We start from the raw sequence: 68,960 nt of genomic DNA, 5'->3' as shown, positions 1-68,960 counted from the left end.
TCACTAACAGTAAAGTTACACATATAACACACTAATCTTTAAGTGACAGGCAGCAAAAAATTCCCTCTCGTTACACGGCATCATGTTTCAAACTCTTGGTCAGATTTGCACAAAATTTGCAGTGAATATTTTGTGGTTGATGAATCCTAATGCTTTTGTTTATCCTCTGACTGTTACCATTGTATTGTTTTAAAAAGAGGGAAATCAAAATTGCAGATATAAAACGGTTTGTCCACACACACGAATTTTGAAGAACTATATTTCCAGAAACAGTGAGGCAGACTGTCTATAGATTTTCCCCGTCCTAACTGTGTTTTAGCTCAGACGTTTTTGAGTTTTTTTTTTTTTAATTTTCTTTTGCAGAGTACCAACATTCATGGCCGCTCCTTCATACCTGTGCAACAAAGGGAGTGATCAGGGCGCCTACCCTGCCCAACGCACTGGAGGTTCCCATTGCTAAGGCTCGGTTTTCTGTAGGAAACACCTGATGACAAAAGAGGAGAGAGCATTTTGTTTAAACGTGTTAGAAAATATGTCTAATGTAAAGGTGGTGCAATGGTATGTAGACCTACCTCTGGTGTGTAAACATAAACAACTTGGAATCCCCCAGAGATGAAGGCTCTGGCAATGAAGATGAAGACCGTAAGTGCCGTCCTACATGAACAAAAAGAGAAACGCAGGAGAGTGGAGCAGAGTGTCTTAATGAACTGCTTTTGTTTCCGATAGGAGAAAATAAAACACACAGAGTCAAACTTACCTCCCAATACAAGCGTACGCAGGCAGAATGCACAAAGAGAACATGAAGAAACACATTGCCATGCTCTTCTTCCTGCCAATATACTCAACTGCCAGAAGGACAACTACAAGACCTAAAACAAACATGAAAAACAAACAGTAAACTGCTGCAGTCGGTCACTGTAAAGATACACTGAGGATGAAGTACAACTCCGCTTCCTAAGCCACTCCCTCAAACAACACATTTGTGTGTTTCACTCTCCTTAGGCCTAAGTGCTGCAGGCCTGGGTGGCGATTCAAGCGGATTTCTATCAACAGGACTAAAACACGTTAAGCCTGTTTCCTCGTGAAAGTTAAAATCATACATTTAAAAATATAAATGTAAAATTGATTTATAAACAGTAACCTGCTTTATTGTTGTGGCTGATTGGTGGAAATCCGTGGCCGTGTTTTAAGAGTTCCTTCTGAACCATTAGTAATTTGATTTAAAACTTAATTTGTAGTTTCAGTCACAACTTTGGAGTTTCTACGTTGTTACAGTTTGATTTATGGATGATGAAGAAATGAGGAGGCACCCTCTGTGGATGGGCTGAACACTGCTCTCGGCCACAGCATCGTGAAATGTCTTTACATTGCTAATTTACACCCTACAGCTCCCTGAAGATGCTAATACGCAGCATTTCACCTGGGAATTCAGCCAAGGTCGTCCATAAAAGGTCTTTGTAGTCAGCCGACGTCAAATATTTGCATTCCAGACTACAGCTCGGTTCGATCTTGGTGCCTTGGGTCGCTGTAAGGAATGAGGGCACTTTTATTTTGGTATTTACTCGAATTATGACAAAAGGTTAAAGGCTGATTCACTTGGAGTAGATGTTACTTACCCCCACATGTATCTTTGCTTTGGAACATCTCAGTTGTCAACAGTACTATCCCGTAGTAGGAGAAGGCATTCGCAAACCTTTGGATGAAATGATAATGCAGTGCTCTTGAAACTAAGTAAGGAATTGAAAATAAAACAATAAATAAATGGGGAATCAACTATGGGCCCCTCCGACCCTCTGTTGTTTCCACTCGCACCCTCAGTTGTTCATAATGTGCACACAGCAGACTACACTATTATTTTGTCTGGTGCTCGACATACCAGCCACTACTTCATAATACTCCCTGGCCCCAGGTTTTGCTGTGTGTCTGTCAGATTAAGGGCCAGGGCAGTTGCTTTGCCCCATTGGTCATCCAGCCTTGATTAAATAATCACCTTTCATCAAAATACCTGATTATAAAGGACAAAGTATGAAAATGTGTTACTTATACTAACCATATAAACCACAGAAGAAGAGTAGTCTTCCAATACTGAGGAGTGAAGAGATCTTTGATCTGTCCTCTTTCTTTCTGTAAGATTAAAAATAAAAGGTAAAGCTGTTAATATCAACAATCAAGCATTGTTATCTTCTTTTCCATATTCTGTAATACGTCTTTAAGCTCACCTTTTTATAAGCAACCAATATCCCTTGAGGCATGGCTTTGCCGTTATCTTTGGCGATGCGTGTTAGAGTTCTCATGGCTTTTTCTCTATTTCCCATCAGCACGTCAAAACGAGGACTTTCAGGCAGCCACTGTGTAACACAGAGAGTTCAGCTGAGAGTTTGACTCCAGCTGCTTTTATTTCAGGCGTCTCTATCAAAACATACTTACAAAGCAGAAGCAGACAAAGATTGCCATCGGTAAAGTGGACAGGCCGAGCAGCCACCTCCAGCCAAGAGTGGGCATTACCCACAGCGCCAGGAGGACCTCGAACACAGAGCCAACGGCCCAGAAAGCCTGACGCACACAAACACATCAGTCAGAGGGGAATTCATGAGCGGCGTACTTAATCATGTTAAAAGATTCAATACTGAAATACAGTAAAGTCTGCGTTAATGTCAAAATCACCACAGTACCGCAATCAGCATGACGCAGATGCCTCTCGACTTCACTGGGAGGAATTCAGAGTAGAGTGTCACTCTAAACAGAGACAGAATATTTGTCTTAGCTAATCATCATTAAGGAATCTCGTCATATACGAAGGAAGCAGAGAACTCACGACTGAGGAGCTCCTCCGATGCCAAAGCCGACGAGGCCCCGCAGGACCAGGAGCCAGCCGTACACTGGAGCAAAGGCACTCAACAGGCCGTAGTACAGAGTCCAGCACATACAAATCGTCAGACCCTGTTTACCACAGAGACATATACAGGAAACAACACCAGTTAAACATGATGTACAAAAGTCACAAAATGATATGTGATAAACCCAGATATTTGAGACTACTCACAATTTTTCTGCCATATTTGTCGGACACATTCCCCCATACAGGTGAACTGATCCCCATCCCAACGAACACCACCTGAGGCAAAAAAAAAAAAGCATCTGAGTACAAACATTAACACACGAACAAAATCAACAAGCTGTGGAACAACACAAAAAGCGCAGTTTACCGATGTGATGAGAGCCACCTGATAGCTGGGCAGCCTCCACTCACAGTGCAGCTGCGGGCCCAAGATGCTGAGGATCATCATCTCCATGGCGTCTGCTACCTGCACTCAGAGAGGCATGGCGCCGCATGAGAGACGCACAGTAACTGGGAATCAGAGAGAGGACTTGTCCGTGTGTTTTAGGAGTCTTACCCATGACAGTCCGGTGAGGAGAGACATCTTCCACTGGAACTTTCCAAAACCGATGGCCTCCAGTGCATCGTCCACTGTAAAGGTTTCTGTAAAAAGGGACAGGACAGTCACTCTAAGTTCACTCTCACCTGCAAATAAATGCATGCAGTATCTCTTAAGCATCAAAACAAGTATATGCAACAATATTGGGTGTTACACATTCAAAGACAAATGGCACATCTCAAAAAGGTGCTATGGGATGATGCTAGGAGCTGATGACTGATGAGTGACTCTGTCTGAACACCAGAACTAGTTGTCAACAGACCTCAGATCAGTACACAAACTCTGAGGAGAGTTGTTGACTGAACTGGATTTCAGGATTATTAATAATTACCAGTGGTGGAAAGTAACTCAGTACATTTTACTCCAGTACATTAATGGGGTATTTGTACCTAAGTATTTCCATGTTATGTTAGTTTATATTTCTACTGCTCAACATGGCTCGGACAAACATAGCACGTTTAACAGTTTTTAACTTTTCTCATTTGAATTTTTACATACAAAATATATGATAAGTTAATCAAATATTATGTATTTTTTTTAAAACTATCAATAAAGTGAATGATAATGACAATAAAATGACAATAAATGACCTCTACCCTGTCCAACTACAACATCAAAGTACTGCTCACATGTTATTGCATCAACAATAATGATCCAGTAATATAGAAATGAAAGCTACATAATAAATTACTTTTTCTTTTTATGGTTTAAATACATTTCAAATGCATTTAAAAAACTGGATAGACTACAACCAATGGTTTTGTACAAACCTTCCTCTTCATTAGATCCATATGCTGGTGCAGAGCGTCCGGCCGCTGAGTCGACTCTCGCTGAGGTAATAGTGCAGATCTCATTGTCTGTGCCCTGCGACTCATCGCTGTGACACACAAAGTTTGTCTCGCCGCTGAATGTCAGCACACAGGAAGGAGAAACTCGGGCATTATTAAACATGTAAAAATGTGTCACCGTTTGTCACGAAATAAGTTTGCCTTGGAGGGGACGTGAGTCTGTGACAGCAGTCTGGTATGTAAATACAGAAAGCAATCACTGGCATCTGAGGGAATTACAAATATCGCGCGATTCCGTTGTTTTACCTGTGTTCACGGTTCTTAAACCGCCGGTAGATGACCTCAGCTGGTCTGCTCCAGCGGCCCATTTCAGCGTCAATGTCGGAGAGAGGGACAGCTGAGACGCTCAGCTCACTACACGGCGCTGTGTTGTTGTAAAACCTGTTAAACCAACTCAGTTTTCACTAAGCCCGTTTACAAGGGAATACCTCAGGCCTCAGTGAGACACCCAATCAGACAACAATACCTGCAGAGGGGACAGGGGAGGGGTCACACCAGGAAACAAAACAGAGCTATTTCAGGAGTGAATGGTCAGAAGTTTTGTAGGTTAGTTTCTGACGTTGGAAAAACAGGTCATTCACAACTACATCTCTCTAGTAGACTAGATTCATTTAAACAATACGAAGAAACGATGAGGCTGAAAATAGAGAATCAACACTTTGCATATATCAGCCTTATCACACATATGCTCTTGATTGTTTATATGTTAAAGTGGAAATAATAAAAGATGACATTTTAGTCAATAAGTTGATGGAAACAACCACCAAGCCAGATTTGAGATATGTTGTTTTTATTGTGAATGAATAAATCATAAACACAAATATAACCAGCAGCACAAATAATGTGTGTGTTTCTGTTCCTGTGAACACAGAGAGATTGTGTAGGAAAAAACACAGCCTAGAGCGTCATGTTAAGCAGCTCTGTGGCTGCGTAACCGAGTAACTGTTGTAGCCTGTAGCTGACAGCAGGTTGTGCTCTCATACTGCGGGTGTTGGTGTCATTAATAATGTGTCTGAAAAAGTTGCTGTTGCCATAGTTGTGTGTATAGGTTTATATTCACAAAGATGATCAAAGACTTAATTACACTGCCCAAAGCCTGTTTTATCTGCAGAGGCCTCATGAGAAAAATTAATTACATTAAGACGAGGCAGTTTTTCTAAAATACAGTATCGACTCAAGATTACCCACTGTATCTCAAACAAGTGTCTAGTTTGTGCAGACTGAAATAAATAACTGAAACCAGTGGCTAAAAAGAAGGCAGATGAAACACTCAGAAATTCAAACCACTGTGGTAAGAGGAGAATGGTTAAAAGCAAAGTGAAAAGTATATGGGACGTTCAGAAACACTAGTAAAGTACCAATACGAGAATGTAAAAATTCTCCACTACAAATGAAGATTTTGCATTCAACATCATACGTAAGTAAAAGTAGAGATGCATTATCAGCTAAAATGCTGTTAAAGTATCAAAAGAAATGTGTGTGAGAGAAATGTCCCCTGTGACTGATTTATATAGTATTGACTGGGAACATGGATGCAACAACACAACAGTATTTCACAGTTGTAGCTGGTCGAGGTGACACTAGTTTAACGACTGTAGAAAGTTATTCCAGTAACTCCCAACTCCCAATTTTTTAATATGGTTAGGTTTAATCTTTAACAATTCTTTTTTTTTATAGGATTTATTTTATACTTCATTCTATACTGATATGTTTTTGGAACTATAGATGTCAGATAAATGTAATGGATATTTCCCTGAAATGTGGTGCTGTAAACCTATAAGTATAGCATTGAATGGAAATACAAGTGAAATACAGTTGATGTCAAAATTGTACTTAAATACAGTATTTGAGTAATCTACATCCCACGACTGCTTGGCAGTGTAATATCCTGGTCTATAACGTATATCACACAAAATACCTAAAAAAAAAAGAATAATATTGATTGATATGACTTGAACATTTAAATTGCACAGTTATTTACTGCCACAGAGAGGATATCTTCTAAAATTAAACATTTGTCTGGAGTCTCTCAGCTCTCTGCACCCCTACAAGTGAACAAGGCCAACCTATAAAAAAAAAAAAAGCTGTAGAAAAGTAGGACACGGTGAGGACATGCTGAGGCTGCTGCATTATGGGACCGTCATAAATACACTACAGGTAGAATATACAGTACAATCCCTCGTCCCCGCATCCTCTGATCACATCAGCTGCTCGGGCCGGGCTCACACAGAACCACACAGAACCCCGGCAGAGCTTTTCAGATTTACATAAAGAACAACGACATGGACTCAGAGGTAAGCTTTGATATCTACACGCTTAAAAACTAAATGTCACAATATTACAGTCCTATGAATTTCACTTTCATTTTTGTACATGAATCAGTTAAAATTTCATTTGCATGCACAATCTGTTGGTGGTTGAAATCACTAAAACAGTTGGTTTGGTGATGCTGTACTTCAGCTATTGTGCCATTTCTTCACTGAATGCTCCGCTTCTGAAGCTAATATCATCACAGCTTGTTCTGGCCTTCAGAGTCCGGCCCCTGCGACAGCAATCTGTTTATTCACACCAATAAAGGATTAGTGGAAAGCTAAGTTGTTTTGGACTAATTGAGCCAGTGAATATTTATTTGGACAAGCAGCGGATCAAGGACAACTTGTTCTTCACTCTTTAGAAACAAGATAGCAACTGGCCATATCGTTTAACTCTTATCAGGTGTTGAGATTTGAGGTGTATGTGTGTGCTTGCATGTGTAAGTCCTTACTCAGTGTGTAGTTTGAAGAATAAAGTATTAGGCTTGTCCACTTTCTGAGGTACGCTATCATTATGAACCTTCAGTGCAGGAGTGAGACCATGAAATGAATGCAGAAGTAAAGAAGATAATTACTCACTAGATACTTGTGTGTTTTCATTAGTGTGGGCATCAACACCACAACAGTTTTCAAGGATTGAATCTTGACCACACCAAATCAAATGTACTGCATGTTGATAGTTAATGCTCAGATTCTTAGTCTTTTTACAACACTGTATTTTATCATATTATAGTGTATTTTATTGGGCAAAGTTATTTTATGGAGTTTGGCTTATTGATTCAGCTAAAAAAGTGTTTATGAAAGAATCTTGGTACCATGTTCTGGTACCATAACATCGATTTCACATCAAACAACTTCCAGTAATACTCATCCCCCTATTATCAGAGCTGTTTACTGTTGGTTCATTTTTATTTACGGAGGGAGAATATCTGACATCCTGCAAACCACACAACCTCTTTTCGTTTGGTAGATATCTGGTGGGTGGCAAACATAAGACTTCAATATGTTTTCAAGCAGAAGAAGTTGTCAGCACATTTACACTGTATTTAAACAGTGAACCAAAGTTTTTCTGCGTGAAAATAATAATAATTAAAAAAAAAAATCTTTGATATCACTTTTACGTGAAAGTGTAGTTATATTCATGTAGACTAAAAGAAAAATTGGTCAAGTGATAATACTCAGCACGAACACTAATCCTTAATGGACCAATTAGGTTTTTCATGGATGGACTGTAAATAAATAAGATGTGGCCGTTAGCTTTGGTAAGCACGGTGTGTGTGGCTGTGTGGTTTTATTGGGTGCTCACTATTTGTATAATGGATTACATTATGTTAATGATGGTTTTTCCAGCACGCTCTCTTATGTCACCGCATGTTTCGGGCCAATCTTCAGGCAGTAACGTAAGATGCCTCTGCTTGATGCCTACAGGAAGCCCAATGTTAAAATTTAAACAGACAGAATTAGAGGGCAACGTTACGCTGCCCACACGCCTGTCACAACTGAGCCAGCTGGACTGTAAGAAACAGATGAGATAAAAGCACCAGGATGTATGATTGTTTTTTATATTATGATGTTCATTTAAAAAAATGACATAATGTATTTATTCCATCCTTATCTCTTCTCCTTTCATTTCCTGTCACTCTCTGGTGTACTTTCTTAAAAGAAGGCAAACATTTTATGGCATTTCTGTTGATTTCTTGAAGTAGTTGGTATAAACTAATTATGAAATCTGTTCTACCATAATTGCTTGAATAATAATTTAAATTTTTATATGAGGTTTCATTTAAAACCTTCAATATATTGAATATGGCACCACAAGGAATTGACTATAATTACAGTACAACAGCATATGACTGATCTGTAATTAATCTATGGCTTTGACAACTGATGTCAGAGGATTTGAAATATAGTTTAATTACAAACTGGTTTGATCATCGTGGTTCTAATGAGAAGATAGTAATTAGTTTGAAACGCATCTGTCTAATCAAAGATCAGTAATTGAATACCTGTGCAGTAATTTTGTGGGGTGGAGGGTGAGGATGGGTCTCTGGGAGGATTGAGTTACCACATCCTTGTATTACATACCTGCTCTCTCACACGCACACGCACACGCACACACACGCACGCACGCACGCACACACACACTCTCTTCCTTAAACACATAGTGCTGTTCAACACTCAGGCGAAGCGCTGAATGAACGTTTGCTGCCTGTGCTCCATGAATGTTTAACCAGCCCAGAGCCTCCAGAGCCAGGTAGCTCATTACTGCCTCATTACCTACAATGCAGGGACACCAGCCGAGCAGGAAACAGCACTGCCACCCTCCTCCTCCCCCTCTTCAGCCTCTCAGTCCCAGGCCGTGGTACGGGGGCCTGCTCCGAGCCGTTATTTGAATCAGGGACGGATGCAAACCTGAGCAGCACAGGAGACAGAGTAGATTCTTGGTGATTTATCTGTGCTGACTTGAACAGACTGCGCTATGAGAGAACTTCTCGGCTACTAAAAGCGCCGTCACAGGCTTTGTCTGTCTGAGTTGTATACCTGAAGACTGAAGTTCTGAGTAGTTTGGATTTATCAGGGTCATCACACAAGACTGATTCAACCATGACACACATGGTTTTGGAAGGAAAGGAGGTAATTACATGGACATGGCTTGTTTGTATACTTGGCATCTGTTATTGTACTTTAAGCCACTAATTTAGATTTTTTATGTGATTGCAGCATCTTTTAAAATATTGTAATACACATTTTTCATTTGCATACAAATGAGAAAATACAGGTTAAAATTTCAGCCCATTCATCAGCTACACATAAAGCTGTGGCTTTAAAGCTGCACTAATGAATATTTGTATATTAACAATGAATCAAATGATTATGTGTAATGTTAAAGGTGTCCCTTGTAGTGACAAATCCACAGACAATTAGCACCTGACTCTGCTTGTGCCCTCAGCTCTATTGAGGATTTTAGCCTCTTTTAGCTCACTGTTTACTGACTCATTGTTCACCAGCATCATTTCTGGCCTCAGCAGCTGTTTAAAAAAAAAAAATTGTGCTGAAGCCATCATACAGTACCTGGTCAAAAACAAACAGCAGACAAAGTTAGCAACTAGCTGGTGGAGCATTTAGCAGCTAAAGAGCAAGATATTTCCCTCACGAGTTAGTGAAGATTAAAAACAGAAGAGGAGAATTAAAGAGTTAAAAGGAGAGTTAATATTGGACTTACTGTACCAGGTGGCAAGAAACATAACTCCAAATGAATCCTAAGGATTCCCACTATCCTATCTACTGGTTGGGGAAACTCCTTGCTTACAGAATCACAACAACAAGTTTCCATGGTGATAATGTGTGAATGTTTTCAGTGTATTTCACTGCCTAAGACAGCAAAAAAATGTATGTAATAAAAGTGAACTAGATTTAATTATCCAGAAGTAGGCTAACACATGTTTAGTCTATTCTTTACCATTCAGCAATACAATAATTTAGCCAAACAGGGTAATAAGTTGGTAGCATGTTATGTTAGCATGAAAAAGTAGCAACAGAGGAGGTACTGTACTTGACTGGTGTGATGGAGGCCTGTTGACGGTCAGGTTTCTCTAGACACCTGGAGCCCCCTAAATGTGTGTTGCCCTGGGTGATGTGTGGTGTCAGTCAATTGCCCACGAGGAGTGCTATCTCTTTCAGGAGCCTAACTGCCACTTTGTGGCTGCGTAACAGGATCCTGCACCATACTGGATAGACAGGGACAATGGAGTGCCCTCTCGGGTGATGGTCCTCGGGTCAGATAGACTTTCCTGTTCCGCTGTTGCCTGACATCAAAATTTGATGTTTACAGTTGTTGCTCATTTTGGATTTTTTATGCAAGTGACTGTGTTTTGTTCGTCTGTGGTCATGTCTTTGCCTTTAAATCTTGAAGGTTAATTCCACTTAAACAATTAAGTCAAATGCCATTGCTGCCAAGAAAAGTCACCTCCGATATTGTGGTTGTTTGCTTTCGCGAAATTTCTCATCCCCTTACAGCATAGTGTTGTCTGTCCATCTGCCGTTTGTTCAGTAGAGGTCACATTTCCTTTGAATGGCAGAAAATCTCTGCCCTGCGCTCGGTGCCCACAGCGTGCCAACAATAGGGCAGAGCAACTGAGCGAGGCCCAGCTGCTCGCTGCTTGACCTTTTTTTTTTTTTTCACCTTAAGTCAGTATGTAATGTTCATATTGGGCATTTTGAAGTATGTTTTGAAAGGATTTTGATTTCTAAAATTAAAGAATTGCTGTTATTGGCGCTCTCTCCTCTCCAGGCAAGTCTGTATTGTGTTTGGGCAACTGAGGGGAGACTGTGTATAAAAACATAAGTGCTATATCAAAAAAATAAAAGTTAATATTCAAAGGTTATTTATTGTACAGAGTTGCAACACTGGCAGGGCAAAGTATTCAATTTTTAATATTCTGTTAAAAAGAATGTGATCATGGACATTGAGTTTTGCTCTCAGTTTTTTTTTATTAGCAGGGTGATGAATTACCTAATATGTTGCAGCCTTTCCCTGTCCTCCACAATCTGAATGCAAAGTTTGAAATAATTTTGAAAAAGCAGAAATGTCATTCAGTAAATGGAGACCACCACACAAGCATACTGTGTGTGTTCAGGAAACATCTGATTCATCTTTCTCTCTACACGCACACACACACACACACACACGCACGCACGCACGCACGCACGCACGCACGCACACATGCACGCACACACATACATATTTAGAATGAGGTTTGCTTCCTTTCTTACACATGCACTACATTATTGATGGTTTCCTATTGAAGGAAGTAGAAACTGTGATCTATCAGTGTTTCCTGTCATACTACCGTCCTCTCCCCTCAATAAAACCAGATGTTCAGCTCAGAAAAGGCACTGAGGCACACACACACACAGCGAGGACCTTTAGGGCAGGTAACTTTTTACACTTTTTTTCCTTGTTGAACATTTGAATGATCACATGCGGTTTTCATGATTTATTGTGACATTTGGTGTGAATTCGTGGGTCTGTAGAGCAACAGCTTCATTCTGGAGAAGGATTGTCATGTACTCCGACTTGGTGTCAGGTCAACTTGGCAGTGATGACAGCCAAGCTACTGAAGCATCATACCGGGTGCCTCTCTCACAGCATCGTAATTAAAGTGCATTGCGTTCGCTGATTATTTTACCTGGCACTTCTTCAGTCGTGTATTAAGTAGCAGAGCAAATCCTGCATTGTATAATGAAAGTAATTACTTCTGGATTACACTTAATTAAGTTTATATTTGTGTCAGTTATTGTTGAAGCCTGTATTGAATTGTCATACATGTTAAAAAGAGGAGGTTATTGGAGTTTCTAGAGTAGGTGGGTATTTGGTGTTCGCTCTGTCCTTGCCATGAACATGACTGATGGCTCTTTGGAGAGCACAGAAGCAGATTAGATAGCGTTGGCTGAATTTAGGTTCGTCCTGAGCATAAAGGATGCAGCCAAGGCCACTAACAGCTCTGACTGGAAGTCACAGATATAGGGACAGACAGGCAGGAAATTAGTCACTCTCTGGGAAATATATATCCTAGGTTATACATAATTCTGTGCTTGTGTGTGTGTACGTGGTCTTGAGTGACAACTTCAACAAAAGCAGATAACTTTTGAGGAAAACAGGACACACAGGAAAAGGACGGGACACATAGGCCGGGTCAATAACAATATAATAATATCTGTTGAATATACAATACAGCTTTGTCATGCTACTTGGTTTTCTTGTGATGCCCTGTTTCCTTGTCATGTCACTGATGTGTTGCTGCGCAGAGCCTGGAGGTGCGGTGTAACCGGATCCTGAGGAACATGGAGGCCTCCCTGACAGCCCGGGATCGTGTGGGCATCCAGGATTTTGTTCTCCTGGACGCCTACACAAGTGAGAGTGCCTTCCTGGACAACCTAAGGAAGCGCTTCCACGAGAATCTCATCTATGTGAGTCTTTCCTGTGTGGTTTAATTCTGGATGACCACGCTGCAGTCTTTCTCTTATACTCTAATTAAACTTCATGCCCTCGACCCTCAACCCGACAAGGCCTTAATGCTGCGTTGTTTCTGCTGAATCTGGCACCTTGTGTTGCTGAAACAGCAGCTCCTGTTCTTTTCATTTGCAGAGTGAGCACTCTAAAGGTCACCGCTGTCTGTAAGGTCATGACAACTGATTAACCAAACTTATTGCTTTTGATAAGAGGAACAAAATTACTTATCAGTAGAATGATGCATTCACACTGGACTGCTGGAGGCCTTTTTAATGTCATGTCATCTTTAAGAAAAACTATTATCAAATGTGCAAGAGCTGCAGGCCATGACTTCCTTTCCTTGTCTTTCTCTGCAGACCTACATTGGGACTCTTCTTGTGTCGGTCAACCCATATAAAGAGTTAGACATCTACAGCAAGAAGCAAATGGATACCTACATGGGAGTTAACTTCTTTGAGCTGCCACCTCATATGTGAGATTTCCTTTTAGTGTGGACTGTATATTGTCATACAGTTCGTACTATGGATGGGTCTTCTCTATCCTAGATAAATCAGTTCTAACATAAAATAAAACATTATTATTTATTTATATATTATTTTATTTATTTTTATTATTGCTAGCAAATGATAGCATATATTGTAGCAAAAATAATAAACATCATACATGGTATAGTTCAGCATGTTAGCATTTTCATTGTGAGCATCCTAGCATGATGATGTCAACATTTATTATCAAAGCACCATTGTGCCCAAATACAGCTTCACAGAGTTGTTAGCATGGCTATAGCTTCTTAGTCTTGTTATAAGTATATTCAGCTTTTAATTGACTGAAACATTAGGAGAAGAAAAGACAGGATGTGATTTTAAACTATATGTATGTTGGGTGCCATAAACCGCAACATCCCTGGTTTACATCCAGCGAGGGCCATTTCCCATCTCTCTGTCTCCCTCATTGAGCAGTGTTTAGGATAAAGATGTTAGCTATGACAAGTAACAAAGTTCTGAATAAGAGGGAGAAATATATTTTATACAGGAGTGTTTAAAGTGTTCAGGACAAACATGTAGACACAAGTTGTCAGATGGTAAAAGTCAAAGTCTGAATGTTAAAATGTGGCTGAATTTGAACCGTCATTGTACTTTCAGTTATGCGCTGGCAGACAACGTCTTCCGCACGATGCTGTCCGAGTTCAACAACCACTTCATCCTGATCTCAGGGGAGAGCGGGGCGGGCAAGACCGAGGCCTCCAAGAAAATCCTTCAGTTCTACGCTGTCAGCTGTCCAAGTACCAGACTCCTGAACAATGTTCGAGACAGACTGCTCCTCTCCAACCCAGTGCTTGAAGTCAGTGACATGGTGATACAAGTGCCAAACCTTCTGAGACCATTTTTTAGAGAAAAACATGATTTCAAAATCAGGCTTTTTATCGCCTTTCTTGTTTTATATCTTCCAGGCATTCGGAAATGCCAAAACCCTTAAGAATGACAACTCAAGCCGCTTTGGGAAATACATGGACATCCAGTTCGACCACCAGGTGGACTGAAATATCTTCTTTGTGTTGCATTACAGTGCAAATTACAAACTCAAGATGATATACCACAGCACAGCACAACCTTTACAGTTCCCACTGAGCTCAGACTTGAGGTTAAAGATTACCTTTCTCCCTCAGGGTGGTGCAGTCGGTGGCCATATCCTCAGTTACCTGTTGGAGAAGTCCCGTGTGGTCCACCAGAACCACGGAGAGAGAAACTTCCATATCTTCTACCAGCTGGTGGAGGGAGGCGAGGAAGAACTGCTCCGCTGGCTCGGCCTGGAGAGAAACTGCCAGCACTACAGTTATCTGGTGCAGGTCAGTGTAAAAAACCCAAAACAGACAATACTTAAATTTATCTGGTGTGACAAAAAACCTCTTGACTCACCACCTTTTATTGTTTGTCTTCTTCAGGGCGATTGTGCCAAAGTTAGCTCTATCAATGATAAAAGTGACTGGAGGACAGTGCGAAAAGCGTTCTCTGTCATAGACTTCAGCGAGAATGACATTGAGGTGAGGTAGAAAAGTAAAGTGCTTTAAACACTAAAACTAGACAAAACTTCATATAAAACCATGCTTGATAACTTTTGCTAGAAATTCATAAACTAGTTTTCTCTCTGGTTGTAACGCAGCACCTGTTTGGAATTATTGCTAGTGTGCTCCACCTGGGAAACATCAAGTTTGAAGCAGATACTCGAGGATATGCCACTCTCAGCCACAACCAGGAGATGCAGTGGGTGTCAAAGGTGAGACCCAAATGAACAGCACATAGTTTAGATCCTTCATTTCTCTTCATGCAGTTTTATAGATACTATGGAGGAAATCTGGTGTTGCATGTCAGGTGTTTTGCTTCGTGTTTGCTGTGCAGTTGCTGGGGATTCCTGCTCAGGTGCTACAACAGGGCTTAACCCACAGGAAGATTGAAGCCAGAACAGAAGAGGTGACTTTATACTTTAAAGTCATTTAAAGTATAAAATAGGTTTAACTTGTTCATGTTTAATTGCAGTATCCCCCTCATTCTGATGTTCAAGGTATTGAGTCCCTTCTCTGTGGAACATGCAGTATACGCCAGGGATGCCCTTGCCAAAGCCATCTATGGCCGCACTTTCAACTGGCTGGTCAACAAGATCAATGAATCTTTGGCAAACCAGGTGAGTAGAAAAAAATAATCTTCTTTTTCTAATCTTGCCCAGCCAGACCTGTCTCATTAATCTCACTCAAATAGAGAGAAAACTGGTTTAACAAGGCTTTTCTTTAGGCTTATTTTCTTTCTACATTGTAATTGTATTGGTTTAAAGTAACACCGACATATACAAAACCAGAAAGCATGATTCTGTGTAAATCCAGGATTCCTCCAGAAAGATGGTGATTGGTCTGCTGGACATCTACGGGTTTGAGGTTTTCAACGTGAACAGGTAAAACCAACAACAAATCAGATTATTCTTCAACACTAAAAGTGTGAAATGAAGGGTCAGATACCGACAGTGCTTATGTTTTATTTCAGCTTCGAGCAGTTTTGCATCAACTATTGCAATGAGAAGCTGCAGCAGCTTTTCATCCAACTGACCCTCAAATCAGAGCAGGACGAGTACGAGATGGAGGGGATTGAAGTAAAAACACTATCCTTCTTTGTATTTTCACGACATTAGTGGCTCACACTGCTACAAATGTGTAAAAATAAACTTCAATACGATAAAAAAAAAAAAATTTTTTATATACATAGTGGGAACCAGTGCCATATTTCAACAACAAGATCATTTGTGACCTTGTGGAGGAGAAGTACAGAGGAATCATCTCACTGCTGGTAAAGACGTGACTTAGTCAAAAAGATTTACAATACCGGGCCACAAAAGTGAAACATGGCTGAATTCCTGATGCTCATCCTCTCACGTAGGACGAGGAATGTTTACGTCCTGGAGAAGCCACAGATCTCACCTTTCTGGAGAAGATGGAGGAAAAGATTGGTGGACACCCTCATTTTGTCACGTGAGTTCAACACTTTAGCTTTACAGGAAATGCACATTGAATTCACATAGTTGAGAAAAATGACCCAGCACATCCCATAACCATAAACATCCTAAAAAGCCACACTAACTATCCCTTTTCCTGCAGACATAAACTTGCAGACCAGAAGACGAGGAAAACACTGGAAAGAGGAGACTTCCGCCTTTTGCACTACGCTGGGGAAGTTACCTATTGTGTTGTTGGTGAGAGATGAAATACTTCCTGACATATTTCTGTACACGTCTTTCCAATGTGACAGTGGCCAAATTATAAAATGTAGTGTAACAGCGGCAGAAGTACAAATCAGAACTGTGATCACTGTGATGTCAGTTACGCATTAGCCACCGTATGCTACTAGTTACATCAAACCAAGTAAGGCTGTAGCTGCTTTTTTCCTGATTATGAATTCAATTTTTCATTTGTAAGAGGAAGAATGTGTTGTTGCCAAAAAAAAACCCCAAAAAATCTTGAAGTTTCCCTTTGTTCTTTAAACTTTCAGGATTCTTGGACAAAAACAATGATCTCTTGTATCGAAATGGGAAAGAGGTAATTTCACTTCATTTCTATCGTCTAAAAAGTGACACCCATGTTATTTTGGTTGGTGAGTCCTTGAATGTGAACGCAAACGTATTTGATTGATAGCATTAGACAAGCGCACTATGTGTTCTCAATATACTGTATGACTTCTCATGTCCTCCACTGCTGCTGCAAAAAAAGCAACATAGAACTGAATGTATATTTAAGACTAATGGAGTATATCTCTAACATTACATTATTATTTAAGGACGTGTGTTTGACATGTCGGGTGATGACAGAGGTTTTTTCCTTTTCTTCTTAAGGTCATGCGACAGTCCAAAAATGCCATCATCAAGCACTGTTTTCCTTCCACTGAACCAGACAGCAAGAAGAGACCTGAAACTGTAAGAAATGATTCAGATGATGTTCAATGAGCCACTAGTTCATCATTTACAAAACTACCATAAAGAAACTATTACTTCTCATTCCTGTAACTCCTCAGGTGGTAACTCAGTTTAAGAGCAGCCTGGTGGGCCTGACAGACATCCTAATGTCCAAAGAGCCCTGGTACGTCCGCTGCATTAAACCCAATGAAGCCAAGCAGCCAGGTGAGGCATTGTGTCTAATAAAAAAGACCTAGACCTTTAGCCAAGCTAATACTTACACTGTATGTTCAGCTTGTTAGCAGCCGGCACATCAAGTTAGACCCTTTTTAGACACTTTTGACCCATGTGTATCGTGGTGTCTCCTGCAGGACGCTTTGATGACGTGTTGGTGAGACATCAGGTGAAGTACCTGGGGCTGATGGAGCACCTGAGGGTCAGGCGCGCTGGATTCGCTTACCGCCGTAAATATGAGATCTTCCTCCAGAGGTATCTAAGCACACAGACTATTTCTCCGCTCGTTTTCAGTTAAAATCTGGAGGAAGTTACTCTTTTTCTTGCAGATGACATTAAGCATGTTCTCATTTTTTGTCATTGCTGCTGCTGCTACTGGTATCAAACACATAGCTGTGCGTGAGTGTGTGGTATTCTTCTGTGCTCAGGTATAAGCCTCTGTGTCCAGACACCTGGCCCAACTGGAGAGGTACGGCGGCAGAAGGTGTGCGGCGCCTCGTCAAACACCTGGGCTACAAATCTGATGAGTATAAGATGGGCAGGTAAGCAGATGTTAATGGATGGGTGTCACTGACTGTCAATGACGGGTGCTGGTTCATCAAGGAAGGAAATAGAGGATTGATTGTCTCTCTGTCTTTCCCTCAAGGACAAAAATTTTCATCCGCCACCCTAGAACTCTGTTTGCAACAGAAGACGCCTTTCAGGTCTGCAAACATAAACTAGGTGAGATATTGTTCTGTAAATCAATTTGTAACACTACAGTGAGCATTAAAAACGTATTGAGGGTGAAACTGTCCACTGTTACTGTTGCAGCAACAAGGATTCAGGCCAAGTACAAAGGCTACAGGGTGAAAGGAGACTACATGAAACAGAGAGAAGCTGGTGAGTTGTGATTATTGTTGTATTATTATTATTATAACATGTGGTTATAGGCACAAACTAAAACTTCCTTGATTAAATGTAGACATGTCTGTATGACAAACTTTTAGTCACCTTGTCGTATCTAAACAGCCACGAAGATTGAGAACTGCTGGAGAGGTCTGATGGCCAGGAAGGAGCGAGAAAAGAGAGCGTGGGCTGTCAAGGTCATCAAGAAGTAAGTCACCACACTGAAATCCATTCTGAGGTTTAATGACATGAGAGTTACGGCAGTAAGGTCTTGACCGAACAGCCTGATAGAGTCCATGCTGTGGGGTCACCTGTGTGTTGACTTGTTGTAGGTTCATTAAAGGGTTCATGACCAGAAATCAGCCAGCCTGCATTGACAACAGTGAGTACCTGGCATATGTGAGACAGAACTACCTCACACGGCTGAGGGAAAACCTTCCCAAAACCGTCCTGGAGAAAGACTTCTGGCTCACCCCGCCGCCTATAATGCATGAGGTAATTTTTTATTTATTTATTTTTTTCCACACTCTGCCTCTAGTTCCAAAAGGCTGCACGCAGGCAGGTGGTTTTGGCTGATGGCTGTACACTGTAGTGGTGTCAAATCATGTAAAACTGTTTTTTTTTTTTTTTTTTGTAGGTGTCCCAGATCTTGAAGAAGCTCTACATTCGCCACATGGTACGGAAGTACGTTCGAGGAATCGCTCCACAGAGGAAAGCACAGGTACAATCCACAATCTGTCACGCACAGTGCTTCATACATAAGTGTAGAAACCGTGATAAACGTAGGAAGGATATCCAGTCTACGTTTAAAATAACCTAACCGTCCCGTCTACCTAATTCCACAGTTAGAGTTAAAACAGTGCCTCCTACATTTACACGTACACTTTGTGTACAGTTGCTTAGATTTTTGGGGTATTTTGTTGATGACACTTGACACATATATATATTACTACAGGTATTGTCTTACTTTCCGTTTTAACATTGTGTCCATGTTTCCAGCTTCTGTTGAAAGTCCAGACGAGCTCCATGTTCAAAGGAAAGAAAGAAAACTACCCCTTCAGTGTGTGCAGGCCATTCCTGGACACCAGGATCGGTAAGACTGCAGATGTGTTTTCTTGCCAGAGTGTGTTATCGGGAATATTGCATTTAACTGTTTTACTTCTGTGATTTTGTTTGCACAAGTACGGTGCTGTATACTTACAACATGATAAAACATAATAGTTACTGTAGCCTGTTAAGGCTGCAGATGGCAGCAGTACTGTACATTACAGTAGATGAAGAGTTTTTACATATTGTTAAAAATTGATTATAAACTGCACATTTTCATTTAAAAAATTAAAGAATAAAGTCTGATCATGCATGTTGAGAAACTTTGTGAGGCTGTTAATGGAATACTTTGCACATTGATTAGCAAGTTATAAGGGAATTGCTGAGACATCACGTTATAGTATTCAGTTCGTGAAATCCTCTGTCATGGATTCTCAGTACTTTCTGTTATTTTATTAAGGTGCAGAAGACATAAGCATCAAAGTGCTTCAGATGATACGGCATGAGCACATCAAGGTAAGCTAACATTGTAATTTACTTTGCATTAATATCCTTTTATCCACTCTGAGCATGTGTTTCTTCTGCCCACAGTACAGTGTGCCAGTGGTGAAGTATGACAGGAACGGTTTCAGACCTCGCCTCCGGCAGCTCATCTTCACACAAGAAGCCGCCTACCTTGTGGAAGAGGCCAAGATCAAGCAGCGGATAGACTACAGCTCTCTGAAAGGTAGCGAGTGAGACAATTAGACAAAATGATTACTATAATCTGGAGGGAGAGCTATACACACTTGCTATTAAATACATACTTGATTCAAACTTTAAAAGGTTACACTTCTTCCTATAGGCGTGTCTGTGAGCAACCTGAGCGACAACTTCCTGATCCTTCACGTTACATGTGATGACATAAAGCAGAAGGTATACAGCACACCTATCAGACTGGTGTCTACAGTGGACGATGACATCATGATAACAAAATCTGAATGTTTCTCTCAGGGGGATCTGGTTCTGCAGTGTGACTACCTGTTTGAGGCCCTGACCAAGCTGTGTGTTGTTACCGACAAGCAGAACTGCATCAAAGTGGTCATGGGCAGGTACAGGATCTGGAATTTATGTAGTAAGATTAGTTTCAAAGATAGAGATCTAAGTGGTAAGAACGATAGGTGAGTCTTAATGTGAAATTGTTATTGTCACTTGTAGTGTGCGATTTGACATCCAGCCCGGCAGAGAGGGGTTTGTGGACTTCAAGAGCGGTCAGGAGTCCATGGTCTACAGGGCCAAGAATGGCCATCTGACGGTGGTGGGTGAAGAGCTCAGACAATATTAAATTATTATTAACGCGACCAACAACTGACCAAACTCTTTATCTTTTTTAGGAATCGACGAGAACCAAGTCAAGATGATGAAGCCAGTAATGTGGGATAATGCTGCTTCTCGAAGGATCAGAGTTGCAAATGTTGAATCAACAGCCATGCTCGTTCTATAATCCTGCTCCATGGCTGTTGCCAATAGCTTGTGTTTTATGTCAGCTGAATTTTTACTCAATACAATGAAGTAGATAAGTAGATGCTATTATTTCACAATTACTGCCAATACCTTAGTAGTAGAGAGCCCCGTACATGCTGATATCAGAGCCTAGCCACAGTATCAGAGGCTCTGCTTGTTCCTAATATTTGGATTTTAAATCATCTCCGTGTGGAAAAACTGATTCCAGCTCAGATTCATGGACATCAACCATCCTGATTATGAAGAGAAGCACTTATAATTGTTTTTTTTGTTTTTTTGTATTAATTGTATCTGAAATATTGTCCAGATTATAGCAGTAAAGAAAAACATTACATATGAGTGCAGCCATGGACATAACTATGTTTATACCTCACACATGCTGTACCTTTACATTAAAACATGTTACACCACAACGGACTCTGGATATGTTAAGCCTCTGTATTTCTTTTAGTCCAGTGCTGAACAAAAAAAAAAACCAGAATTATTTTAAATGGGTTCTTGACAAATTAGTCACTGGGATATGACACTGTGATGGCAGCAGCTCCCCCTACTGGCCTTTTTTTATTATTATTAGTCCCATGAATCATTCATTCATTATCCATATCATTTATCCTTATAGGGTTGCCGGGTGGGGGTTGGGGTGGGGGGGGGCTGGAGCCAATCCCAGCTGACATTGGGTGAGGGCGGGCGATCCTATGAAACAGTGTTACAGCGCAAATATTGTCCAACCTCCTCTATTGTCAACCTTCAGTTCAAGAGTTCAACATGCTCAAACTTAGCACATACTTGTTAGCTTGTTACTGTGGCAAAAGGCTAAATACACAGTATGGTATATGTTTCATCATTGTTTATTACTCATCAAGACATGAAGGTTTATTTTATTTTATGTAGTTTCTCTCTATCTTGATAAGTTGTATCTTTGTCTAAAAATGATATCTGAATGTAATAGGCCAAGATGAGCATGACATGGTCACGTAGGTAGTCATGTGAGGTCAGATACAGTTGAAAATGTGATCATAATGTCTGCTGGCTGATGATTACACAGATGTTTGTAACTGACTGTGATAAAAGGGCCAAGGGTTAGGGTTTGGAAAAATGCTGAGTATATAAAGAAGCAGCAGGGTGTGTGTGACAGAAACCCTGGCTTGACTATTTCACTTTGCCAAGATGGAAAGATTTACTGCTGTAATATTTGTCCTTCTGGTTTCATGTATCTGCAGGACATTAGGTAAGTTCCCACAAACTTTATATTGTTCAAACTTTACACACATCGTATTCGATCTCTGACATTTGAATTACTCTTACTGCTGTCTTTAGTATAACCAGCACAGTGAGAGTGTTTCTTTAAATTAAAGCAATCACAAAAGAAATGTAAAAAGATTTGTTAAATGTTAAAGCAGGAGATAGCTGAATTATTAAGTGGAACGTTTTTAATTATATATAGATAAGTTGAATAATAAAAAAGTAGAACATAAATCTCTTTAAAATATCTTATGAATACATTAAAAAACTATTTAGATCTCAATTCATCATTCAGAGAGTTAAAGTATAGGTTAAAAAAAATGATGTATCATTTAATACAAATTTCATTTCATTGACAGATAAATGGCATTTTAATGTAAGAATTGCAAAATAAAACTGGTGGCACACTGCAGACTCCACAATTAAGACCTCTTTCTTTTGCATAGGACAGACATGTGAAAGAAACTGTGGGAAAAGACTAGACCTCTGTTCATGTCAACCAACGTGCAAGTCTCTGAAGAACTGCTGCACAGACTATAGAGAGTACTGCGTGGCAACCTCTCCATATTCTGGGAGCTCTTTTGGTGGGACAGATTTTATTGTCCTTGATGCAACCTTCAATAAGAGTTCCCACATAGTATGCAGGTAAGTCTTTCTTTTATACCTTACCTCGCCTATATAACATTTTCTGATATATACACCTTTAAATGACTGATTAAGTGAAATATGTACAATAACTTGTTAGACATTAGTAACATATTTGTAAGAGGAGCACAAGCACTACTGTTTCCAATGTCAAAAATGAACTTTCATGCTCAAATATACTACTTGTATTAGAGTAACATCATACAGTTGAAGTATAGTATAAAAACTTGCTGATCAATCCTTTATAATGGCAGGTTCAACAATGAGAGCAATACTGTGGGGTATGTGGATGAGAGCAGTAGAGGCCATTGCATCTCCCCACTGCTCTATGAAACAGGATGGATCCCTTTGCACATCTCCTCAGATAATGGCACTACATTCAATAGAGTTGGAGCCTGGCTTTCAGGTATTATAACTTTTTTGCATATTCTTATGAAGATTACTTTAAAACACTTTCTGAGAATTGTGGTTTTTCATCTAGTGATGAAACAACATTCATATGTGATTTATTTGATTTAAATGTGATGCCACAGTACATACTGGCAAGTTAGACTCCAAGTTCAAGGCGATTCTGGTCAACTCAACAAAATGGCAGTACTATGGCACACCCAATGTTGGAGGCACTCTTGAGATGACTTGGAACTCCTCTCTGGTCAGAGCTGAGAGGGTCAATATAGAGCTCTGGGGATACAGGGAGACAGGTGAGTACAACCGCAACATATATACACTTCAGTGGTTAAATGATCATGATTTAGTTGGTGAAAACACTGAATATTTGCAAAATGCTTCTCTGTAGGAGAGCCCTATTCAGTCTCCTGGCACGGTCAGTGGGAGTATCTGTACTCACTCACAAAGGATCAGACCAACAATGGTTCCTTTAGCTTTTTGCCCAAACCAGCAGAAAACGGCTTTTCAAGCTGGGAGCTCGGCGCTCTGCGCGTCAGCCCCAGTACTTACCCTGATGGCATGTGGTATGTACAAGCACTTTCTATATATTATAAATGAGTGTGACCAAGATTATTTTTCTTGCAATTCAATTATGGTTTCACAAGATGTAAATCCTCCAAAGTTCATTATGTAGTTGTAAAAAACTGATAATTTACGTCTGATATTTCAACAAAAATGCTCATGTAAATACAAAGAAATCACAAATATAAAAAGTGGTTAACAGCTGTACTTGTTTAATGTAGGAATGTCCAAGCTGCATGGACTGAGGATCACGCTTTAGCTTGGCATCTGGAGGAGAGGTTCAGGCAGGACTCAACAGTTTGGGCCCAGGAGAAATGTTTAGCATGGGACCAGCTGGAAAATCAGCTGCCCAACTTCCTCAGTGAGATCATAGACTGCCCCTGCACCCTGGCTCAAGCAAGAGCGGACACCGGGAGGTTTCATGTAAGTGTGAAGAGTAGCAAGTTTAGGTTTGCCTTCAATCACTCGAAACTGCCTTGAAATAAAGATTTAATGATTAGAAACTGGCGCAAAATCTTTGTGAGGTGCTCCAGATTGCGTTATGCACATAAAAGCAATAAGAAAGCACAAACGACAGTCTAGCTAGCAGTCAAAGACAAACAGAAGCTGTGTTAGACTGTCTGGGCAGATAAACATGATGGAACTGTATAATTCTAACAGATCAAAGCTCAAACGATAAGACAAAAATACACACAATCAAAAAATGTTATTATAAAGATATGGTCATAACAAACCAAGTATCAGACACAGACTTGTGCAGCAGCAGTTCAGTGGATTAGAGAAAAGAGTCATTGCACAAATGACTTCGGTTACCTAATCAACTTCTCAAAAAAAACAACAAAACACTTATATCTTGTGTGTGGGCCGAGAGGCACACACGGATCAATACTACACATACTTTGTCTCATTATGCCACAGTATAAGATAAAACTGTAATGACCATGTCATTACTTTATGTCTTTATGATAAGTCAATGGCCCTTGCCTGTTGCTCATGGTCACAGATTATCAGTTTGAAGCCAAGGAGATCTTTCTCTCGTATAGATCTTATTGCCTTTTATCTTACAAATGACTTGGTGAGGATTGAGAGTGAAACATTTGTTTATCAACTGCTGTCAAACTGTGGACAAGAAAACTAACTGATTAACCAGTTGGTTGCCTTTGCCATATTAGAACTATGCACCTGGACTGGCTTGCACCAGCTATTTGGAAACTCATCACTAAGTTCGTGTGTAAAGTTTAAATTTTAAGTAGTAACCAGTTTCTAACCAGAAATCCAGTTTATACCATTAAACTTAACTAAGTCAAGTCTCTTTAATCTAAACTCACACCAACATTAGTTCTGTCAGAAGTCTGATATAAGTTTTAAGAGCTGGTGCAGCCAGTTACTGAGCTGCAGTGAGTGAAATGAACATCTGGCCGCCTGCTCACAGAAGCTGTATCTCTTTCCTCAGACTGATTACGGCTGTGACATAGAGAAAGGGAGTGTGTGCACCTACCACCCTGGGAGTGTTCACTGTGTGAGGGCGATACAAGCCAGGTGAGTCCTTGACTGACACCGTTATTAACTTGTTGTCATGATTAGGTTACAACATCATATGTTAATATACTTGATAGTATTGGAGGTAACATTTGCGGCTGATTGTCATCAGTATATCTGAATCTGCAAAGAGGATACAACCTCCAGTGGCCTCTAACACTTCCAGTAGTTAACTTAGATTCAAATGGAGAGATGTGTAAATTCACAGTGAGCAAAACAAAAACTAAGATCTTTTCAGGTTCTATTGCTACTTATGAATACTCACATTTGTCACTGTAAATGCATCATTATTATCATTAGTTATTTATTGCCTAAAACTAAGATTTAGAGGACAGGAAAAGCAAACAGGCTCTTTTTGTTCTTTGTGTTTTTGCTACACTTTGTAGCCTTTAGCCGCCTTTTATTTTATCTGTACCTATAACCTCAATGACAAGCCCACACTGGCCATAACTACCTCACCCTGATAGAAGTAGCAGTAAATACCTTCCTTGTCCTCTGTGTACTCACTTGCATAACTGCACGTAAAATACTGTCTAAGAAAATTCTCAAATTGATTTATGTCACCTGCAACAGTAAAACGATACCATGAGGAACTGCTGAGACAAAGAGCGCTTGATCATTACTGTATATGAATACCAAAAAATAAATATCAAAACATCCTGTAAGTAAGAGGAAAAATGATTGCGATTCATTGCTTGGTATTGATATGAGTTAATTAAAACTCTAATGTAACTACTTAGTGTACAGTGGATTTTATGTAAAAAAATAATGTAATAAGTGACTTTTTAAACTTAACCATAACTTATTAATAAATGTGCTCTCTTTATTCCAGACTGAGATATCTTAGCAACCATTTAATTTCCCCAAGCATGAATATTAAAGTATTAATGTATGTTAAAATGTAATTTTATCTAATTCTTTGGTTTATTACTAACTACCTGCAAAACTAATCCCATTCCTGAACTTTGTCTTTTTTTAATTTTTTAAATTTTTAGCATATTAACATTGTCATTATAACACTGACTGACAATGTTTTTGGAAATCTCTCGACAGTCCTGTGTATGCAGCAGGACAACAGTGTTGTTATGACAGCACCGGTGCTCAGGTCCTGACAGCAGACTCCATCGGGGGTAGTACTCCAGACCGAGCACACGACTGGGGCTCACCTCCCTACAGGAAACCTCCTCGAATTCCTGGACAGTCCCACTGGGTCTATGACGTCCTCAGCTTCTACTACTGCTGCCTGTGGTCGGACAACTGCCAGTACTACTTCAAACACAGGCCCTCCAGTGACTGCAGGCGTTACCAGTCCCCCAGCTCAGGTGAGTGAACCATTAACCACAGAGGACTTGATGTGCTTTTTAAGATTATCGTTTACTGTCATGTCATAATGTTTTGTGTGCAATGCCAGCTGTGGTGTTTGGAGATCCACACTTCATAACATTTGACGGTGTCAGCTACTCCTTCAACGGCAAAGGAGAATACACTTTGGTGACCTCGGCGAAGAGAGGGTTGACAATCCAAGGCAGAACAGAACCTGTGAATGGTGAGCAGTGATCACGAAATGCTGCCAGTAAAGAATGATAACGTAGATGTCTATATATGCAAAACACACTGCTAGTGAAACTGTTACAACAATTCCTTTTCCCTCCATCATTGATCGGCTTCTCTCTCCATCAGGAACAATAAAAGCAACGATGTTAACAGCCGTGGCCATGAAGGAAGCATCCTCTGATGTTATTGAGGTGCGGCTCGACAGCGGCCACAGAGGCCTTCAGGTGCTGCAGAATCAAAAAACCCTGTCCTTTGCTGAGCAGAGCTGGATGGACCTGCATGGTGAGACCCTGACTCACCTAACTGCTGCTTACGATGACTGATTTGATTTTACCACTCCCGCTGAAATTTTGCAAAAATACATTTGTGACATTGTGATTTCTCTTTGTGGTCAACCTTTGAATTTGGTGACTCATAACTGGGTGTGAAGATAATGCAAACAGAACAACAAGAACAGTCACAGCAGTGGTTCTCAACCTTTCCCAACTCCTGGCCTACTTGAAAACCTCAAAAACGGCTCATCCAACCTTATGACAATACGGAGGCCAAATAATACCTCCTCAGAGCACTTTTTACTTTAATGATAATGATCAAACATTCAGGACTGAACTGAAAGCAGGGTAAACATGTAGGAAGCTCAATTTTTCTTTTATGTTTGATGGGGGGGGGGGGGGGGGGGGTCACTTGTCAATTCACCATCTGTCTCTCTTTCCTTCCCTTCCTGTTGCTAACCAGCCATTCATTTTCATACTCCAGTTTTTGTAATGGATTGCAGGCTGAGATAGCAAACAAGAAAATGATGTGGCAACAACATAAAAGTTCCTATCATTAAATTATCTCAGTGAAAGGTCTTCATAAAAAACAAACAAAACAATGAAAGGTGTTTTTGAACATTTGTAATGTTTTAATGGCTCACTTGCAATACCTCTGTGGCCCAGCAGTGGGCCCTGGCCGGCAGATTGGGAACCACTGAGTTACAGAGTATTGATTTATATCGGCAGTATTGCTATAAGGCACTCTTGTCATCGTTAAGCTCAAGAAACATGGATTGAAATCTTAAGTATTTCTTGATAACATTAAAGAACTGTATTAAAATTATTAAAATTATTATGTATTTGATTTCATAGAAAACTCCTCAGCACTATATTATCCCCTCAACAGCATTATTATCATCATATGTTTTCTGGGCCTCCAGAAAAAGTTCTTGATATAATCTTGTTATGACTTTACTTTGATCAAATCCCTCCTGTAGGTGTGTTTGTGTTTTCTCCTACCTCGGCAAATGTGACCGTGATGTTCCCCACTGGAGCCGGGGTGGAAGTGCGACTGAGAGAGGGAACCATGACAACCACTGTGCTCTTGCCAGAAGTGTTCAGTGGCTCTACTCTGGGATTGTTGGGAAAGATGAACGGAGACGCCAGTGACGACCTCGTCCTCAGCAACGGTCAACTTGTGCAGAACCTCAGCAACCCAGAGGAGCTGTTCAGCTTTGGGGCAAGCTGTAAGAAATCAATAAGACCTCAGATTATTGGCTCAGAATTCACGTGATGTTTTCATCTGTTGTGAACCTACGTATTTATATATGCTGTACATGTTACACTCACAAGTTTGGGACATAGACTACAGAAGATTATGTTCTCTCACCGAGACTTGGATTATGTGATGGAAACTTGATAAATCACCCACATAATGAGGAACAACATGGTCACCATTTTATTGTGTGAAATGGGAGACTAGCTACAATGAAACAGCTTTAGTAGCTACTGAACAAGAGTAAAGTCAGGACTTTGGCCATGGTACAGTGATTGACTTCAGTTATTCTGTACTCACAGTAGAAATTATCTTGACTGACTGTGAGTCAGGAAGCTTTAAACGCAGGTCGCAAAAGTTGAAGGTCCTTTCGCCCATTTCTTTGTCATACTGCTTCCTGTTAGGGTCATGCCCCCTTCATGTTAGCCTTCCACAGTGGGAAAACACATTTCTCTTTACTGTATTTTCATGCACAGAACAGGTGCTTATTATACAGTATAATAATAGAAAATCAGGCACTTTTAATGGCGTGTAGTAACTGGATGTCTTTCTTTTTGTCTTACAGGGGCGGTATCCAACAAATCTGCCTTGTTCACATATGATTCAAAATATCTGTTGGACACATATTATGATGCTCCCAGACATGACCACACTTTTATTCCAGTGTTCTTTGTCCCTGAGACTCCAGATGATCCATTGGACAATCAGGCATCTGAGATATGCTCTGGAGAGGGATCCGAGTTCTGTAGGTATGTGAGGAAAACTTTCATCTACTTAGGAAGTACAGATGAAATGACTGGTCAACTGTTTCAATCATTTTACAAGCAGAAATTGTGAAAAGATGCCAAATCGTTCTCTGGGTGCAGCTCTCTTTGCTATTTCAGTTTGTCATACATTATTTTAAATCAAATATTTGAAGTTTTTGAATTGTTCGTTGAACACAATAATTCATCTGTAGACATCACCTCAACTCTGGGAAATTGCGATGAGCATTTTTTTCCTCACTTTTTTTGGCATGTCATAGACTAAACAATTACTCAAACAAATTACCAGCAGATTAATCAGTAATAAAGTAGCCTAGTCATTAGTTGAATTCAGACAGAATAAGCTTGATGATGCCACAGTGATGTCATCAGGGTTATCTTGAATAGGACTACAAATTTATAACCTTACCAGGCAAAGAGTCCCTAAAAAAAGAAGAGGAAATGCAGGATAAGGTTTATGGAGCTTGACCTACACAGGGAAAAAAAAATCACGATAACTTTGTTTCTAATGATTTCATTTTCAACCTCATGGAAATTATCATCATTTCTGTTATCAGCGAAATAATTGTGTTGACTACAGCAGCTGATTTTCTGATCATTTCCTCTGTACTGTAGGTATGATATCCTGGTAGGTCGTAGTCCAAGAATGGGAAATGCTACCAGGTTGTCTTTCCAGAGTCACATTGCTCTTGTGGATGATCTAAAGTCAGGTCAGTGTACATGAGGAAAAAGTCTATGAAAATGTCCGGTGTTTGTTATGTACGAGATTTGGTATTTGGTTTCACAGTGTTGGTTATTGTCATACTATGCAGTGGTATCCTGCGGCTGGCTTTCACCGCCAAGTAATGGGAAGAAAGAGGGGACCACATATTTACAAGGAGCTAAGGTTGGGCTTTCCTGTGATGATGGCTACACTCTGAAGGGATCAGCAGAGCGCGTGTGCCAGGAGAACGGCCAGTGGTCTGGAGAGGAGACGAGCTGCGTGGTTCCCAGTACGAATAAATAATAAAATCAATCCTGTCCAAATGATTTTTATCTTCACAAATCATGTGCGAGTGTGTGTGTGTGAGTGTGAGTCTCTTTGCAGGCGTGATCTGATCCATCCAATCAGCTCTGAAGTGTTGATATGCACAGAAAATTAAATCACTTTCATCACCTTTCTACCTTTGATGTTGCCACTCAGATTCACTGATGAGACTATTGATTCTAAGAAGAATAAACACAGCAAATTGGAAACGCAAAGAATTTAACAATGCAATATCTCCATGGGTCAACATATGAGGAGGGACACTTTCCTAAACCACAAAATAGGCCTATCTTCAACCTATAATTCAGTTTCCTTTCCAGGTTTCTTAGAATCAGAAAATAATAAGGTGAATTAATAAGGTGAAACAAATAAGCAGACACATTCCCGCCATGCTAATGCTTTTTGCTCTCTGCATTACTGCAATGACATATTTGTTGAAACTAAAAAAGAGATGCTTTCTATCACACATGCAAATCTCTTGTTAAAGCAGCCATTTTTCACAATGTTAATAAGATCTTAACACAATCAGTTTTGTTGTGGTTTATCCCACTCCTATGATAAACAGATCACTTCACATCAGGCCTGTTTGGAAAGCTTTTCTCTACGGTTTAGATTCCTGGAAACAAACCGCTTCAGCTCTTAAGTGACCGATTGTACAAGCCATCAGCCCGAGGGGGTCGCGCTCTTTTTCCAAATCTTAGCTCAACCTTTAATGGCACTAAATGAGAAGTTAAGGGATCACCAAATTAATTATTATTATTATTATTATTATTATTATTATTATTATTATTATTAGTAGTAGTAGTAGTAGTAGTAGTAGTAGTAGTAGTATTAATAATTAAAATTCATCCACTGGGGGCAATGATGTCTGTAGTTGTTGAGCTATTTCACTCAAAATCTCAAATGCCAACCTCATGGTGGTGCTAAAGGAACCAAACTGGGCAACATGGATAAATGTACCAAATTTAATAATCTATACAATTGGTTTATTTGCTTTTGATTTCAAGACCAGACCCAAGTGGTTGACAACCAGCACACAGACTGATCAGATGGAACTGCATTGCCATCCACAGTGGCATGCTGCTAGCATGGCCAAATTTAAGCTTGCTGCATTACTGTGAAGTATTTAAAATGAGGTCCCCAGGACGTTCTCTCTTCTGCCTGGTTCCTCTCCACTGGAACAGCTGCATACATACTTTCCATAGGAAAGAGTGGTACAACATTTATCCAATATGTGCCACTAACTGGAAAACGATCAAACAACTAAAATACAAATATGAACACCTTCAGGAAGAACATGTGAGAACAATTTTAATATGAGAACATGCTGGATGTGTTGTGAAATTGGATCAAACGTTTGAGGGGTCCTGGAGGCCTCGATGCCACCAGTTTGATTCTGGTTGGGCACCTTTGTTGCATGTCCTCTCTCTTCCTGTCTAAGTCCACTATCTGGTTGAGGCTAAATGAATAAATTCAATCAATTAATAAATGGTTTTGATTCTGTTGAAAGCTTCTGGTTTCAATACATCTTTGTTTTTTTCAGGTAATATCACAGGAATTGTGGTCGGGTCGGTCCTTGGAGGTGTCGCACTCATTGTTATTATAACAACAATCGTACTCCACTCCAGAAAACAGAAAAGGTACGGTACAGTATCTAAAATCTACATTCCTAAAATGAATTCACTCATTTACTTGAAATGGAAAAAGTTTGACAGATGACGGTGTGTTTTAGTTTCCCGCTATGAAGTGAAAGTAATTTTTCTCTCTTTCCTGTTCTTATTTTTTTTATTTCAGAAAAGCTTCAAGGGAGATGATTAATACCTTCTAACCACTATTTTTGCTTCACTGTGCATGCTCATATCTTCACCTATTGAAAAATGAAAAACTTTAAAATGAATACATACATAACTAACACTTACATAAGAGATAATAGATACTAGATCATAAGGTTGACAAAAGGTCCCTGCACAGTTAGAGAGTAACTACACGCTACGTCTTCCAAGGCAGAAAAAAAACTTCTGATCACAGCCACCGTCACTGCACAGCATTCTGGGCTTAAAATGGCAGATTTGTTTTTATTGTGAAGTGAAAACACATTGTTGATGAAGGTTTGTTGGGTTCATTTTCACAGCAAGTCACAGTTGGCCTTATTCAACTGTATAACAACTGGCCTGTTCAATAAGCTACCAATAACTGATAACAACCCTGTGATACATGGAGCGGAGTCCTACCTGCAGCTATTTAAACACTCCATTATTATTAAAGTCATAGACTGAAAATATCCATAGAGTTTTAAGTGTTTGAGCCACTGAAGAAAAAGAAAGTCTTCGGTCTTCAGATCACCTGTATATGTGCAGGTGACTGTCAAATGAATTGAACACTGCTGTGTATGTACTGTTTGTGTATTAAACTGTTTATTTTTGAATTTGTTGGACAATAAAGTTATTCTAATACAATAACATTCTGTAGCTTCATATCAGGGTAAATTTTGTGACTTTCTTCCTATTGAACTGAAAGCAGATTAATGCAGTTTATGGAGCATATTAAGAATGTATGATTTTTTTTTTATACTGTGTATATAGTATTACAAATCACATGGCAAAGCTAACGGCCTGGCCCTTCCAAAGCATCACAGGATAAATCTGAGGGGTCAGACAGGAAGTTTTGATACATTAATGTCACGTTTGGAGAGGAAATGTCTCTTTAGTGGAACTGACAACAACTCACAAGAAAGAGAATGAACTGCTGGTTCAATTTTGAATTACTTCATTACTTCTTCCAACTATTATACAATATTTATCAATTCACTGTAACAATGAAAATAACTGAGTCTACCACCACAGGGTCCTAACACACAAAGAAAGTTTGCCTAGCTGCTGCACTGACATGGCTAACAACAACAACAACAACAACAACAACAACAACACAACTTACCCCAAAGCAGAGTTCATTAACAGCCGTCTCTCCCACTCCAACCATGACCCTCTGCCTTTACACCATTTCTGCTCGTTTACCTGCAAAACACAAAAGACACAGCAGCACATTGTTATGAATAGTTTCTTTTTCAACATTTGCATGCAATAATGACCTCACTCTCCTCAAATTTATGCAAATGATAGCTTCTTTTTAAAACCTCAATTTAAAAACATAAAGGTCTGTCATATTTACTCTGCACCCGGCGCTCTAATGATGGGATTTATGGCCTCTCTAATGAGCTGTTTATCAGATATCAAGGCATTGTATAAGAACAGAAATGTTGTCAGGACACAACAGCTAATAAAAACCAAGTGTGCCAGCTGATTGCACAGTTGTCACTTTGGCTGATACAGCCTGTTGACAGCTTTTGTTTCCTAATACTTTTCCTAATCACTCTAAGCATTATACATGTAGGGATTTAAATTGTAACTCGGACTGATATACTTATTTCTTCAGCCTGGGACACCACACAGACAGGTAAGCGTCCAGAGTAAACAGGACAGGAGGCAGGAACTTCAAACATAAATAGAAACTTTAGAGAAGAGAGCAAAAAAAAAAAAAAAGGCTCTTAAAAACACACTGCCACTGCACACCTTAAAAATCACACACACTCACACACCAAAGGACATAGTAACACTGCAATCACGTCAAACAAATAGGGGGTCTCTGAATTTATATAAGCCTCAATCAATCACAGTTAATTAAGCTACTGCTCAGGGATTGCAAATTCCCTTTCATTAAAATACCACACAATGTCCAGTTTTAAATAGAAATTAAAGAGAAGAAAACAGAGAAAACAACAAAAAAGATAATTAGATTACAGCAAAAGGCCCATAGGCCTAAAAACAAACCTTCACATGCGAAAAAACAGTGACAGTCACTGGCAGTCCTATTAAAAATACATATCATATTAAGCTGTGAGCACACACATTTTAGCAACAATATTTTCATTATGGAGCACCTTGTTTGACAAACAAATACTCTGATATTTATCCAACTGTGTGACAGTGACTGACAATCATACCCTCCACTTCAGGTGCGCATCCTATCTCTAACAGGCAGATTGATCAGATGACTGGGAACTATGATAGAAATAAAAACCACATTGATTATTTGAGTGGTTTATTCATTTATTTCCCAACTGAGGTGATTGGTGGCGTATGATATTACAATAATATTTGCCTACCGCAAAACCAAAAAAGTTTGGCGTCCCTCGTGCTGTTGTCTGCACCACGCCGCACTTCGCCGGCCACGGACACGTAGGAGAGAGAAAAAGAGAGTGGTAGCTTCCGTTGTCCCCTAAATAATCTTCCCCAGTGCACCTAAAGGCATCCCTGTGACGCATAGTTACTTATTCCAACTAGCTACGTGTTGACGTTGTATGTCTACCGTGTACTGCCCTGGTTAAGACCTTTGACTGATGCTTTGGATGAACGCTAATGGAAAGGCTACAGATATTGCCTCATTAATAAATATCACTCCTCTCCGATGGTGAATAGCTCATTGATTTATTCCTCTACAGCTCGTTTCATTATTTGTACAACATAACATTCATGAGGATGCAGTTCTACATGTAAAATTCCTCACCACCCCTCCACTGCGTCAGTCTTTCAGTCCATCACTTTGTCCTGGATGTAAACTTCTCCTTATCCTTATAATATAGAATTATTTGTCCCACATGCTCATCACATGATAATGTTTGTTTGGTCTTGAGTTTTTTTTTTTTTTCCCTTCCTTCTTGGGTTTAGACACCGGCAGTAACTCCCAGAGTTGTTTACTGTGTGACTCTGAATGTACGTGCTGTTCCCTCACATAACACAAGGCTGTGATTTCTATGGACAAAGAGCACCAGTATGTGACAAGACTGCAGAGGCCACTGCTGAATAAGCTGTCCGCTTGCTGCTTCCAGAGTCATTCACCAACAACTTGCCACAGACACTCCAGAGATATAAATACAAATAATTGACATTATCCTCTCCAGGGCAACGGAGGAGTAACATCCCAGCTCAGGACATACCAAGACACTCTCATCCCTTAGATCACACTTACTGCTAGACAAGTGTTGAATCAGCTGGGTATATAAAGTGTGTGAGTGGAGGATTACCGATGCCAAATCAGCCTTTTCCTCAAACCTTGTGCTCACTTTCTGTTAGTGTTTGAGATTAAAAATACAGCTGCCCTATTCTTTAATGTCTCGGTCATCAATCTAGACTTGTTTGTCAGGGTGGAGCTACAGGCTTTGCAGTTTCAATATCCCTTTCCTTCATTCTGAGCTTACTTTCTAGGATATGGGTGAACAAAATAAAATACTATCTCGTCCCATTTTCCGCCGAGATGTCAGCTGGGACCCTTTCCCAAACTGGACACAGCCGAGCCGTATCTTTGCACAGGATTTTGGCCTGCCTCCTTTCCTGGAGCCTAGTGATCTGGAATGGATAGACTGGTCGAAGAAGAGACTGGCATCTTTCTCCTGGCCAGGTTATGCACAAACCCCCCTTCTGCCTCCACTCAGAGGTCAGCACCCTGCGGCGATGAACGAAAAGGACCTGAAAAAACTCACAAGCGGAGTGTCAGAGATCCGGACAGGGCAGCACAGCTGGAAGATCAACCTGGATGTCAATCACTTCTCGCCTGAGGAGATTACAATCACAACCAAGGAGGGCTACCTGCAATTATCAGGTACTGCACAAGCTTCTTTGATAAACCATTTGAGATGAATCATGTCATGAAAACTAAGTAATAGCAAGTTGTAAGTGGACTGCTATGGATGGACTACTATTTCTACAATGTGTTTTTCTTACTATTTCTGCTTTTCATTTCAAGGAAATCATGAAGAGAGGCAAGATGAGCATGGATTAGTTTCAAGATGCTTCACTCGGAAATATAAGTAGGTTGCCTCTGACAATATGAAGAATTTCGAGAAATAAATCTATATAATATCACATCTCTGGGTGATTTTGATTTCAGTGTAGCTACTGTATAAGCAACCTTAATAAAGCAAACAAACACTGAACGTCTCATAAGGTAAGAGGTCAATAAAGACACATGATGATAAAGTATCCTGGAGCAACAGTGTGCCACGTATTATCACTTGGTCTGTCAACGGAAAAATATACACACAGAAAGTTTTTCTCAGCGACATGCAATGACTGCACTTTGCTTGAGTTGATGTGTTCAGTGCTGATAAATATTGTCTTCATGTGTTCAAGGTTGCCACAGGGGGTGGACTTGCAGCACATCAGTTCATCATTGTCTGGTGATGGAGTCCTGTCGGTAGAGGCTCCTGTTCCTGGGACATCCATCAGCGGCCCGGCCAACGAGCTCGTCATACCGGTTCAGACCAGACAGAGGCAGGACGGTGAAAAGTGAGACCAGCTGAGCAGAACTTGAAACCAGACTCAGATGTAGCCCAAGTTGTGTGTCGCGACCTTAGTAGCACTGACATAAAAAAAAAAGAAAAACCAGTTTGTTACAGCTTACTAAATGTGATGTATGTGTGTAACAACAGGCTTATTTTCCAGAGATACTGTCTGCTACGGTTAATGCATGATCACTGCTGCAGTGCCTTGTCATGGTTCCTTTTGGTTTTACAGTTAAATGCAAACTCATCAAAGTAAAAACAGAACTGACTTTGAAAATGAGGAATAAGGAAGGAATCATTTTTGCATGGCGAGGCATTTCAAATAGAATATGGGTAGTAGTTTTTCATGCATTTCTAATGTCATCATGTCTTCTGTATAACAGGACAGTATAGCGACAGTGAAGATGTCATATGATCTTCAACAAATGTATTAAACAACTCCTGCCATATAAATAAAAAAGATTGTAATTTTCTTTATTTATTAGCAGATTATAAGATTAGTAGGAACCAGTTTAATTACTATTAGGTTATTTGTTCATCCATTGCTCATCTATACCTGAAATCATGCACAAATTATTTGTCAAACATACTTGTATTTCCTGTTCATGAGATGGTTTATTCTGTAGTATTTATGTCCAAGTTTATTTACTCATGTAGCCTGTCATCAATAGTTTATCTCAATGTCAACATAATCAGCCACAATACATGGATTCATGTTTTAAATTAAATGGTAAAGTTCCTAAATATGAGACATGTGATGCAAAATGTCTAAGCAAATGAAGCCTAAAGATGAATGAAATAAAGTTATTTGGCAAGTGCGAAGTTACACTGTCATGTATACAAACGTAAAATGCAGGTGCCATGCTCGGCTGATGAAGGCCGAATCATTCAAAAGTAAGCAGTGACATCTAGTGTTTGTATAGAGTATTGCATGGTGACATAAATAGGTTACTGTATTTGTCCTGTATGCCATCACATGGATGAATGCTATAATGGAAAAAACTGTAAAAAAAAAAATACAGAAGGTAGAATAAAAACAGGGAGGAGTTTGTCTGATTTACACTCACAAATATAACAGATTCTGATTACTCAGTTGCTTTCCTGGCTTTGTTTGTTGATTATCTAACAAGTTGTCATGAAATGAAATGGGCAGTTTGATGAGTGATTTAACTGAATAACAATAAGTGTTTTTGATTTAGTTTTAGTATAATTTATAGAATGGCAGTCCACTTATTTGTTCATATTTTGAGACAATAGGAAAATAATAGGAGATGGAGGTTAAATGTTGTTCTAAAAGCAGAGAACCTAACCATGTAACCATCTGTGGCCGAAGTTTCATTCTTTCATTCATTTCTTCCATTTGTTCTTCCTCACCAACACAGAGGAATCTTCACCCCAATTAACAATGTGTCAGTTTAAATAGAGGAGAGCTTAAAATATTGTGCAATCACCTTGGACAATAGCTTTGGCCGAAAGAGCATTAACATGCATTTATCACACGTTCAACAGTGGCTTTGGGCAACTTGTTGAGTCAAGGCTTTCTCTGCCACAGCCCAATCACTGATGCTCATCCACAGATGCTTCAAATAGCCTGTTATTCTTCCTCCATCCATCATCAACCTCACAGTCACCAGCAAGAATTAAAGCATGTACACTAAACATTACATCACTGGACCTTTCAGGCCTCAAGCCAAAAAAGCATGCTCAGGAACAGAAGACCCCAACAACTATACAATAATACAGTGGACCTCTTGCAAATACGATTCACAGTATTACAGTCCATTTTAGAGTGGGTAGGCTATACACTGGTCTGTGACAATATCTCTAAGCTAAATTGGGATTTATGCAGGATAAATTACAGTGATTTAAAATATGTAATTTAAGTCTTAAATATTATACAGCGATCAGGAGTTAGACTTACAGCAGCACAAACTGGAAAAAGTAAAAACCTTCAGAAGAAACTTTAAGCATGATTTCTGCCTAAAGGAAAATTACTTTTTTTTTTACTACAAATTTTATTGAGGTGCTGCTGTAGGTGATTGATAGGCGACTGCCAGGTGTGGCTTATGAGTGTCACTAGATATCATCTCTGTGTTTGGACAAGTTGCTATGGTGTCACTAGCTTGTTGCTAGGAGGTTGCTGTGCTGTTTAGAATATCTGGCTAGGTTGTTAGGGTCTTTCAAGGTAGCTGCTAGCTGGTTGCTAGAGTGTTCTGCAGGGTTGCTCATGTTGTAATAGGTGGTTGTCTAGTGGTTACTAAGGTAGTCATGGCAGTTTCTAGGTGGTTGGCAGGCTGTATGATGCGGTTGCCATGGTAATTCCCTGTGGTTGCTGGGAGTACTGCATGGTTGCTAATGTGTACTTGCAGTAGCCTAATCGTGGAAGTACCAGCAGCGGTAGTGGTACAATGAGATACTATTTTCAGCACCATGGAGAGAGACACTAAGTCTGTATTTAAATGTTTGTCTGTTTGTCACTGTCGCCCTCCAGCGGCCACATGAAGCAACGACAGGAACAATAACAGGAAAAAATACTAATGTTTATGCTATATTCATGCTCTCTTTGCTTCATAATTACTGCAAAATACAAGTAATGTTCACAATCCACAGAGGATGTTTTTAATCTGAGTGCTAGTTGGTGTGGGTCATATATTCCCATTTCTCCCTAATGAAGAGGAGTTTAGAAAATAATAATAATTATTATTATTGTTGTTATAATAATAATAATAATAATAGTAATAGTAATAATAATAATTTTCCTCAAAAAGTAAGAAACGTATAATAAAACTATTCTTAAGTATGATGTGGGATTTCAAGGGGAATTTAGTGAAAATGTTTTCTAATAATATAATTTCGACACATTTTTACGAATGCTGTACACGTAAAGTGGACATTGTTCTTCCCATATGATGTAATTCCATTATTGATATTTGTGATTGCTGATATATATACTGTGATCGAGTGTGATGTTAAATAGCCTAACTTTAGGCTTGCTGAGATGTGCCTGTAGTATTGCGGTGTCTCTTTAAAGGAAGGGGGAGTGTAGAAGAGGGACAGAGGAAAGAGATGAATAGAAGGCACCAGAACCACCTACCATGACCAAGTGCGCTGTAAATGTAGGACAGAAATTCGAGTGGAATACAAACGGATCATCAAGCGACATATTCGAGGAAAAACCATGTTTGGATGTGCCTTATCTGATTCAAATATTTTTAAATATGGTACCACATGCGATCATGGGAACACAGGAAAAGTATTTTTCCTCCCAAACATTTCTTGCATTTTGAAACGGAAAAGAAGAGTGGCAGTAACATACATCCCTGTGCTATCTTTCTCCGATTATCAATGGTAGGCATTGCATAATTCACCCTTATCCACCGGAGCCATTTGGTTCCTCCTCTTTGGGAAGAGGGGGACGCCAGAAAAAAAACCGACTACATCCAGTAGCTGCCTTTACGGTGGTGCCTGCAATTGTTTGGCAATGCCCTTTTCTCTCTTAGGAAGGACTTGCAGACAGTAGCGGGGGAACAAGCAGGGGAAGGATGCATTTAACGCTGGATGTGTGCTGCATTCAGGGAGATTCGGCAGTAATAGCAGCTCTAGCAGAAACAGCGAGTGCGGAGGGCCTGGGAAGCACCCAGCCCCACTATCTCCTCCTTTTCCTCCCCCCCTGCAGGACCATGCTTGCGTGAGGGATGAGGCTGTGCACAGGGACACCAGGCCAGAGCTGCGGCCTACTTCTCACAAGAGCCGGTCTCTCGACTGCAAGATCTGTGAACACATTGCCACCATCAAATCAGCATCTTTGGTACGCAGCTCCCTCGCTCCACCGTTTGCATAAAAAATACGTGTGTGTGTGTGTGTGTGTGTGTGTGTGTGTGTGTGCGTGTGTGTAAGTGTGTGTGTGTGCGCGCGCGCGTGTGTGTTAGTGTATGTGTGCGTGCTGGCGGGGGGAAAGGGGGTTGTGAGGAGGGGAGGGAAGGGGTGTCTGTGTTCTCAGCTGTACATCTGTAGTCATGGCAACCAGATCCTGTTAATGGATGTCATTTTTTCCATCCTCAGCTTCCCTCTCTGCCTCTGCTTTTATGTGTGTGTGCATTGCATTTATATGTATTCCATGTAAATCTCTGCCTGCTGTCAATTACCAGTGAGATTTCATTCATGTCATACATTGTAAAAGGTGCATTTCCACATCTGCTCTCAATAGTCGTCTTAGATTGTTGTCTCATAGACTGGTCTTGATCCTCATCATGACATCATATAGATATCACTTGCTTATTGAAAAGGACACTGGAGTGATTGATTGATTAATTTGTGTTGCTTGATATTCTCATGAGTTATTCTTTGCAGAATTTTAAATGGGATTCAATAACAGAACCTGTTTAGATTTATTACACTTAGACTTCTGTATCACTTATAACCCCTCTTTGAATTCTTGGCTTGTCATGGACGTGTAGTAATCTGCAAACTGATTACTTTTCTTTGAAAGAATTGTTCTTCACCACCACTACCACCACCACTGCACTTTATGTGGTCTGTTTTTAGGCCATAGCCTCTCACTTACCAGCTGTCTCTCTTCTTTGACTTCTCTCTCCACCATGGCACTTGTTTCTGTCTGCCTGCTCTGTGTCTTTTACTTCCCATCTCCTGTGTTCCTCTGTCTAGGTCATCAGGTAGATCCAGGAGCATGAGCAGGACTTTGAGCTGCGGGAGCAGATGTCTGGGTATAAGCGCATGCGGCGGCAGCACCAGAAGCAGCTGATCGCCCTGGAGAACAGGCTAAAGGCCGAGATGGATGAGCATAGGCTCCGGCTGCAGAAGGAATTAGAGACACATGCGAACAACACTTACATTGAGCTGGAAAGACTGGCCAAACGCCACGCTGCTCAAACAGACAAAGAGGTAAAGCCACTACAGTAGCTGCTACTTATGAATGAGGTGGAAACTACAGAGTGATTTCATTCACTTTAAGTCAAACAGTGTGTGTACAGGCATTGCTGGGTGATAATTTGAATATTTTGATGTCTCCTCACAGATGAAGTCAGTGGCAGCAGAAGAGAGGAGGATCCAGCAACAGATTGTTGCTCAGCAAAAGAAAGAGCTGACTACTTTCTTAGAAAACCAGAAAAAGGAGTACAGGCTCTGCAAAGACAAGATCAAAGAAGTAGGTATCATGAATAAACACAGCACAAAGTTTATGAGCTTACACATCATATCTCTTAATATTCTCAGACAATTTTGATGGGATTTTTCTTTAGATCATACAAACTCTATTCACATTGTTCTGTTGTTTGTGTGTTTGTCAAGGAGATGAATGAAGACCCTTGCACACCCAAGGAGGAGAAGCAGGAGCGTCTGTCCAGGCACAAAGAAACAATTCAGCGCTCTCAGGCTGAGGAGGAAGCTCATCTGCTGGCCCAGCAGAGGCTGGTCTACGACCGGAGCTGCAGGGCCCTAAAACGCCGGAGTCTGGTCAGGAGGCATGAGTTTGAACAGGAGCAGCTGAGAGAGGTAGAGAGACTTCATGACATTACATAACGTTATGTGTCAAACGATCACAAAAGCTTAATTCCTTCATATGGATGACTTTTCATTTACTACAGTGTCAGGAAAAACGCTGTAACTAACACTTATTTTCATTATAAAATCTTATTTTGCAGTAAAGTATAGTATGAAACAGAAAACACAGAAAATCCTCATATTGGGAATCTGGATCAAACTACGGTTTGGGATTTTTTTTGTCTGAGTGCAAAGCTCCCCTTCCTCAGTAGGAGAGGGTTTGAACAAAACAATAAACACAGTGGCCTTTGGAGAACCTGTAGCATGCTGGATAAAATAACTCATTCACTCCCTATAAAACATTTTCAATCTTGAACTTAAGAAATTATTTTTTCCTAACACTTCAAACAGTGACATTAAATGAAGCCCAGTTGGTGCACTGACTAAAGGCAGATTTTTTTTTTTTACAGCAGACTTAAAAAAAAGACCACTCCTCACATTTAATGTGGTCGTCATTCATTCAGTCAGGATCTCGGTCAGATAAACAATTTCTTATTAGATTTTAAAGATGTATGTCATCTGCATAGTGTGTAAAAGGACAAGTGGTCCAGATGAATCGCATAAGCAACTACTATTTGTGCAACATAGTGCTCAAATGAAGCAAAACACTGTACTTGCATTTCTCCATAAAGAAAATAGACCAGCCTTATTCCAGCAGAAATTGTGTATATTGGTATTAAAATGGCATTTCATCAAACTTCCTTTCCCAGGAGCTGAACAAGAAGAGGACCCAGAAGGAGATGGAACATGCCCTGATGATCCGGCAGGACGAGTCCACCCAGGACCTGGAGCGAAGGCAGCTGCAGATGCTGCAGAAGCTGCGTGTTGAACTCATGCGGCTGCAGCACCAGACAGAGCTCGAAAACCAGGAGGAGTACAACGGCCGGCGGCAGAGAGAACTACACAGGAAACACAGTCTGGAGCAGCGGCAGCAGCCCAGAAACCTCAAGGTACCTGAAGCATTCTCTTTACCACTGTACTGTATATGGTTGTTTAGTGAAAGAGATATGCAGTTGACTTCATTTCAGAAAAGCTTCTAGGAGGAACAGGACTTGTTTCATGATAGAAGGATTACATACTGGGTTTAAAATGAAAGCTCTGCAGGTACTGAACATCTGTACCATCCTGCACTGCTGACATTTAACCGAACATGTACCTTGTATTCTTTTCTAAATTTACAAATAGAAAAACTGTAGAAAAACATCAACCATGTTGCCATGAGAACTGCTTCTTCCAAAAAAATTGCAATGATATTGTTCACAAATTTGAATATTTCTTTATATATTAATTGACAGTATTTTTTTACTTTGAGTTACTCTGCAGTGGACAAGTGAAAGCTCACGCAGGCAAACTGAAATTATTTCATTATTAATACCACTTTACCACTTTAAAATGATTTACTCCAGATTGAAGGGTAGCCTGAGAACAAAGTGAAAGTTTGTCTCTCGTCCACAAACAAAAAATTAATCAGTTAGTCAAATATTAAAGAGAAATATTAAAAGAGATTCATATAACTGTGTTTTTCTATTATTGTACAGTAGGATTTATTCTGCATCCATCTCAAAATGAACCAGTATCAAAAACTGTTTTACGCCACATTCGGATGACTTTTACCATCCAAATGTGACGTGAGAAAACAGGACACAAACTTTTTTTTCTTTTCTTTTTTTCTTTCTTTCTCTCTTTCTATTAACCCCTCTGCAGACGCTGGAGATGCAGATCAAGAAACAGTTTCAGGATACTTGCAAGGTGCAGAACAAGCAGTACAAAGCTCTTCGGAACCATCAGCTGGAGGTCTCCCCCAAAGGCGACCATAAGACCATCCTGAAGAGCCTGAAAGAGGAGCAGACGCGCAAGCTGGCTGTACTGGCCGAGCAGTACGAACAGAGCATCAACGAGATGATGGCTTCACAAGCGGTACGGGGATCCCGAAGCATCTTGTCATGAGTTGCAAAAGTGGACTTCATTCATCATTTGTATGTTGCATATCTATTTGTGCAACACATTTGCCCTTCACACAAACCTAATGGTGGCAATGGCCGCTGTATGGGCATCAGTTTCTTTTCACCGTCGTCGTGCATTTGAAAATAGCAGAATGCTGTTTAATGCTAAACCTTTGCTAAACGTTGTTGGCCTGTAGTTTGACAAATGAAGCCCAGCCTAGGCCTTGTTGCTAATGTGTTTATGACCACCTCTGTCCTGCTGGGTCTCTAGATGCGATTAGAAGCAGAGCAAGAAACAGAGTGCCAAGCTCTGAAGCAGCAGCTGAAGCAAGAGATGGAGCTCCTGGACGCCTACCAGAGAAAAACCAAGTCACAGATGGAGACCCAACATGAGCGAGAGCAGCAGAAACTTGAGCAGAAGGTCTCCATACGCAGAGCGCACCTTGAACAGAAGGTAGGTTTAAGATGGAAGCCATTCAAAAAGACTTGATATAATGCAGCATAATACCAAACTGTATTAAAAATACCTCAGCATAGGTAGGCAAATAGACGAAAGTGCTGAAGAAGACCTAACGTTATTATTACGGTAGAAGTTGCAGGTGTTAGTGGCCCCTAGAGGCTGCAATGTTCATTACAACCGCAAGTGCCAGACAAACTTAAAAGTTTTACTGCTCTTTGACCATACCAGTAGTGTAGCTAATGCTAATGTACATTTTGCGGCATAAACCTCAGGTTCTGTTACTTCTGACCTGGAATGAGTCGGCAGAGTTTACGGTTTGGTAGGCAATGGATAGCTTTCACCAACTGTCGGCGGTTGGTTGGGATATTTGTGTAGTTGGAAGTTGTTACTGGTAAAGCTCGTTGCTGGCAGGTGAGAAGAAGAGGCTGGTGACCACAGAGCCCTGCAGTCCTCCCCACGTCAACAGTAGAGTTAATACAAGGGACTGGGAAACTGAGCAGAAAACATGGATAAAAATCAGCTAAAATAAATAAATACAAAAAAGTTGGTTCTTGTGGGTGTTAGATTAAAAGTCAGGGGTTCTTCTGAAAGGCCTGAATCAACCCTTGTGTTTTATTGACACTGGCTTTACGTCCACATTGTGGGGAAACCCCTTCGTCCCCAGTCCTGTATGTGTAAAAAACAATGATTGCAAAATCAATACATTTAAATACTTTTAGCCATGCTAATGGCAATAACAATAGCAATTTTGGTCAGTCTGTTGTCAGTCCTCTACATTGGTGAAGAGTGAACAATCTCAGCAACTATTATATGGATTGCCATGATATTTTGCAGAGACATTCATGGTCCCCAGAGGATGAAATCTGCCGTCTTTGGTGATCCTCTGACTTCTCATCTAATGTCACCAGCTGGTTGACGTGAGGTTTTAAGTGACATGTCTCGACAACAACTGGATGGATTGCTATGAAATTTAATACAGACATTCATGTCCCCCTCAAGATTCTGAAATTCAAGATTATGAATTTGTTCGATACTTTGGTTCATGACATACCTGCAAAAATAATGATATTCTCATCAGCCTCAGCTACAATTTGTGTATTGTGCTTATTACCAAATGTTAGCATGTTAACATGCTCAACTAAGATGCTGAACAAACATCATACCTGCCTGGCATCAGAATGTTTACACTGTCATTGCAAGCGTGTAAGCATGCTGACTATAGCATTTAGCATAAAGCACACTTATCTCTAAGTATAGCCTCACAGAGCTGCTGGCATGGCTCTAGACTCTTGGTCTTACTTTTCTTATCTTCTGAAAGCGTGTCACCTAAAGCTCAAAGAAGCATCTTGCTTTGTGTGACCAACAGTCCGAAAAACCAAAAAATTCCAATTTTCCATGACATACTGTGGGACAAGGAAAAACAGAAAATCCTCACATCGAGCAAATGGACTGGAAATCACTTGAATTTGAATTGATAATTAAAATAGTTGGATATTACTTTCATGTTGATTGTCATATTGACTAATGATTACTGCTTTAGAGGTGGTGCTAAAGGTCAGGAGAGCCACTGCTGACAGTAAAACTAATCCTTTAAGAATCCATATTAAATGTCACAGCAATCTGGCAAGTGGCTTGTATGAGTTCTTACTCTGAAAGTGTTAGTAGCTGACAGCAATGATGCCTTGCTAGCACGGCCAAACACAAGCTCAAATTTGGTGTCTATATAACGAAATAACTACCATATTGTTTTTGTTTTTTTTTATTGCAGATTGAAGAGGAACTGGCCGCACTTCAGAAGGAACGTACTGAAAGGATCAAGCACTTGTTGGAACGTCAGGACAGAGAAATTAACGCTTTTGACACAGAAAGTAGAAGTCTCGGCTTTGGAAGCCTGGGATCTCTGGACTTCCCCAAAGAAGACAACAGATGAAAGTGGACTTATCTTTAGAGGACAACATATCCGTGCCCTTTTCATGTCCACTTGACCGTTTGTCACATCCACGGTGACAAAGCTGGATAACTTTCTCTATTGCTTTTCTTCTTCTCTTAGATATTGCATCTTTGAATCGAGGTGTTACGTGCAATGAGAACTTCTTTTGTGAAACTTGAAAGGGGGAAAGTAAAACAAAAGAAATCTACAACAACATGTCAATAAAAATCAAACCTAGTCAGTGTAACTCAAAACTTATGTGTTAAAAAGAACAGACTCTTTCCTCCATGCCATTTCCTCCTTTTGGTATGAAATGAATAAATCAGGAAATTTTAGTAAAATGGGCACTTTGATATGTTTAAGTAGAAACTCATCATGTTCATATGATGCTTAATGTGTGTGTTACATGGAGGGACATTGTGGAATGTGAGCTGCGGACTCCCCCGTGGTGTTAAGCTGCTTTGTCTTTTTTTTTTTTGTATTCGTTTGGTTTCATTTTGTTCTATTTATTTGATTTTATTTTATGCTCTGAATGTGAATATTACTGTATGGGGTCACTGGATAAAGTCAGAGTTTATTCATTTTTGAATTTTTCTTTGGTCATACTTCCATATTGTGCTTATGCATACAGTATACTGTGGTCCCTCACTTTTCTAGGCAACAGTTCTTACCTTTTCTTTTATTTGATATGTAGGATCAATTGGCATTAGCTTGATCAACCCGTTTATCTTATCACAATTCAAGATCCCACTTGGTAAAACTGCTTATTATTGCATGCACTTTAAGGACAAATTCAGGTTGTGAAGTGAAGCATGAATCTGTCAGAGATTTTAGCTGTTTGTAAATAAAAGTGGTCATAGCATTTTTTTGTTTTAAGCCTATGGATACTGGACATAAGCGCCATATTTGATATGATAATTTCACAAATGCCTTTATTTAAGTTGTGCCTGAAGCAGATTTGAGTTACGTGTTTGTTATATCTATATTTTTGTTTACTGAGGCCGGCACCATTTTGTTTTGGTTTCATCTAAACTTGTGAATCATTTAATGTTCACTTATCAAAGTTCTTGTAAAGGAAAATGGTGAGAATTGTGCTGTATAACTTTTGATATGAATATTTGTACATGAGAATATAGCTAGAACATACAGAGACACTGGTCTATTACTGATAACAGAGCTTAACGATAAAGATTTTGCTTCATTTTTGTTTTATAATATAGAGATATGGTCATACAATAGCTCAATATATTGCTAAGTCAAATCACTAGACTCTCAGATTGTATAAATGCTGGTCAATGGAACCACAGACTTCTTATAATATCATTCCGATGATCTTTTATTGATCAGCGGTTCTACAAAAACAAACACAACAACACGTGGGTCCAGATTGCATTTGAGTAATTAGTGTCTAATGATCAGATTTACATATTTTTTGCCATGTTCATTATGGTCATTGAACAGGTTGCACAATGTTTCCATTTATACTGAATGGAAAGATAATTGTTTGGTGCTTAATTTCTAATACCACCTTTAGCCTTGTAGTTTTTTGTCTTGGAGAGACGATTGATTTTTACAAAATGTAAACATGAAGCATTTTGAAACCCCCTCTGAGTCAAAACACTACTAAGTTTTTCAGACACTCATGACATATTTAGAGTACCCCATGCAGTGAAACCCTCTAAAAATGAAGTATATGTATGAAAAAATAAACACTATTTTATCACGGGTCAGTTTTTGAAACATTGTTTAATGTGGTGGTCTTGAATGCAACCCTGTTGTGTTTGACAGGTATTTCATGACCTGTTTTCTTTCTTTTCATTTCAGAGCCACGACTTGTATTAATGTTCAGTCATGTTGCTCACAGGGCTGAAAAGTGGAAGGTGTCCCCTGAATTGATAAAGTATTTTAAATGGAGGTATATAATGACATTCAAGTACAATTTGTGATGGCAATAGAACTTAAATGCTCTTGTTTTACACATAGAAACTTAAATTCTGAATTTGTTATGTTTGACCAGAGTGTGTTCTGAAGTTGAATGGCTCCTATAGATTTTTCAGCCTTTTACATTTTCACAAACTTTCTGAAATTTGATGAAAACGTTTCTCATATGCAGTAAGGCCTTTTGTCTGGTCACATATAACTGAAGCCTTGTGGACAAACGGTTCCATATAAAAGTGCTACTGGGGTGCTTGAATAAGGTTTTGCCTGACGGCTTCAGAACAGTTATGAACCTTACAATTTGTGTGGATTTTAAGTTAATAGAAAGATGTATTTAGTTAGAATAAAGGGGACTTTCCTAAACAACCTTATTCACCATTTCCTGTGCAGTTAAAAGACAAAATAAAAGAGATTCTGTTGAAAAAAAAAAAGGAGTCTCAGTCAACATCCTGCATCTTATGACACGGCATTTCATATTGTTTGTGCTTCCATTTCCTTGTAATGCTTTGTTATGTGGTCTAGGTGTTCTCACTTTTGCTTTTCTCAGGTGCAGTATACCCGCAATGACCTGCATTCTGTTGAATGCTGTTTTTTTTTAAATCATTTACTGTAGATCTACAAACACTCATGCAGGTCAAAGATAACTTGTGAAAACCAGAACTTTGAAATGGGAACAAGAGGTGTGAGGGAGGTTAAACTGCAGAGCGTCAAGTGCCACTTTCAAAGATTACTCGCATTTCAGGGTAAAGTTGCTTGATTTAGGTGTTGATTGGCAGGGGTTTTTTTTGGCATGTCTTTACTATATATGCTGGCAGGAATCCCAACTGAAGTTTCCTTGAAATGTCAACGTTTTGCTGCACCATCTGCAGCAGTTGCCTGCCCCACCACAACCCCTCTATTAACCCCTGGGGCAACTGGAAAGCCCCGAGGATAGCATACAAGTGGTTAGCCTTTACCTGAAGTAGTGCTGACAGGGTTGTGGTGTGTTGAGTTCCCCCTGTCTTTTCTCAAGTAGACAGTGGTTAAACAGCAATACATCATCGAGTGTGGATGCTTGAAACCAAGACGTGATTACCACAAAAAAAACAATGGAGATCATGTCAGCTCTCAGTGAGCTATTAAAGTTTATCTATTGCTCCCACACGTAGCAATGTTTTTCTGTCCTGCAGTCTGACCTCTCATCAACCCTGTGATGCAGACGGCTGACTAAACACATCATCTTGCGTCTCCAAGCAGAAGTGACCACCATTCATAGAAGTTAGTAATGATAGTGGTGACGATGATGAGATTAGACAACACACGAAAAACCCAATTTGTGTTATTTTGATATTTTGTACGTCCTTCTAGTTCCTCCATCCAATCCACCCAAACCAATCACAGGCCTGGAGGATGCAACATTATTACATATCACAATGAAATCATCATATCACAATGAAATCATCTGAGCGACTGTCTGAGGACAGTCGCTCAGAGGCTTCAACTTGTGGTGTGTGTTTGCCTGCTTCAGCTAGCAGACCCTCCCCTTTTTACGCACATGTAAAGTTTCTGATTGAGAAATGCATTTCCTGTGACTTTGCCAGCTTCCTGCACAATGCTCACATGAAAAACTGCTGTGGGGAGACACGAGTGGTTTGAATAGCAGCTTTTACAGTTGTAATGATACAATTCAGTGGAAGTGTTTATCAAAAACAGGAGGCTGGTGAAAATTCCCTCGTCAGTGAACTGTGTCAAGGGGTAGGCTGACCGAAACCTTCAATTATTTTCATGCACATCTGACACAGTTTTTTCTAATTTCAGCAGGTTAACGTTCCTCAAGCGATTTAAATATATCATGAGTAGTAATATACGAGTATATTTCTCCATGAACAGATAAAAAAAAAGGAAGTGCTGTTAAAATGTTGGGGTTTTTTTTTGTTGCAATGGTCACACATGTAATAATAATAATTAGACAGTGTCCCTACATGCCTGTACACACAGGAGGCATGTAGGGACACTGTCCAGTGCAAAAAGAAAGGAGAAGAAAAAAAAAAATCTAAAAAGGAAGAAGGAAATTCTGGGAAATTTGGTTGCCTCACAAAGTGCACGTCATTTCCTATGAGTGTGTGGTTTCTGTTTTTTTTTTTTTTATAAAAGTTTTACAGCAGTGTGGTTATGACAAATCGGCACAATTTGGTTGCGATGCTGAGTGGAGAATGAATGGTCATGTAAAGAGCATGTATTTTCAACAGTTTATGGAGCTAGCAACAAGTAAGTTTTCTATCATTTTTCCTGAAACATCAACAAAACAATTAAACACAAAAGCATATTTTTCTTGACATTGTGCATGCTGGTGCTGTTGTGGTTATGTTTAGTGCCTTTTAGCTGCTGTTAGACTGACTCAAGGTTCATATTCAACTTTAGTGCTTCACAGTTTTTTTAACATTCAATTTCAACATTAAGTTTTGTTTCTGCATCAATGTAGTAAATTAGTTTTTCAACTGTTTGGAGAATCTGGACAATATCTAAAAAGACTGACAATGTATGATGGCATCTGAGCACATCATACCTACACTCAGCTGTTGTGTAATATGTCTGAACTGACAACATAGCAGACTTGTGGTGTTCTGTTTTCACTTTGCTGAATGTTTGCTAGGTGGAGAATCTATTTTTACCTCTTCTATTCGCCACTCTCGGCTTTAAAATGCAGTTCCCCTCACTGATGTGATGCAGGATAACCATAACTGACCAGTTCCTTTCTCCTCAGCATTACTCTCCGTCCTGCTGCTTATGGCTGTTGATTCAACACGAACGGTGGCAGCGAGCAGAAACCAGCAGTGTGGGAATTCTCTCCAACAGACTCTGAAGCTCACCAGACTTGCACAGAAAGAATCTGTCGATCTAATCAAAACATATGTGAGTACAGACATAAAAAGCTATATCTTATTTTGCTGTGTTAAATTCCCATGTGCTTGCTCAGTATTTTACATACTACTGTATATGTGTGTGGGTTAATTCATCTGATTATATTTTTGTCCTTCGTTGTGTTTTTTTTGCAGAAAGCCTCTCAAGGACAGATGTCAGAGCTCTTCTGCAAGGTGTCAGTTAACAACGTCCCTGACCCCAACATCTCCGGCCTGGAGCCCTCAGAGAGGATCGTGAGCATCTACACACACCTCCAAGCCTTCATCCCGCATTTCAAACGGGTGTACGAGCAGCAGACAGACTTGCAGTTACCCATGAGCCCGCTGCTGGCCGAGCTCATCGTTGTCAGCGCTCGCAGCAGGAACCTGGCTGCTCTCATGAACAGCTTTTATCAGAGCCTCTTCCCAAACCTGCCTGTACCAGAGCCAGCAGGGGGGGCGACGGCACTACCTCCGCCTCAGAACGTGTTCCAGCAGAAGGTCTACGGCTGTGTGGTCCTGAAGACCTACAAAGAGTTCCTGTCAAACGTCTCCCGAGAACTGAGAAATCTAAAGAGCAAAGTCTGCAGGAGGAGGATACAAATAAACACGCCCTTCTTCTGAGGACGACCCAAGGCTGACCTTAGACAGTCGGTTTCCAACCATATATTTTTTTTTTTTTTCTTTTGATAAAGAAAAGTGAGTTAAGATGGCTGGTACATCATGTGTAATGAAGCGTTTATGGTATTTATGGTATTTATTATTTATTTTCTTTTGTGTTTGTGAGAAAAAAGGGACGCTGTTAAAAGATGAAGAGTGTAAAGCTATGCAATTGATTTATATTTAACTAATTTGTTATGTATGGTTCTACTGTGCTGATGTAAATGTATTTACTATGACAGAATTATTAAAAGATACTTTAAAGATACATCTGTACTTATTTGTGAACTCTGATTTCTTTGCGTGGTTGCATCAATAATGTACAATTTCATCAACACGCGAGAGTCTGGAAAAAGACAATCGCAACGAACTAAACTGATTTTTATGTTTTACGCGAGTCTTCAATTAAAGTAACAATACATCCGTTTCTACACTGCTGACAATTTTTTTCTACAAGTTTAAAAGAAACACAAAAACAGTATGATTCGTGCTCGAAGCATCATGTGCTGTTTTCTGCACAGAATCAGTCCATCAAGAGGAGTTAAAAGAAAATCAGGAAGCTGCTGAGACGCTGACTGAGCTGATATCAGCTCAGAATGACGCATGTGCTCAGCACAAGGCTGCATCAGATAGGAAAGATTTCATGACACTGGCGGGCTGTCTGGCCAGTCACAAGGTGTGGGTGGGTGTGGGTGGGTGTTGGTCAGATAATTGTGCGCGGTATGCACCGGCTTCATCATATCAACAGAGACGCAAGTGTGAAGTTGACATTCTGCAGAAACCCCCCCCCCTTTTTTTTTTTAAATTGATGAATAATAGACGCTGCGGGTAAACTTGTCATATATACATATATGGATCATAGATACCAAATATATTTGTTGAAATGAAGTAATGCTTAACTAAACTTTCCTCAGATCACAAGCTTTCAGGAAACTGGAAGTAGATGGGGGATTCACTCTAGGTCATGAATCAAGTTCCTCGTTATAACTCTGCTTTATTTAAAGCACAAAGCCAGAGGGTACCTCAGGACAACAGCAATTCTTCAGTCTACGTTATTTATTCAATTTCACTACCCACTTAATGCTTTACAGGACCTGATAGGTCACTCATAAGTCCCCACCGTACAACACTTTTTCTTGCCTGCAAATACGAGAAAAGATAACCCGCACAACTTCAACTGGAAACAAACGGAATAACGTGCAAACCTCGACAGAAGTGGACAGGGCTGGAGATTGAACCCAGGACCCTTTGCAGCTGCTGTAACCACTGGCTCACCTGTCATCAATCTACAGCACAACACTAAGACATTGTGTTGACTTCTGCTAAACTGCAATATTCTTTTTCTCAAACTACCGTTTCCAAGGTCAATAATATAATTTTGAGTGCTTTCTGAGTGAAGGAAAACAGAACATGATAAACTATTCCTAATTTAGACAAAAATACAATCAGCTTGGTAAAGTTTGATGCTAACTATACGCAGCAATACTAACATTTGTTGCATTAGATTCAATTTAAATGCAAGATTTTTCAACTAATATGAGGAAAGTTTTGCATTAGCTGTTTGCATTATACACTGACAACAGACAGCAAAAACATCAGTGACCTCAGCTAAATTTAATCTAAAAAGATCATGTTGATCAAATGTTTTAGGGATTTATATACATGGAAAATACTTATTAAACTGCTGTTATATGATGGATCATGTAGTACATGTGCAGCAACATTTCTCTACAAATAGGCCGCCTGTGATCAGGACTGAAATACAGACCACTTTACAATGTGGCAGTACAATGATGAACAATTAAAAATCAGACCCACAATCAGGCTACATGTCATATTTTATTGCAAAAATATGGACAGTTTAAAAGGCCTTAATGATATAATTTCATGAACAGTATAAGTGACAAATCTAATAATTTAAATGGATGAGAAACTGCATAAAAATGAGCCAAAATGTATCATATTGAAAAGCACTATATTATACATTTTACATAATCTGAAGATGTATAAAAAAAATGTCATCAATGAATCAGGTGCAAGTTCATTTTGATTTAACATGATTTCTATGTTTTGACCTATGGAGGGCAGTATACACCCGTCAATGAGGATGTTGACTAGAGTATGAAGTCGCAGTGCATCAGAAGTGCCGCTGGGTATCTTGCATTGTATGTATTTCATTCTCGACAGTCTATCAGGAAATGTTAAAAATTAAGTGTATGTTTATTTCCAACATACAATACATATTCAGTGCCAGACTGTACAGTAACACCAAAAGCTGGGGACTTCATTAAAAAGTCACGACCAATGTCTTTAATGAAGAAACTACATTAGGTTGTGGAGTCAGTGCAGGTCAGTATAGATAAGAGTAGAGCAGCAGCTTTCCATAAGATGAAAAAAAGATTTGTAAGATTAGAGATCTGCTTCTGACTGCCCATTTATAACCCACTTGCCTTAATCTTCATTATTTTGAGCCTTTCTGAAAAGGTTTACATGAGATTACTGTTCTTGATGTTTTGACCAAAAAGTGGGAGTAATAGGACTGATAATATCTCTTGAATCATCTGATATGATGAAGCTGTAAAGGGTTTGGTCACACTTGTATTATATGTCGGAATAAAACAAACATGTGGTTTTAAGTGTAAGTTACAGCAGACATAAAATGTTCAACCATCAAGCATCATTTCCTCATGATTTTATTATCTATGAAGGCTAAGACTGAGTAATATTTAAAGTGTTCATAAATATAATTAAGAGTGAGCATAATAATACGTTTCCATAATCTCCAACACACACTCTGTTGTGACTTCTCTGAATTGTTAAAGAGAATTTTCCAAATTTAAAATATTGTAACGACATCATATACCACAGTTCACTTGAGTTATTTCCATATGTAGTTTGCTCTCTTGAGGGTACATTGACTTTTCTGAGAAAGCATGGTGTGAACTGCTGGTTGTTTTGTTTCCAAGGTTCATGTAAAGTGAACTGCATTAGTTTGTCTCTAAAATCAGACTAAAATCTGATTATGTCGCTACTTACAGTACATCACCTCCTCTTCTGAAATTAGAACTAATCAAATTTTGCTTTTTAGCATTTAATCTTGCATGACAGCACTCCCATTTCCTTTTTATCAGAAATGCACATTGTGAACTGGAGTCAGACCTGCTTCATGGGGTCTTTTATTGTGCAAATGTGGTGTGCAGAGCATGCATCAAGTTAAATATGCTGCAGAGTGTCAAGGCATTTCAAGTTATTGTCTTACTGTTGTTTGACACATATAGATACTTTGACAAACCTGTATATACCTGATTATTTAGAGTTATTGATTCATGGCATTAACATTTGTAAAGGTTCATCTAGCATCCATATTTGCATGCATAGTCATACTGTCTTTTACTCCAGACGTGGATATTTGATTATTGCTCTGTCGAACTACTAACAGCCTGATTGTGGTGATTCACTGATCCACTGATTATCTAATATTATTGCTTACAGTTAAATAAACTACCCCTAAACATCCACAATACACATATTTTCTTTGGATTTGCATAGTTATTCACTAAGTAAGGCATATAGTCAATGCAAGCAGCAAAGGTTGGTGTTGGAAACAAGCAATAGTTGCTGTTATAATTAATAGTCTTCAAAAAGTCACTGAATAGTGAAGCGTACCAACCTCACTTACACAGCGTTGTCGTGTCCATATTCAAAAAGCGAATGTTCATTCTTGATTCAATTTCAAAGCCGTCCAGCAACTGCAAAAGAGTTTTTCATTAGTTAAAACTGAAACTCCTTCCAACGTCATTCATCCATATCAACTATATTGTATAGCATAGTGTATATTTCTGTGCACTTACCTTGAGGAAATGCTCAAATGTAATTCCCTCATAGAATTCATCAGGTTCCTGTGTATGAAAAGGTGAGGTTAAAGACACTGTACGAGCAAAGAGTGATTCAAACTTAAAGGTCCCATATTTTACATTTTTTTGGTATCTTTTATTTTATTTTTATTCTTAAGTGTTGATATCTATAAGAAGATATATTTGTGATTTTAAGTACCAAAACTGGTCTCAGTGTACTTTTACATGATTGATTGGCTGACTGTTTTCTGAGTGATCAGATAAAATATAGGAGATTTCAGGCAAACACTCAGAGAAACCAAATCCTGCAAGGTTGAATGTTGGTCTGGGTGGGCTGGGCTTGGGGGATGGCTGAGGGTGGCGACTGCTTTGTTGTGACATCACAAAGTTACAGACGTCCTGACAGCTCGTCTTAAGGCTCAGTTTCTGATTCCAGGCTGTGTGCATTTCTCTGTGGACTGAGCGCTTTAATACTTTCACAGTATTAAGATAGAACCTAGACCTGCTTTATAATCAAAAAAAGACATGGAAATCTCATTTTATACAATATGAGACCTTTAATGTTATCTTGAGATAATTTAGCTGACATACCATGTGTCCCATAGAAATACTAGCCACCTCCAGCATGGCTGCATCAGCAATGCTTTTGGCTGTTTCCTTCCCCAGTGCCCCACTGCGAGATAACAGCTCCTCCACCACCTGGACAGATGTGAACAACAGCTGAAATGTAATAATATTTCTACAATGACTACAACATTTCCAGATCTTCAAAGGCTTGAGGAAATTGCATGCCTCTTTCCTTCCCTTATTAGCTGGCAATTATTATTTTGCAGGAAGGCAACTTACACTCAAGTGTGGGAGTACGAGATGCCCAATAACCATCAGTGGAGTTACATATAAAACACAGTGATAGCTTTGTTCTACTGTGACCAATCTGAATCATGCTCAAAATTCAGCTGGAAATGATCAAATGATGGTGATTAACACAGACACAGATAACAGTAAAACCCACATGATAAACTCATGGTGACCCAGGATGATTTTTACGAAACTGTGAATAAACAATGTTGTTATCTTTTCTGGTTACATGCAGACTACAGTTCAAAGTTCATTTTTTTCACCTATAGAAGTAAACAGAGGCTTACATGTCTGTATTCTTCAAGAGTTATTGTCCCATCGTTGTCTGTGTCATGCATGTTGAATAAAACTGCAGAGGAACACACGACAGTCAGTTCAATAACAGCTCTGTCTCAGTAACAGATAATGTCAAGCATGCGATCATGGGATTTGTTTTAAGACACACATCTCAGTTTCTCCCTCCTGACACTCTCACGCTGTTCCTCTGTCATGTGCAGAGACGGGGGCCTGAAATGGGACATGACCACCAGGAACTCCTCAAAGCCGATCTCCTCAACCGTCCCCTCACCATTCTGGCGATAGTTTCTGTTGGAGTACACAAAGACCACATTAAAATCCCTCAAATATACTGATGCAAACTATGGAGTTCTACCTACAATTGAAGTGAAATTCCTAAATTGAATCCAACAGCATGTGAGATTGTGATTTAACTGTTTGTGATACCTTGAAAAGAAAAGTACATAAGTTTGTGTGACTTTCAAACTCAAGGTGTCGACACTGTACCTTCTGTCAAAGAAAGCCTCTATGATCTGTGCACGGATGGGGTTGCATGCAAGATCTGGGATTTCATTGAAGTGATCTCTCCTGAGGGAGTAAAAAGGTTTTTAAGGAGTGGCACTGGAGTGACATTATTAATCATCTGTTACACACTAACATGAAGCCTGTTAGGCAGGTTTCCAGTCACAAAGAAAGCTGGCAAACGGCCAAGCTGAATTATTAAGAAAAGTAATTTGCTTAAAATAATAAATCACAAGAAGACAGAAATTTGAAGATGATTTATTAAGAAAATGACTTAAAAAATAAAATAAAATAAAAATAAATCAGTACTTAAAAATGTTAAATCAAGTTACCGTAGACTTTCTTCGTTGTGGCTCAACTGTTTGAATCTTTTATGCAGGACTGCAATCTGTTCAAGTGAAACTAAGAACAAACAAGAAGCAAACCTTAGGGCTAATCGCCTGAGGTGATTTCCTGCACATGCAAAAACAGACAAAGCAGGCATAAAACTCTTCAAAGCAATTAAGCATTACTCATATTGACATTTTAAATAAGTAATTTATTTGTTAAGAATCTGATGGCAACAGTTCTTTAATCCCTCAGAAGGTTTACTGGAGGCTTTCAAGGCAGTAGATTTGGATATGCAAAACACATTGCTGCAGTTTGGTGTTGTCTGTTCCTATGCAACTATCACACTCAGTGAAACTTACACTCCCATTAACCTCAATTATTCATTGCTACTGCACCAGACAGGCTGGTTTAACTAAGCCATGGAGATGCTGGTACATGTGTAATCAAATAAAAGCCTAATGCCAAATAATGAGCACTGCATTGCTTAACACGTGGTCGATATTACGTCGAATTTCCCCTTTGGGACTGAGTTAAAATTAGACTTGACTTCAAATTATATTTCCATCACGCATCATACATGTCTGACTGTCATTTAAAAAGCCCGTGCAAACAATAACAGTACTCACACCCCGTCTTTTCCGCCAGATCAATGTATTCTGGCTGACCAGGTAAGGACTGTAGAGCACCCATTCCTCCAAAAAGCTCCTACCTGACCGGTCCAGTTTTAACGGGGCCCGAGACACAAACGAACCGAAAGTGTAGGAGCTGAAACGGATCTCAGAGGATCATGTTTCGGAATCATCCATCTCCACCTGGGCGTCTGTGTAACAGATGCAGCTCACACCTCCTCTTTCCTGCGCTGTCGCAACTTCCGCAACTATCGTCTTGATGACGACACAGTTTTAGGAACAACAGGCTGAAGCTTGAATTATTTATTCAGACTTTTCTTTTATTATTTATTCGGTGGCTGCGAGCATTGACTGTGACCTATTTGTTTACTGTTCATGCAGGAAGGATGGAGTGCAGAGATAGCAGGTGCGCAAGTAATTCTCAAACATCATAATACAGGCGTAAATGACTGAAAGATGAGACATATTCTTACAAACTGCACATAATTCTGAAATATTTCATTTTTATATTATTTCACCATGAATTATGATTACACCAATTTACTGCTTTAATTCATTTAGACCTGCCTGTTCCACAGGTGGATCCACCTGTAAAGGCTCAAAGGGGAGAGTTGGGCTGGTTGCAAAAAGTCCTCCAATCAGAAACATGATAGAGGGATGGCGCTCGTACCGCACACGCTCAGTTAGACCCTCCTCCAACCAGGAAGTCAGCAGAAACACTCAACATCTGCTGCTGCATTTATTGAAAAAGACTTGTTTTGAAGGTATGAAAGTAATCTTTTTCATGAGTGGTATTTTTTGTCAAACTGTCCGGACCTTTTGTATCTATTCATCAAAACTTACTTAGCTTGAATAATTGTTTTGACTTCTAAGTGACATGGTTAGCATGTGTCAAACTAAGCATATCCAGCTAGCACATGATGCTCTGTCATGGCTGATAGGATTGAGATGGTTGCAATAACTTATTGTAACTGTCCCCAAGTTAAGCAATCATATCAAAACAGACCACACAACAGTATGTCTCAATGGTTTTAGTTCAAAATGGGCAGTATATGCAGCTAAATGTGTCCCATAGCACAAAAGATGTAACAATAATTGCTCATTTTAATATATAAGAGAAAACAAACAAGTTATTTTGGGAATTATTTTTTCTGCCTCTTATGATATCTTAGTATATATTTTTAATGTATATTTATATATTGGAATACCATGGTTATTGAGACAAAAACCAAAAGTTAATTAGTGAAATTAAATGTATTGTGAATATTTTGCAACTATCCCCGATCCGTGTTGCTACTGTCCCCAGGATTGGGGTCAGTTGCAACGTCGGAATTCTTCCTTTCAAATAAATATTGTGAATGATATGTCATATGTTATCATTTTTCGATGGTGTGGGTAATTAGCAGACAGATGTAAGTTTAATATATAAAAGTTTGATTGGTCTTGTCCAAATAGTCTCTGAGTAACTGAGAGAAATGCAAAAAGTGTTGCAACCATCCCGTCTCCTCTACTGTGGATTATACACCTACAAAACCTAATTTTAAATTCTGGACATGTCAAGGCTTCCAAAATGATCAAACATGTCAAGCTGAACTAATGTGAAATCCTTATAAAATGATGTACAAGACATTTAAGGATGGTTCCATTTGATATAGTTGTGTAGCCTTAAAAACATGGTACTTTGATAGACAGAAGTTTCCAGCGTCAAGAATGAACTTTGAACCTCACTCATAGAAGTAGGTCAAATACTGTGTTTTGTTTATTGTAGCCTTTGCAGCTAAACTGACAGCGCGTGACTTTTTGCATCTTGCTAGGAGTTTAAATATTTGTGGTAGTTATCAGAACTGAATAGCATGTCCATTGTATTTGATCAAGTTGTAAGTTTAAACTTCTGACCTCTGCTTCTGACTCCATGAGCAGACTTGTCATCTACCTGAGCTTAACTAAACAATACACATCCAACTGTGAGACCCAAATGACTCCCTCCTCTCACAATACTTATGGGGGTGTGGCTTGGAGTTGAACATGTTTGAATATTGCAAACCACAGTCAGTAAGGATCAGGTTTCTGCCATTTGTGAGTCACTGTAAGAGCCTGGACTCCTAAAACTTACTCAGACACAACATGTAGGGAGCGATATCATCCACATATCCTGCACGAGAATCTTAGAGCTAAAATGTCTTTTGTTTGTCAAAAGAAAAATAAACCTATCTAACTATACACATGGAGGATGTGTCCAAAAATATGTTATTGATTAAAACTATGTAGTGCTAATGTAGACCACATGGTGGTAGCGTTTTATCAACAATTGGATGAACATCAGTTACTGAAGTCAAAGAATCCGTTCTTGATGTCATTTTGTCTTGTTTCATCACAGCATAGGTTATATATATATGATTTTATACTATGTTAACTCTCAGTCACTTGAGAGTAGCATTCATCGTTCCACATCGTGTCATTTCCTCTACATTAACTTGTGTTGAATGTATTGTTAACCACAGGGCACTCATTTTCAGTATTATATCAACAAATTATACCCTGTCAGTCCTCTTTCCCCATCATTTGTAAGGCATTGTGTGGCGTTTCATCAAATTGTAATGAGCTGATCCCAACCCATTCTATTTCGCAGCTGCTTCCAGAGCTGTCAAGCCCCACAATGTGTAATGGTTACATCCTTCAGTCATGAGGAATAGCTGTCAATCGTTATTGGTGAATCAAGAGGCATCATACGTACAACACAAACTGAACCTTTTTAAATATATATGATCTTATCCTAATATTTTAATCCTGTTACCTTCCATCAGACACTGTTCTTTTGCCACCTCTTGAATTTTTTGTTAATCCTTCTTTTAGATACCAGATTCTATCACAAATCGACAGAGAACGATTCAAGCTAGACTTAGATGTGTGTGTGTAAGTTTCCTGTACGATGCTACACTTTACTCACACTTGAGGGTTTGTTGGAATTGTCAGTTTGTAATCTTAATCACTCAACAGGTTTTATCACCTTACTGTCGCCTTATACACAGTCTATTGGGAAATCTGAAAGCCTTATTATGACACTTCCCAATTATGAATTACAAATTAAGGTACAGTAACAGAATGTTCTGTTAGTGATAGACTATTTCTGTGTGTTTTGATACACATTGGTTAATTAAGAGTTCCCCCCTCAAGCTATAATCATCTGCTCGTAAGAGCTTTTTATGTTCTGTGTGTCAAGATTGTGTGACTGATAAAATGCAACCTGTGTCGAAGCATTAGTCCTTGCACCACGGTCAGATCAATCAGTTAGAGGGCCTCAGGGTAATCAGTTGTTGTGAGGCCCCTGTTACCCACCCATCCCCCACACCCTCATACTAGGAGACCCACAAACCAATAATTGCTCCTGGAACACTACTTGGCCTCATGTTTTCTGTGTGCCATTCATTGCCGGTGCAACATAACAGATGAGTACAATATAAAAAACTACAATTTCACACAAGATTAGAACAATGCAGGACAGGCCCTGGTTGATATTCTACTTTTGTGGTGCAATTCAAATTTGAAATGTGCATACAACCAGTTGAACTGAGGGTCTCAGGAGGGCCAGAGCCCTGGGGAAGTCGCCCATTTTGACAAGCTGGTAACCCATGCATGATAAAGTAACAATTAACATTTTATTGTTATTATCTTTGAACCCAGGGTGATGCACTAGGTCAAAGTTCATATCTTTTATGGTTGACAGGAATATGGACTATAAGCAAATTCCAACTATTGTCAATTAAAAAAAAAGAAAAAACAGTTAAAAACGGTTTGATTATGTGTAAGCCACTGGCCTCTTGCAGCTCAGAGTAAAAGAGGATGTTTGTGGTCGAAAGAGCTCGACCGAATCAGAATGTTCATTTATTTTCCCTGTGTGGGGGAATTGATGCATCTAGTAGTACACAATCAATCTGGTCTGAAAAACAACAATACATTTTTGTTCTCTGCCCTTGAAATGTTCTTTCTCATAAAATTGTCTCACTTGCTGCGTGTTGTGTTTGTGCGTGTTGAAACTATTACCGAGTGCACTACGTTTGATGGCTGGAAATTGATTAGAATAAAGACTCTGCTTCAGAGAAGAGGGAGGAGAGAATATAAGGAGGTGCCTGTTATACATGGAGACAAAAAGGGGCGGAAAAGCGTGGCCAAGGAGAGAGGGCAGCCTGAACCGGCAGCCTGAGCCTGAGCCTGTTTTGCATGCACGGGGGCTTCTGTGGGAGAAGGAGTTGACAGGGCGCCGCAGTGCTGCCTCCAGCTCTCAGACAACAGCTGCTCAGAAAGAGGAGACGTCCTGAGGGTGCTGCGACATGTCTCGCTCTCTCTCCATCTCTCTTTTCACCTGTCTGCCTCTTCCTTTCAGCAAGCAGACATACGCTAGACACATGTGAAACTCACTGCCTTCCCCACATTCACACAAACACACACGTCTCTTTCTCAATGACACACATGCACTCGCATCAGAGCATGTGGGTTGTGAGATTCATAAGAAATTGGCAGGCTGCCTCTGCTGAGACAAAACACTCAAAATAAACCAGGTATAGCTGAGCATTTGATGGATTCTGTTGCTTACTCGGAAAGATGCTTATGAAGAACAATTATCAGCAGTTTAATGGAAATGAAATGCTGTTCATCCATTGCTTTCCAAGCTGCTGATGACAGAAATTTGAGTAGACAAGCCTTAGTATTAACATCAAAAACACAATTTTGAAAATTTGCTTTGGTGTAATATGGTTACTTATTAAATTTGTGATCGCTTTTGATCCATTTCCTCATGCAAAGAACAGAAAACCAACTTATACTGAGTTATTTTATTCACCACACACAATGACAGTCTTATTTTTATTGTCACCAATACTTTTTATGAGACTGGTGAATTATATCTCACAATAACACTGGAGATTGTTTGATGTGACAGCTCACATGTTTTATGATTGATGAGACTTTTCTTTTGCAAACAAAACCCCATTAAAGGCAGAATCTGCTTTGTGTTAAAGTATCAGTCTGTTTCCAACAGAAGTTCTTGGTCTCACATTAAAACTTAAGGGAACAGTTGGTTCCAAATTAATACCAGTTAATTAATCCAAATGAGCTCATGACAAATTTATGAATGGTCACCCCACATTTATGAGTCATGCTATACATTAATATAAATGGAGCTAAAATAAGATTCAGAAGCCGATTTTTTTTTTTATTTGGGTACTTTTAATTACTTTCGTCACTTTAGAGGTGACCCAGTTCTAAAACCAAAACATCCAGAAAGGGTGGGCAGGGTGCTGAGACAGACATAATTACTGTATCTCATGAGAAAGATACTAGGTTAAAATACAATCATAAAAAAATGTGGCTAAAAGGAATAATATATTATACATGACTCAGTTTTCACAACCTAAGATTTTTTGTCCAGTGGTGATCTTATTACTCATTATAGTGCAGTCAATCAGGAAGTTAATTTCACAGCTTTTTTTTCGGTCTGCTTTTGAATTGATAGCACATAGAAGGACACACAAACGTGCCTTTTTCCCTTTTTGCCCTTGGTTTGTCAATACAGAAAAAGAGAGGGCATAGCAGAGGCGTGGACAGAGCATGCTTTGATGTCCAGACAGAGAGAAATCAATTTCAGAGTACAAGCAGTTCAGACACAGGCAAAGACGAAGCTAAGTTACAGTATAAGATAGTATGATTGTAGAAAGGTTTAAAAGTTTGTCAGTGAAGTTTAGAAACATAGAAGTCATTGTATCACAAGCAGGAAGAGTTATTTAGGACATAAAATCTATCAAAACTATCTATGTTCTAGTGATGGCAAAATGGCAATACAAATGTTTTTTCCCCAACAATGTCCTCAAGCTCCTGTGAGGGTATCCCTCATCTCTCCCAGGCCAATGGGAGATGTAACCTCTCAAGTGTGTCCTTGGTCTGTTCTGTGGTGTCTTCCCAGTTGGTCACGCCTCAGGACTCCTCCAAACAGAACCTGGCATTTTCGTGAGATTGCCTGAACCACTTCAGCTGCCTCCTTGCAATGCAAAGGAGCAATGGTTCGATGCTGAGGTTTTTCAGAGTCACAGACAAGAGACCAGACACCCATCGGAGAAAGCTCATTAAAGCCCCTTGTATCTGCAGTCTCATTCTTTCTGTCGCTATTCAAAGATTGTGACCATAGGTGAGGAGTTGAATGAGGACTGACAGATAAATTGAGAGTCTCAGGCTACTTTATAGCTCAGCTGTGATTTCCCGCCACATTCTGATGCAAAGCCTGCCAGCCGATGCCCCTAACTGATCATCAATCTCACAATCCTTTGTACCATTGCTCTACAATATTTCACCTGAGCTCCTCCATTTGTGGCAGCTGCTCCCTCCTCCCCTAGAATGAGAAATCCACCCTTTCCTGCATTAAACCTCTCAGATCAACACTCAAGGTCACAGTTCGGTAAAGCCAAAAGGAGAACATCATCCACATATAGCAGAAATGCAACCAAGTGTTAAGTGTTCCACATTTGTGTTAACTTTGCTCGTATTTATTAAATTGATTTAATTAAAAGGTTTCACTATACCCCGCTCTCCTGAGTCAGCAGCAGAGTCAACAAGCACAGTGTAGTTAAGCTTTCAAAAAAAAAGCTTAGACAATTTATTTATTTGCCCAATTTAAAATATATAGAAAATGACCAAAAAACAAATAGCATACAGTGCAGGGAGAAGCAAGAAGCTTGATGGGCTTATTTAAAGTGTTCAGTATGTTAAAATATCACAACATTATAAGGATAGAAAATAAACATGCATGCATCAAGCTTTTGAAATTCTTGGTAATTTTTAAAACAATGGGTCCTGGATTTCAGACAAACAGGCTTCTCATTGCTAGCTGGCAATCAACCTGAAATGACAACTGTTGCTAGCAGATTTTATCAGCCACACTATCTTATTAAAAACAGTGTCACTGGCTGACATGAATATTTCAAGCTAACTCGTTTTGAAACAAGAATCTTGTAATTTGCTATGTACATGATATTGTGCTAAAAGACTGAGGCTAAAGCTACATATTCCAGGAGAAAAGTTAGCATCCTTGCCAGTTGTTAAATAAACAGCATTGTACTTGTATTGTAATGTAGAGCTAGTTAGTCATATGTTAGTTAGTATATAAGCTAAGCACCTTATATACTTGTATATTTTGTATTTTCAAACTAGAGAAATCGGGCAGGATTGCTGCTGTGTTACTGTGGCTGGTTAGCTGGGAATGCTAATGTTTGCAGCTTATGTTAGAACAGATAAATACACTTTCATACATTCCTTACACAGACATCACCCTCCAAAGTCTTTGAGTGAGAGTATCACTCTCATTACAACCTCATGCAAACTCCTTTGCATGTGAAAAAAATGAAAGCTTGACAGACCTGCCATACCTGGTGGATAAGGTATATCTCTTTGTAACAGAGTTTCCCTGAAGTTACAGTAAACTAAAATAGAAACTGAGCTTGGTTTAATTTTCTACCATAAAATTTGTTTTTTGCTTGCTCTCAGAAAAAAAATAAGTGTTCTGGTCGCTTGTGGTATAGTGCTTACAGTATTCCCTTAAGATGGATCACTTTATTGGCCACTATGTGTCGCATAAAATGTTTATTGTTGAAGGGTGTGTTGGTCTTGCTGTTGAGCCGGCATCTCGTGAAAGTTATGCTCAGGGCTTTAACCTACAATACACAGTAACGTCTTATTTGTCATTATAATTATCTAAATACCAAGTGCATATAATGGATATTTTATGCACTATAATGTTGCCTAAGTGGCGCAAAATGGTGAGTTTCCAGCAATTTCATGGTGAGGGAATAATTATATGGAAAGGTCAAATGTGGGAATACTGATATCCACATTGTTCCATTAAGAACTTCACAGTTGAAGATCTCAAGGATTCAGGCCCATTGCTCTGACCTTACAAGTCATCAAAGTCTATAAGAGAAGTGTTTATGACCTCTAGGCTGTGAATGTCAACACATTCATTTTGCTTTGACATTAATTTAAGACTAAATGCTTTAGCCTATTTCTCCTCATACACCCTTGAGCAGATTCATTAGAAATTCAAATGATGAAACCAAACTTTATGCGAGTCTACTGAACTCAAAAGTAAAAACAAGTCATTATCCCAAAGATCCTAGCAAAGCAAAATACGTCACACTGAATTCCAGGAAAATAAGCATAAATTGATAATAAGACAGAACTTTCCATCTGAAGGAATGGTACGGCTAAAAAAAAAAACGCATCTTGGTTTTCAGTATTTCAGTCAGCATATACTCTACGTGATATGCATAGCCTATATTTTGGTATCAAAAGCAAGGACAGCTGTTCAAACCTTAAGAAAGAGAATACTGAGTAGATGTGGGGCGTCACAGAGGTGGTAGACAGTACACTGCAGATGAATATGTGATGATTGGATTGAGCACAGAAACCTGTGATTATAAATTACAGTCGACCCATCTGGGTCAGGTTCTGTCCCCTGACTTGATTCCAAATTTTAAAAGAGTTGTTTTTTTGTTTTTTTTGATGCAGTATACTCGATCATCCTCTGGTCTGATGTGTCCCCCAAGCCAATTTGAAAATTGGTGAAACTGAAAGACTAGAAATTTCTCAAAGCATGCAGTTTCCTAAAACAGCTTTGAAAAACTTACCTGAACATTCATGACCCAAGGCCCCCTACGGGCCCTGAATCCATCACTCTCTGTGTAATTGTATGTACCCGTCATTCTCTTGTTAGTGTTAGGTTATAATAATTTCATTAACAAGATGAAGCATCAGTGTCTTGACAAATTTTGTGTCAATCTGACAGTTCACAAGACATTTTATCCAAAACAACAAATATTAACCTCATGGTGGCGAAAGAAGAAAAGTCAGGAGACCACCAATGGCACTGTTGTTCATGAGCTGCATGCGCTTGATCAGAGATGCAATCAAATTTTTTCCCATGACATATGGTGTGAGTGTTCACGCTCATCAGCAGATGAATCCTAATGATGTGAGTGAACCCCTGAACTTTCTCTCGCACCACCCTCTTCTTTTTCCCCAGAGCTGTATCATGGTTTAATTGGCATTTTAAATATGTTCAGCAAATTTAATAGCAAACTTCAAAGAAGTTTCCTGCTCTTTACTGATGGCCATTTTAATGACAATACTGTTACTGTGAAAATATGTTCATAGGTAATGTTGTTAAAGTAAGTAATTTCTCTTCATCTATTTCATTAATTTTCGATGTACAAAGAAAGCTAACACACAAAATGTGAGAGAAAGGCACATCATAAAACATAAGAAATACATTTCGACACCACTTGAGGTTAAGGCTTTATCTGTGTAACGTCCCAGTTCACATAGCTCTTCTTAAAAAGAACAAAAAAAAAACCTTATTCTCGTCTGAGTCCACAGTTCTTTCTATTTGACCTCACAAAGTAAACAAACTCACTCATGTAAGCCCACATAAAAATGCATCGTCATGAGCCAAGGTCAGCGCTGTGTTAGTAAACCCTCAGTTCCTGAGCCATACCTGTCAGCAAATTTACCTGAATTTTTACAGGAGTGTATTAACGCAAGGGATGCTTTATTCTAATTGCTCTATCACAAAATATGCCAAGTTAGGGTATTTTTAAAAAATCTCTTCAAACAAAAAGTCGAGCAAAAACCACTTGTTCATATAGTTTATTGTTTAAAAAAGAAAAAGAATAGGGCACTGAAACATTGCTGGTCACAAGTTGCTGTAATTTATTAATTGCTGGTTAAAACGGATGTGACCCCAAGTATAATTGTCTGAACAGTTCCAGCTTATGTGTCTCCCTAAAGGCAGACAAGGAAGCTTCAAAGGAGGTTTGGCCATCAAGGGAGTTTCAACCGGTTTCATCCTTGCCTTCCTGTTGCTCCTGTATTTGCAGCACACAGAACAGAAAGTATTCCACAGAGAGGACAGCTTTGTATTTCAAAGGGGCACACTGGCTAATATTTAAATCAAGCAAGAAATAATCAGTACAACGATGTTAGTGGTTTAAGTGAAAGAATAAAAAAATATATAGGTCTATACTCTGGCTATTTCCTGGTGCCCAGTTAATATGAAATCTGTAGAGAATACACAGTTTTATATGCTCACCTTGAAAAAATTCTTGGACTAGCTACAGTCAGAGAATTGGTTCAGCTGAAAGATGCTGTCATTTGAAAGTTCAGAAGAATCCCGTGTTCCCTCCTGCACAGCGGTGTGGTCCCCTCGCATCAGAGTTTTTGTTTGTGACCTGTGTCTCCTCCGTTTTTCTTCTACTCACTTTCCTGCACTGTGTGAAGAAGCTTGCTTTGGCAGGAAGGATGGGCTCTCAAGCAGCTATATTATGTTATCAGCAGCTCAGTCTCAGGTCCCTGCTTAACGCTCAAAAAAGACCTGTTGTGTTGAGATACTGGCCTGTGTCATGCTGTGCTGTGGCTCGGCGGCGATCTGTCGTAAAGTTTACCTGCTGTATTGCAGGCAAGGTCAGTGGATTGTGATGGCCGAGGCCCAATTCGTGGGCATCAGGTGAGACCTGTGTGAGGTGAAGAGCTGTTGAATTTTTATTACACATAGAGACTAGCTTGTGTCAGCTATTTCACCCACCACATTTTTGAACTGCAGAGCAGGTTGGATGGGGATTTAGTGGTGTTTCTAAGTGATTGTCCTGCAGGGTGACAGTCAATCAAGCTTGACAGGAAGTGTGTGTCACTTTGTGATTATCGGCTCCTCTGAGTCTTCTTGGCAGGGGTGTGTGCCATTGTTGGGTTGTACCCCATAAGCCTAT

At 39.6% G+C, this 68,960-nt stretch overlaps 7 protein-coding genes across 10 annotated transcripts in view; 5 read left to right on the top strand and 2 right to left on the bottom strand.

Moving 5' to 3' along the window:
- The window catches only part of LOC111664774 (synaptic vesicle 2-related protein-like), a 5,464-nt gene extending 807 nt beyond the window's left edge, over window positions 1–4,657 (bottom strand). The window contains exons 1-15 of the mRNA XM_023419521.2: window positions 4,532–4,657; window positions 4,208–4,341; window positions 3,396–3,481; window positions 3,207–3,305; window positions 3,044–3,115; window positions 2,816–2,940; window positions 2,673–2,736; window positions 2,428–2,553; window positions 2,220–2,348; window positions 2,051–2,124; window positions 1,617–1,693; window positions 1,421–1,525; window positions 758–869; window positions 573–654; window positions 395–484 (exon numbers count right to left, since the gene is read on the bottom strand). Coding sequence (XP_023275289.1) covers window positions 395–484; window positions 573–654; window positions 758–869; window positions 1,421–1,525; window positions 1,617–1,693; window positions 2,051–2,124; window positions 2,220–2,348; window positions 2,428–2,553; window positions 2,673–2,736; window positions 2,816–2,940; window positions 3,044–3,115; window positions 3,207–3,305; window positions 3,396–3,481; window positions 4,208–4,341; window positions 4,532–4,593 — 1,437 coding nt within the window. The 5' untranslated portion in view covers window positions 4,594–4,657. The remainder of the gene's footprint in view (window positions 1–394; window positions 485–572; window positions 655–757; window positions 870–1,420; window positions 1,526–1,616; window positions 1,694–2,050; window positions 2,125–2,219; window positions 2,349–2,427; window positions 2,554–2,672; window positions 2,737–2,815; window positions 2,941–3,043; window positions 3,116–3,206; window positions 3,306–3,395; window positions 3,482–4,207; window positions 4,342–4,531) is intronic.
- A 6,800-nt stretch (window positions 4,658–11,457) lies between these two features.
- myo1hb (myosin IHb) lies at window positions 11,458–21,126 on the top strand. Of its 3 annotated transcripts, XM_023419488.2 has the most exons (32): window positions 11,458–11,532; window positions 12,406–12,567; window positions 12,967–13,082; window positions 13,753–13,951; window positions 14,061–14,141; window positions 14,277–14,456; window positions 14,553–14,651; window positions 14,771–14,884; window positions 15,007–15,078; window positions 15,170–15,289; window positions 15,486–15,553; window positions 15,643–15,748; window positions 15,862–15,942; window positions 16,033–16,124; window positions 16,251–16,345; window positions 16,642–16,688; window positions 16,982–17,062; window positions 17,161–17,266; window positions 17,413–17,530; window positions 17,704–17,817; window positions 17,922–17,998; window positions 18,089–18,157; window positions 18,287–18,371; window positions 18,496–18,658; window positions 18,801–18,884; window positions 19,163–19,256; window positions 19,671–19,726; window positions 19,802–19,937; window positions 20,055–20,125; window positions 20,204–20,301; window positions 20,408–20,507; window positions 20,584–21,126. In XM_023419488.2, the coding sequence occupies exons 1-32, from the start codon at window positions 11,473–11,475 to the stop codon at window positions 20,608–20,610; spliced, it is 3,171 nt and encodes a 1,056-aa protein (XP_023275256.2). In that variant the 5' UTR covers window positions 11,458–11,472; the 3' UTR covers window positions 20,611–21,126. The 3 variants fall into 3 exon arrangements, with proteins under 3 accessions (XP_023275256.2, XP_087033627.1, XP_087033626.1); XM_087177501.1 differs by having other exon boundaries at window positions 17,922–18,157; XM_087177500.1 differs by having other exon boundaries at window positions 14,277–14,651.
- A 678-nt stretch (window positions 21,127–21,804) lies between these two features.
- On the top strand, window positions 21,805–32,442 carry LOC111664861 (sushi domain-containing protein 2-like). Its single transcript, XM_023419651.2, has 16 exons — window positions 21,805–21,941; window positions 22,402–22,600; window positions 22,855–23,006; window positions 23,134–23,301; window positions 23,397–23,571; window positions 23,791–23,992; window positions 25,023–25,108; window positions 26,162–26,430; window positions 26,520–26,654; window positions 26,789–26,944; window positions 27,915–28,163; window positions 28,758–28,941; window positions 29,572–29,666; window positions 29,769–29,948; window positions 31,527–31,623; window positions 31,778–32,442. The coding sequence occupies exons 1-16, from the start codon at window positions 21,881–21,883 to the stop codon at window positions 31,809–31,811; spliced, it is 2,442 nt and encodes an 813-aa protein (XP_023275419.1). The 5' UTR covers window positions 21,805–21,880; the 3' UTR covers window positions 31,812–32,442.
- Window positions 32,443–35,232: 2,790 nt separating this feature from the next.
- LOC111664767 (heat shock protein beta-1-like) lies at window positions 35,233–36,468 on the top strand. The gene is made up of 3 exons (XM_023419511.2): window positions 35,233–35,638; window positions 35,783–35,846; window positions 36,169–36,468. Exons 1-3 carry the CDS (start codon window positions 35,248–35,250, stop codon window positions 36,326–36,328), a joined length of 615 nt encoding a protein of 204 aa, XP_023275279.1. The 5' UTR covers window positions 35,233–35,247; the 3' UTR covers window positions 36,329–36,468.
- Window positions 36,469–39,966: 3,498 nt separating this feature from the next.
- Window positions 39,967–48,570, top strand: taok3b (TAO kinase 3b). Its single transcript, XM_023419453.2, has 8 exons — window positions 39,967–40,128; window positions 40,986–41,222; window positions 41,356–41,484; window positions 41,628–41,831; window positions 42,590–42,829; window positions 43,584–43,796; window positions 44,094–44,276; window positions 46,051–48,570. The coding sequence occupies exons 2-8, from the start codon at window positions 41,037–41,039 to the stop codon at window positions 46,210–46,212; spliced, it is 1,317 nt and encodes a 438-aa protein (XP_023275221.1). The 5' UTR covers window positions 39,967–40,128; window positions 40,986–41,036; the 3' UTR covers window positions 46,213–48,570.
- A 1,190-nt stretch (window positions 48,571–49,760) lies between these two features.
- m17 (IL-6 subfamily cytokine M17) lies at window positions 49,761–51,924 on the top strand. 2 transcript variants are annotated; one of them, XM_087177494.1, is made up of 3 exons: window positions 49,761–49,884; window positions 50,894–51,042; window positions 51,186–51,924. In XM_087177494.1, exons 2-3 carry the CDS (start codon window positions 50,917–50,919, stop codon window positions 51,651–51,653), a joined length of 594 nt encoding a protein of 197 aa, XP_087033620.1. In that variant the 5' UTR covers window positions 49,761–49,884; window positions 50,894–50,916; the 3' UTR covers window positions 51,654–51,924. The 2 variants fall into 2 exon arrangements, with proteins under 2 accessions (XP_087033620.1, XP_023275198.1); XM_023419430.2 differs by lacking the exon at window positions 49,761–49,884 and adding an exon at window positions 49,902–50,397.
- Window positions 51,925–53,515: 1,591 nt separating this feature from the next.
- tescb (tescalcin b) lies at window positions 53,516–58,361 on the bottom strand. Its single transcript, XM_023419459.2, has 8 exons — window positions 58,156–58,361; window positions 57,532–57,601; window positions 57,185–57,265; window positions 56,847–56,986; window positions 56,689–56,750; window positions 56,135–56,242; window positions 55,541–55,588; window positions 53,516–55,438 (listed from the first exon to the last, which is right to left on the bottom strand). The coding sequence occupies exons 1-8, from the start codon at window positions 58,217–58,219 to the stop codon at window positions 55,361–55,363; spliced, it is 651 nt and encodes a 216-aa protein (XP_023275227.1). The 5' UTR covers window positions 58,220–58,361; the 3' UTR covers window positions 53,516–55,360.
- Between the last annotated feature and the right edge of the window lie 10,599 nt (window positions 58,362–68,960).

The sequence above is a fragment of the Seriola lalandi genome, unplaced genomic scaffold (genome assembly GCF_002814215.2).
Source record: "Seriola lalandi dorsalis isolate HSWRI2012SDOR001 ecotype SW California unplaced genomic scaffold, Sedor1 jcf7180002054606, whole genome shotgun sequence".
Lineage (NCBI taxonomy): Eukaryota > Metazoa > Chordata > Actinopteri > Carangiformes > Carangidae > Seriola > Seriola lalandi.
The sequence above is the reverse complement of the archived record's forward strand: the minus strand, read 5'-3'. Positions and strand labels throughout refer to the sequence as shown.

Coding starts and splice junctions, on each gene's coding strand:
- tescb (XM_023419459.2), bottom strand. CDS start 58,219: ATGGGTGCTCTACAGTCCTTACCTGGTCAGCCAGAATACATTGATCTG. Junction 56,751..56,846: donor CAGGAGGGAGAAACTGAGAT/GTGTGTCTTAAA, acceptor GTTCCTCTGCAG/TTTTATTCAACATGCATGAC. Junction 55,439..55,540: donor CATTTGAGCATTTCCTCAAG/GTAAGTGCACAG, acceptor ACTCTTTTGCAG/TTGCTGGACGGCTTTGAAAT.
- LOC111664767 (XM_023419511.2), top strand. CDS start 35,248: ATGGGTGAACAAAATAAAATACTATCTCGTCCCATTTTCCGCCGAGAT. Junction 35,639..35,782: donor GGGCTACCTGCAATTATCAG/GTACTGCACAAG, acceptor TTTCATTTCAAG/GAAATCATGAAGAGAGGCAA. Junction 35,847..36,168: donor TGCTTCACTCGGAAATATAA/GTAGGTTGCCTC, acceptor CATGTGTTCAAG/GTTGCCACAGGGGGTGGACT.
- LOC111664861 (XM_023419651.2), top strand. CDS start 21,881: ATGGAAAGATTTACTGCTGTAATATTTGTCCTTCTGGTTTCATGTATC. Junction 25,109..26,161: donor GTGAGGGCGATACAAGCCAG/GTGAGTCCTTGA, acceptor ATCTCTCGACAG/TCCTGTGTATGCAGCAGGAC. Junction 28,164..28,757: donor GTTCAGCTTTGGGGCAAGCT/GTAAGAAATCAA, acceptor TTTGTCTTACAG/GGGCGGTATCCAACAAATCT.
- myo1hb (XM_087177500.1), top strand. CDS start 11,473: ATGTTCAGCTCAGAAAAGGCACTGAGGCACACACACACACAGCGAGGA. Junction 16,346..16,641: donor AGTTACCTATTGTGTTGTTG/GTGAGAGATGAA, acceptor TTAAACTTTCAG/GATTCTTGGACAAAAACAAT. Junction 16,689..16,981: donor TGTATCGAAATGGGAAAGAG/GTAATTTCACTT, acceptor TTTCTTCTTAAG/GTCATGCGACAGTCCAAAAA.
- m17 (XM_023419430.2), top strand. CDS start 50,343: ATGAATGGTCATGTAAAGAGCATGTATTTTCAACAGTTTATGGAGCTA. Junction 50,398..50,893: donor GTTTATGGAGCTAGCAACAA/GTAAGTTTTCTA, acceptor CTTTCTCCTCAG/CATTACTCTCCGTCCTGCTG. Junction 51,043..51,185: donor TCGATCTAATCAAAACATAT/GTGAGTACAGAC, acceptor TTTTTTTTGCAG/AAAGCCTCTCAAGGACAGAT.
- taok3b (XM_023419453.2), top strand. CDS start 41,037: ATGTCTGGGTATAAGCGCATGCGGCGGCAGCACCAGAAGCAGCTGATC. Junction 41,223..41,355: donor CTGCTCAAACAGACAAAGAG/GTAAAGCCACTA, acceptor GTCTCCTCACAG/ATGAAGTCAGTGGCAGCAGA. Junction 42,830..43,583: donor AGCAGCCCAGAAACCTCAAG/GTACCTGAAGCA, acceptor ACCCCTCTGCAG/ACGCTGGAGATGCAGATCAA.